Source organism: Ursus maritimus, unplaced genomic scaffold (genome assembly GCF_017311325.1).
Source record: "Ursus maritimus isolate PB19 unplaced genomic scaffold, ASM1731132v1 scaffold_25, whole genome shotgun sequence".
NCBI classification, from domain to species: domain Eukaryota; kingdom Metazoa; phylum Chordata; class Mammalia; order Carnivora; family Ursidae; genus Ursus; species Ursus maritimus.
In genome coordinates this window covers 13,769,152-13,841,240 of record NW_024425008.1, presented here as the reverse complement: position 1 = coordinate 13,841,240, position 72,089 = coordinate 13,769,152, and the positions used below count along the sequence as shown (strand labels likewise).

At 39.0% G+C, this 72,089-nt stretch overlaps 1 protein-coding gene across 2 annotated transcripts; it reads left to right on the top strand.

Moving 5' to 3' along the window:
* The first annotated feature begins 13,690 nt into the window (after positions 1-13,690).
* TTC8 (tetratricopeptide repeat domain 8) lies at positions 13,691-63,942 on the top strand. Of its 2 annotated transcripts, XM_008698922.1 has the most exons (16): positions 13,691-13,813; positions 29,979-30,099; positions 31,189-31,252; positions 31,359-31,518; positions 31,734-31,823; positions 34,822-34,866; positions 37,165-37,236; positions 38,573-38,578; positions 42,176-42,261; positions 46,474-46,561; positions 48,751-48,861; positions 56,071-56,210; positions 57,560-57,734; positions 58,023-58,145; positions 61,090-61,173; positions 63,231-63,942. In XM_008698922.1, the coding sequence occupies exons 1-16, from the start codon at positions 13,700-13,702 to the stop codon at positions 63,345-63,347; spliced, it is 1,596 nt and encodes a 531-aa protein (XP_008697144.1). In that variant the 5' UTR covers positions 13,691-13,699; the 3' UTR covers positions 63,348-63,942. The 2 variants fall into 2 exon arrangements, with proteins under 2 accessions (XP_008697144.1, XP_008697136.1); XM_008698914.1 differs by lacking the exons at positions 37,165-37,236; positions 38,573-38,578.
* Positions 63,943-72,089: the final 8,147 nt, after the last annotated feature.

The window sequence follows — 72,089 nt, the reverse complement described above, 5'->3', positions numbered from 1 at the left end:
GAGAAGAAGCAGGCTCTCTGATGAGCAGGGAGCCCGATGTAAGATCCCAGGACCCTGGGATCACGACCTGAGCCAAAGGCAGACACCTAACCGACTGAGCTACCCAGGAGCCCCTCATGACCCCAAGATTATGACCTGTGCCAAAATCAAGATTCAGACACTTAACCAACTGAGCCACTCAGGTGCCCCTGAACTTTGGCACATCTTAATACATATTCTTTCCATCAAATTGACTTTTGTTGTTGAAATTTTCTATCCTTTTCTATTAATTTTTAAATATCAGCTAATACACAGTCCCATAAATAAAAATCTAATTGTGGAAAGCAAACACTATGAATATTTTATAATTTATGTTGATCCACATTCTAGCAGGGTTGACACAATGACAGGACTCTTGGAAGACTTCAAGAGAAATAGGTCCATTTAAATCATTATTCAAAGAGTTATTTGAGGTATTTCCTCTTTCCTCCTGAGCAAGACTGGGGAAAAAATTTTAAATTAAAACTTCAACAAATGTGAACAATAATTTACAGTATTAACCTAAAGTAGAGAAACAAGCAGAGACTAGACAGAAGGAGGAAAACTCTAGATTCTAAAATTTATCTATAAGAAAAGCAGTGTTAACATTATAACATTGCTGCAGAAAGTAAGCAGGCAATTAAGAAGGCACGTATGCAATATGCTCATTTCACAAAAGAGTTGTGCAACGGGGTGCTTGGGTGGCTTGGTGGTTGAGCGTCTGCCTTCAGCTCAGGTCATGATCCCAGGGTCCTGGGACTGAGTACCACATCGGGCTCCCTGCTCAGCAGGGGGGTCTGCTTCTCCCTCTCCCTCTGCCTCTGTGTACTCTCTCTCTCAAGTGAATAAAAAAAAAAAAAAAAAAGAGTTGTGCAATAGTCCCCCCAAAAGCAATCATTTGGCTAATTAATAATCCTTCTCAAAACAGGAATTAAACGAAAAAAGGATTTAATTAAAATAATTAAATAATTCAATGGCATTGATTGATTTCTTTGTTAGACAATAAGTAAACTTGAATTAGGTTCCAAGGAACTGGCAGATCAAAAAGAAGACCAGCATCTTCAAAGGGATTATATAATACTTATCATCACATCGTTGTGGTGGTTGTCATCAGACGTGAGGAATAAAGATTGTTTTAAACAATGTCACACACAATGGTAATACATCTACGTGAAAATCTGTGCCACAGAATGAAAGTCCTGACTGGTTACACAGAACCATGGGATTGGCCTTCTGGAATAACAATAACAAACAAATAAAAAATGGGATGGGTTAAGCATGGATTTCAGAAAGTGTCAGAAACAAAATATTCTATGGTAGGAAGAAAACATGGGCTGGCTCTCAACTCTGTAATCATAAATTGAGGGGTTTTAGCCTTGGAACACAAGGCACCTTTAAGAAAGCTTAGGAAGTATACTGTTAAATCATTGACACCAGCTTATACAATTTTTGAACATCATTATTTTTCTAATAGTTATTGCTTCATAGCTTGTGAAACATTGTGTAGACAAATTATAAAGGAGATTGAAACAACATGATCATAGAGAGTCTTACTGTATGTAACAGAAACATAAAACTAGTTTTAAATTATGTTTATGTTTTATATAAACAAAAATTAGTGGTCTTCCTTTTGTGTCAGTGGCTTAATGTACAGTTGATAAAGTGATAGAAAAATATGCATTACCTTTGAACCTTTCCAAATGTTGAATGTTGTAATGCTCTGTTGTCTTGAAATTCCAATAACAAAGAACCCTGCATTTTCATTTTGCACTGGGGAAATTATGTAATTAGTTTCAGTGGTCAGGAATGATCACTCTAATAACATTTGATGTGGAACATGAAGGAAGCGAGGAAGCAATTCACATGGACATCTGGGAAAAGAGCCTTCCTGATAGACAAAAGAGTAAGTGCAAATAACCTGATACGGGACCGTGTTTGGTCCATTCAAAGGATAGCACAGAAGCCCATGTGACTTGGGTACAATGAGCCAATGTAAGGTGGCATTAGATAAAATCAAATCTTATCTAATGAGGTGGGTGAGGGGGCCTTAGGAGTCAGCGTTAAGAACTCTGGCTTTTAAATCTGAGTGAGATGGCCAACACTGGAGGGGTTTTGAGGAAAGAAGTGACATGATCTGACTTAGGATATCTTGAAAGAATCACCTTGGCTGCTGTGTTGAGTAGTGTCAATAAAGGGACAAAGACTAACGCAAAGCTCCCAGGAGCCTAAAGCTGTGATTGATACAAGAGATAAGGATAGTTGGGGCAAAATAGTTTGGTAGAGGTGGATTTTGGATCTATTTTTGAGGTAGAACCAACACAGGATTTGCTAATGAATTTGGATGGCTATACTTGAGAAAGAGGAGATAAGCATATACATAAGTCTTTTGGTCTAAGCAACCGGAAGGATGGATGTACCATTTTCTGAGATTGGAATGACTTCAGAAAGAACAGGTTGGGCCGTATAGGGAGGTAGCACCATGTTTATTATGTGTTAGATCATCACATATGTGTAGCCATTTCTGGCTTTTCTATTCTATTCCATCAAACTACTTTGTGCACCTATTGTAGTACCACCTTGTTTTAATTATATAGCTTCGGTGTACATTTTTGATATCTTGTAGGGCAAGACTGTCCTTATTACTATTCTTTCTCAAATATTTTGGGGGGCTGTTCTTCCTGATGAATGTCAAATTCAACTATTCTAGTTATTGAAAATACACTGAATTTATAGATTAATTTGAAGAGAACTGAAACTTTCCACCATGTAATCTTCCTATCTAGGAACATGGTATTTCTTTATGTTTCTTTTTATATGCCCTTCCATAAAATTAGTAGTGTTCTTCGTGTGGGACTTCTTCACATCTTGTTAATTTTGTAGAAATGGATATTCGAATTCTAATTATGGGAGAAAAAAGACGAGTATGACGATATTAGCTTTGCTGCAATAACAAATGAGCCAAGCATTTCGGTAGCTTACAACAACCAACATTTCTTTCCCATTCACATTGTTTGTAGGCAGTTGTAGGTCAGCTACGGTGATGTGGCTTAGCTGTACTTTGCTTTACACCTCTTCTCCTTCTAGGTCTCAGGCTGAAGGAGCAGAGGGAAAAGAGCAAAGCCAACCACAGGAAGGCTCTTAAAGTTTTAGAACATGTAGCATACTTTTTCTGCTCATAACCTATTGGTCACAGCAAGCCACATGGCCAGCTGGGTTCAGTGTCAATGGGGCCCAACTCAACGTCAAGTCACATGGCAACAATGGGTGATTATGTTTAATCTTCTTGCCGGGAAGGAGTGAATGAATAACCAGGGATAATAATACAGTCTGCCACAACATCCTGAAGGAAAAGGAGTCATGTAATGGAATTCAACACCCTACAAATGCGTAGAACTTAAGAACTTCCAGAGTGGGGGCACCTGGGTGGCTCAGCAGGGTAAGCATCTGCCTTCGGCTCAGGTTATGATCCCAGAGTCCTGCTCAGCGGAGAGTCTGCTTCTCCCTCTCCCTCTGCCCCTCCCCTCCCGCTTGTGCTCTCTCTCTCTGATGAATAAATAAAATCTTAAAAAAAAAAAAAAAGAACTTCCAGTGTGAAGTAGACAATTTTTCAGGATATTGAGGAAGGGAAGAGGAATGCTAGTAAGTGTAAATATGACACTTTCACAAGTAGACAAAATATGTCTCACCATGCAACTCTAGACATTCTCCTCTTCTCAAGGGCCAGTAGGGGTTTAGGGATGGGTGGTCAGGATGTAAGGGAGAGTAGGCAATCTGCTGGGCAGATGACTCTTCTGGACTCCTTCTTCATCATTTCTCTGCTAAATGTGTCTAGTAATGAATGCCATGAGGGTTGCCCTCTGTTATTGACCCTAACGGCAAAGAGAGGGCTGAGGCCAGAGATTATGAACAGAATGGGTTCTTGCACTGATAATTTTCTGTTTGGTTTTATGAGAAGCATAGATCTTATGTGCAATTAAATAATCCATACTACCAAGTGTTAATATTTATCAAAATGCTAATCAATAGTTGGATCTTTAAACTCAAATAGTGGCCTACAACTTGTATTATTTAGTATGGTATTATTGGAAAGAAAGAGATTCATTCAGGAAATATTTTTTTGAGGACATTTTATGCGCCCAGCACTATTCTAGGCACTGAGGATACGGCAAAGTATCAACTCGTGCTTGCATTCTGGGGAAGAGTGGGTAGACACAGATGATAATGTACAGGTGCTTACTTATGAAATATGTTAAGGGGTAGTAGGTACTACGAGAAAAAAGTGGCAGGGAAATGAGATGGGCTGGTTTGTAGGGAGGACCTCTTTAATGAACTGACATTTCAGTGGGGATCTTCACGAAATGACAGAAGGAAGGACCTCTTCATTAAGTGACACAGTGGATATGTAGGGGAAGAATGTGGCTGTCGGCAAAGACAAAGGGCAAAATTGCCCTGCTAAGCCCAGTCAAAGACCAGCAAGGGGGCCAGTGTCACGTGAATGGAGTAAGCAAGTAGATAAGGGGATAAGATTCGGCCAGAGAAGTCGCCAAGAGCTGCAGGACTTTTAAGTCTTGCTGCGGAGTTTGGATGGTGGTGTTAGAGCATTTCCGGAACTCAATTTTTTAAAAAATGAGCAGAATGCTAGCCAAATCAAAGACGCTTTCTTACTCAGTTGCCCTCCTCTCATACATGTATATAAGTGTCCTTGTGGCAGATCAGACTAGAAGGCAGGGATGTAATAATACAGTGTGTACTGCACTTTAAAAATCTGTACTTTTATTTTGTATTTTTAAAATTTGAAGTATATTGAAGTGTAGTTGACACACAATGTTGCATTAGTTTCAAGTGTACAATATACTGATTTGACAACTTTATATGTTATGCTCTGCTTACAAGTTTAACTACCATCCATCACCCTACAACACTATTACAATACCATTGACACGATTCCCTATGCTGTACGTCTCATCCCTGTGACTTATTCTTACCATAACCGGAAGTCTGTGTCTCCCACTCCCCTTCACCCATTTTGCACATCCCCCTGCCCCTGCCCCTCTGGCAACCATCAGTTTGTTCTCTGTGAGTCTGTTCCTGTTTTTTGCTTATTTATTTGTTTGTTTTGTTTCTTTTAGCTTCCACATATAAGTGAAATCATATGGCATTTGTCTTTCTCTGACTGACTTATTTTATTTAGCATAATACCTTCTAGGTCCATCCATGTTGCTGCAAAGGGCAAGATCTCATTCTTTTTAATGGCTGAGTAATATTCCTATATATATCTATGTATGGATGTGTGTGTATGTGTGTATATATGTACATATATGTATATATATACATATATATGTATATGTGTGTATATATATATCCCATCTTCTTTATCCATTCATCTATAGATGGACACGTAGGTTACCTCCATACCTTGGCTATTGTAAATAATGCTGCAATAAAGGTAGGGGTGCATGTATCTATTCAAATTAGTGTTTTCATTTTCTTTGGGTAAATACCCAGTGGTGGAATGACTGGATTATATGGTTTTTCTATTTTCAATTTTTTGAGGAAACTTCATACTGTTTTCTACAGTGGCTGCAGCAATTTACTATACTTTTATTTTATATTTTAAATATTTATACTAGGATTCTCTATGTGTAAGTGTCATATGACAGTAGATTTTGCTTTGATCTTTGTCATTTTTTTTTCAGGGAAAAGAATCTAGGTCTATTTTTCTTTTTTTAAGAAAGATTTTGAAGAATCTGTATGACCCCTTACCAATGAATAGAAATAAGGTACTCTTTCATATCATGTCCAACTGCATGAGGACAAGATGGTGTCAGAGTGGTTGCCTGTCACGTAAATAAAATTTACGCCAACAGAGTTCTAAGCCTATTTCAATTGTTGAGAATTAATTCATTTTTCAGACTTCAGAATCTGATTTTCAGAGTACAAGAAGCTTGATGGGAAAAGCAATTGAACGTAATCAGCCTCTCTTTATGTGTTTGGCTTAAAATTGTTTAGGTTGTCGTATGTGATATGAATCAAAGGGTCTTGATAAATATTTCTTAGAACACCTAGATGGCTCACCTGAGTGGATGCATAATTGCTTGTGAAATTCAGACCGAAACAAGCAAATTTAGAATAAAAGGGAATGTTTAATCATTGTATTTTCACTTTCTTAAGACCTTTGCCAAAATAACAGGTAATAGCTTCATTCAACAGCCACAAGAAGAAAATAGATCCTGGCAGATGGTCAGTAATTTGAGGTTAACATAGTGCATCTCAGGTGCAGAAATTGAGAAGCATTTTCTTTATTTTCAAGAAAGTCGGGGCGCCTGGGTGGCACAGCGGTTAAGCGTCTGCCTTCGGCTCAGGGTGTGATCCCAGCGTTATGGGATCGAGCCCCACATCAGGCTCCTCCGCTATGAGCCTGCTTCTTCCTCTCCCACTCCCCCTGCTTGTGTTCCCTCTCTCGCTGGCTGTCTCTATCTGTGTTAAATAAATAAAATAAAATCTTTAAAAAAAAAAGAAAGAAAGTCACTGGCTTTATAGGGCTTTTTTTGATTTGGAGTTTACTATAGTAGTAGCAGAGTATTAAGGGAATATTTCCCAGTAGGTTAGGAAAAATTATTGTTCAAGTATTTGAAATGCCAGTAATATTGCATTGTGACTACCTTTATAGCATCAAATAGCTTTTCTATGAATAAAGGCTCACATAAGTTTGAAGACTTGAAAAAATGTGAAGATTTATAATTAGAGCTACAGAAATTAAAACTGTGTTATACTTTCAAAAATATTGACCTTTATGTCAATGACCCTGAACAGACAACCCAGAAACAGTATTCCTTCTATTCTAGAATTTAGCATATAATGAAGGTAGCATTCCAAGACACTGATTCAGAGTGTGCAATAAGGTACAGAATATGAAATATTAAAAAAAAATAAGAAACTTCCAAATAACAAAATTTCCTAGAAAGACAATTATCTGCCACCAGGAAACAACAATATTTTGGTTCTGTCTTTCCAATAGCCAAACTTCTTAACTTTGTTCATTGCATTGACTGTAATTTTCTGAACAACATTAAATAATAGTAGTGCTAGCATGTCTTATTCCAGAATGCTTCTAAGGGTGTATCATTGAGTGGAGTATCATGATGTTGGCCGTGGTTTAGGATAGGTATATTAGTAGTTTACCAATAGTTGTAATCTCTTCTCCCATCCATGACAGGAGAGAACTCTAATAATCACCGTACCCATACCTTAGAAAGTGCCTGGCACAGGTAGGCATTCAATAAATGCTTGATGAATAATGAATTATCAAGAGGATTGTATCAGAAGTTCTGTGAAGTGTCAAAGAAATTATCTGCCAAAAAAAGCTTATTTGAGATCTTAAGAAAAATTTATCTAGCAATATTGGAATTAACATATAGAAAAATATTAGAAAAAATATCCACTAGCTTAAAACGAATGAACTTTTTGACAATTTGTACCATATATATATATATATATATATATTAAAATATGTAAAGATTTTTAAATTGATTATTTTAGAAAACAAAGACCAAAAGCCAGTTTGGTAGACTTTTAATCCTTTAAGGATCATCTCTTTTTAATTCTTTTTAAAAATAATCTTCAAATTGCTTTAGGTGGACTATATTTATATAGACTGATCTTCCAAGGTTTTGGCATTATAATGAAAACAAGTTGTACAGCACTAAGTTTTGACATGGTTAAAATTAGCTCCCTAAGCATTTAAATAGATGTCAAAATGCATATTCAAACATTAAACTATTTATTTCAAAATATAACTCTCAATTTTGAATTTGGTAGAAAATATAGTATTCACTGAACTTCATTCAATGAAAATCTATGATATGTCTATTGCCATGCTTCCACCATGCTAGGCTTTTGGGAAGGATTGATTAATGTTAAAATCTACTAGGGAGACAGATATTAAAATGTAGCACAACAGGTTTTATATAAGAGGGGTATTGAGAATATCATGTAGACAGGTCTTTGGAGAATCAGTAGAGTTCTACATAGAGTTGAACTTTGGCTTGGATCTATGCCAAGCAGACAAAAGGCAGGGGGAAGGAGATAAGACATTGCAGCTATGGGACAGCATGTGCAAAGGCATGGAATGCCAAAAGTACACGAAGTGTAGAAGGAATAGGGAGAAATTCACTATTGCTAGAGCATCTTGTACATTTGAAAACATACAAGTTGCACATTTGGTGTAGGGTGTGGGATCTTGACTCACCATGAGTTCAAACCCTGGTTCTGCCACAAACTAGCTGGATGACTGAGCAAGCAACTAAGTCTCGTTTCTTTCTTTGTAGAATGGGGACAATAATAGTACCAAGCTTGCAGGGTTAGTGGGGAGAGTTAAGAGCATGTATAGAACCTAATATTGCGTCCAACCCACCCAGAGTAAGAGCTCAATAAGTGGTAGCTATTGTTATATTGGTAAATAGATAAATCTGTTAGTGATTCGTACTGTATTTTATTTTTTTTAAAGATTTTATTTATTTGAGAGAGAGCAAGAGCACATGATTGGGGGGGCTGTGCAGAAGGGCAGAGGGAGAGTGAGAAGCAGGCTGGGAGCCAGATGCGGGGCTCAATCCCAGGACCCTGGTATGACCTGAGCTGAAGGCAGACACTTAACCGACTGAGCCACATAAGAGCCCCAGTAACTCCTACTTTAATTTTGAGTAGCATTTGCTTATATATTGCTGAGAATTGTTCACACTATGGCTTTAAAAAAAAAAAAACTTAAAAAGTAGAATAAGTTCCATGTTCGTGCTAATAATGAGCTCATTTTTTCAGTAGAGTCTAGGAGTATAAAAGTATCACTTCTCCCTGAGCAAAAAGACTGTAAACATGTTACTTCAGATTATATCCAGTTTAGAGAAAAATTTCTACCGCAGAATCAGTGGTTTATGCAACTACCAGTAGGAGAACCTTATAACCTTAAAAAATCTTACACAGTATCAATTATATGGTGAACCACGATAAAGTATAAAACTTCCATTGAGTCAAGCATATGCATGTGGCTTTGTAAGTATTTTAAAATCATTTGCATGAGTGACTGTTCCTTGAAAAGAATAACTTAATATTCCCATGTCTATTTCTTAGGTCTGATTCTCACCTTAGCCAACTGCACTCAGATTTCTTTGCCTGTTCTCTCTTGACTCTGCTGAAATGACACTGACAAATATTGTAAATAGGTGACTAATGGCCAAATCTGGTAACTGAAAATTTGTTTTTCAGTTTCCATTATTTCTTGTCAGAATTTTTTATTTATTTTATTTTTAAAAAATAGTTTATTTATTTGAGAGAGAGAGAGAGAGAGGGAGCACAAGCAGGGGGAGTGGCAGAGGGAGAGGTAGAAGCAGGCTCCCGCTGAGCAGGGAGCCCGATGCGGGACTAGATGCCAGGACCCTGGGATCATTACCTGAGCAGAAGACACATGCTTAACAGACTGAGCCACCCAGGTGCCCCCATAAATTTCAACAGATATTTATTACACACTTTATTAAGGAACCGGGGGAAAAAAGAACAACCTCCAATTTCTTTGGTATTGTCTCAAAGTACTCTTTCTCTAGCATATAGTAAATTGTCTGACTGAAAATTGAGGCAATCCGTGGTTGCATATATTGTTAGTTTCCATCCCAATGTGTTTCTGCGTTCTTTGAAAAGACGATGTAATTATGCCTTACCTAAATTAAATTGGCTTGATATCGATAACCATCCCAGAAGATAGTCACTTCATCATCATCATCATTGCTGTAGTCATCATCATCATCCCCATTTTATATGTAGTGGAGAAATGCTATGGTGGCCTCTAAGTACACAAGCTGGTAGGCTATCCCGGAAGTCCTAGAATTGAAAGTTTCATAGACCAAACTAAAATGCTCAAATCAGCTAGTTTGTCAAATCAGCTTAAAATCTACAGTGAGAAGCAAAGGGAAAGGGATTGGGTAGGTTAAGAATTTAGCACAAATAGGTGGAAGGACCACATTGCCTATGGGTCAGTCAAAGTTCCTACGTTCTGACTCTCTTTGCACCACTTTTCTTTACTGCAGGTGGTATGGTTACAAGGAGCAGAGTTAAGGGCAGGCAAGAAAGTCTGAAGATGGAAGAAGGTTTGTGGTGCCAATACATGCTTGCTCTATTGGAGAGATGAAGAGGCTATTAAAATATGCATGGCTACAGCTATAGCTCTGTGATAACCTGGTGAGCAACAGTATGTATTTTAAGCAGAGGGCAAGTGTGCTAGAATGGGTGATGCCAATGGGTGGCCAGTTTGAGTTGGTAAAGCTGATCTGTGCTTTATGAATATTTAAGGTTTATTTTGCTTTCCATCTCTTTCTATCCGCAAGTAACACTCTCATTTTTTTCATCCTTTCAATGTGTTTAACATATAAATGTCTATTCTATGTTTAACATGTCCTATAGGTCTATAATATACTTACTATCTATAGTTAACATTTCTTATGAGTTTCATCCATCCCGTTTTTCTTGTCCTTTAACGCAGAATCAAAAATTCTTAAAGAATGCAGCAAGCACACATCATATTATAGATGAAGCACATATCTGAGGCACAGGACATCACACCACTTGTCCAAGATCCCCACATTTCGTGCATGGGAGAGTCAGGAGTTTAAATATAGGAAATCTAGCTCCAGAGCCCTCTTCTTAACCACCATCCTATATTGATTCCTAATTTGCCTGAGAAAACACAGTCTGACCTCAAATCCAATGCTCTTTCCACTAACTACTTTTTATTCTAAGTACCCCTGGGGCTGGAGACCTCTTTTGTTCATCTCTGTGTTCTTTTCACCAAGCATAGGGCCTACACAAATACTTGTTGACCAAGAGAAGATCCCATTTTAACTTGGCTTCTCTTTTGGGGTCAAGTTTAAATGGCCTGAATAATAACAATTTAAGATTTAAGAAAAATTAACCTTTGGCATTTAAAGTTACATTATCTTTGGCATTGACTTTAAACTGAATTAACCTAGAGGTATCTAGTTGCTGGAGAGCAAAAGATAAGGATCCATGAACTGAGATCTAGCTCTGATTGTGAAACTGACCCTTTCAAAGGGATTACGTTGTTTCTCTGTGCTTCATTTTCTTCAGTTGGAGAATGGCTCTAGTAATTCCTATCTACCCTTTTCACTAGGAACTGTTACATTTAGTATTCTTCCTGTTGCTAGCATGCCATTTAAAAAAATGGTTTCTGCATTATAGATTAGAAATTATAAAAAATGTAATACGGTCTATTTACACATTCATATAATTGACTAACATGTTTACATGATTAAAAAATAACAAATGTTTATAACCTTTTAAAGGCACAGTTTATGCTACACTTGGACATACTTCACTGCATTTTGGTAAGTAATCTACAATTTTCCTCATCCATTTGACTTTTTTAAAAGAAAAATATATAGCAGCCTTCTGAAAGAAGTTAAGATGAATTATTATGGCCCTAAACTTTTTTAATGCCTCTTTTTAACTTCCATACTTATTTATATATTTATGTATTTATTTTTCCCACTTACAAAAACCTTGTTCCTGTGCAGGAAGTTGGCAATAATCTCAATATATGCAAGACCATGTAGAACTCAACATGGTGTTCAACCCTGGCTGCCTATTCGGATTGACTGGGAAACTTAAAAAAAAAACACACAAAAAACAAAAAACTGATGCTTTAGCTCTATATAAAACTATTTATTTATTTATTTATTTATTTATTTATTTATTTTCAAACCATTTAAATCAGAACCTCTAAGGATGGAATTTGGGCCTCTGTTTTTAAAAGATTTCCAGACATTCTACAAAATACTTGCCCAGTACTCTTCAAAACTGTCAAGGTCATTATAAACAAGGTCTGAGAAACTGTCACAGGAACCAGAGGAGGGAAGGGAGACACAATAACTAAATGTAATAAGGTATCCAAAGTGGGGTCCTGGAATGCAAAAAGGATATCAGCGAAAACCTACTGAAATCTGAATAAACTGCGGGGTTAATAGCAATGTGCCAGTATTGGTTCCTTTGCTGTGATTTATGTACCATAGTAATAGAAAATGTTAACGTTAACAATAGGGAAATCTAAAATAAAAAATTTAGTTAAAAAATCTAATACTGAGCTGGAGTCGATAATTACGTATACAGCATCTGCTTACATTGTATCAGAAAATAAAAAGTCCCTTTGAAATACTGAGCCCAATTGCAATTGGCAGCATTTGTGGTCCTAAAACCTGACTCCCAGAAACAATATGCTGCTTAGGACAGAAGACATTTCTAGAGGCACTTTGAGGGAAACAAAAATGGACTAATTACAATAAACATAACTATTTGCTTCTAAGATGCAAAAATTCAAGAAAAACTGCTTAGTTAAGGAGAAAAAAAACCTAATCTCAACCCATTTCTCAGGTTAGAAAGGTAGTTTTATTTTGATACCTATGAAAGATATAAATATCCAGATTAAATATAATGTCTGCATTATGGTACCCTAGTAGTTTGAGAAAATCGTGAGTGATTTATCCTTGCTAAGAGTTGTTGTTTCTTATCTATAAAGGAGATTTAGATCTGACCAGAAAGTTCTTCAGTATTAAGTTAATTTTCCTCTCTTGCCTCTCCCCCTGTGGTAGAAACGAGGCAAGGAAAAAAGATCTCCTAGTTCTCCATAATGAAGTCTACCTGGATTTAGCCCAGTTACACTTCTTTTTCATAACCATTAAAGGTATTTGTCATCTCTGTAAATCTCTAGAGGGAAGTCACAATTGTGCCTCAAGAAATCATTCTGCACAAGTAAGCATTTGACAAACAGCAACTGCTTGGAGGTGGCGTTTCAAAAAGCTCCGTTTTTTAACTTTTTTTGTTACATTATTTTGTTTGTAAAAACGTCCCCAATTTGTAATCCAGAATCTGTATGCATCGTAGAATAAACGGTATTAACAGCCTGTAGTCACCCAGATTACAGTCCAGCTCCCTAATTTCATGCGACTTTAGGTACATAATTTCTCTTCTTTGGGCCGATATCAGTTTCTCATCTGTAAAATGCATCGGTTGGACTAAGCAGTATCCAATGCCCCTTTCTATTTGAACACTGAGATGTTTTTGAGGACTTGAAGAAACAAACTGGAGAATTTTAGGTGGTAGGTCTTTGGGTTCTGGTGGGCAGTATGGTATTGAAGAAACTGTTCTCATGTTTGTGTTTCTAGAGTCTGAAGGGCAAATGATAGGGGCAAGAAGGCGCACACGGGAAGAGTAGGACAGTGACCTGTGTGAGGGTCAACTCCTGGGACTTTTCTCAGATTCGCAAAGTAAGCGGAGCGTTCGGCTGCTAGGCAACCGCTCCTCCTTTTCTAGAGTGGAGGACCCCAGTCAGAGGTGTCTAAGTCACTACCTCTTAATTTAGCCATAGAGCCTTCTTCTCGAAATTAATGAAATACGTTTCCTTTAAAAGTACATACTTTTTGCAACCAAGATTTGACAAGCCTTGTAGCTGCGTTCTGCTCGTGCTGGGCTTTCTTTTTCCCCTCCTCAGGCGCGATGCGGGCACCTCTCAAGAAAGGCCCCTGCCGCCGTGCGTTGCCGGGCAGAGCAGGACGCCTAGCGCTCCTTCTCGACCCCGCCCTCCCTGGCCCAGACCCTGGTCCTTCGTGCGCCGCCCTCTACCGCCATGGGCTCGGAGATGGAGCCGCTGCTCCTGGCCTGGAGCTATTTTAGGCGCAGGAAGTTCCAGCTCTGCGCAGATCTGTGCACGCAGATGCTGGAGAAGTCCCCTTATGACCAGGTACCAGCCAGACCCCGTCAGCCCTGTGGATTCCAGCGAGAGGCAGAGGGCACTGGGGGGTCCCCCGGCTGCTGGGTGGGGGCTCCGGGGAGGAAGGCCAGGGCGAAGTTGACCGTGTGGTCAGCACAGGCATCTGGAACGAAACCCCCTAGAGCCGTGGCCGGCGTCCCCACGGGACCCTCGAGTGCTGTCCCATGGCCGCCCCCTCCTCAAACTCCAGCAGCCCCTTTCCTTTACGGGTCCCTTGAAGGAATACTTCAAAAGTCCCGAATTTTACTTTGGCGCAGAACGTTGATAATTCACTTATACTTGCATAGGGATGGACTCTGAAGCTCGCTGCGTGTGCGTTATTAATTTCTAAAACGATGTATAAACAAAGATCTGTAACTTCTCACCTCTTGTTGAAATAGCTGCCTTAATTTTTTGGATCAAACGTTGTGATCTCTCCACTTCCTCTTAAGATTGTTGTCGGGGAGTGAAGGAGGCTTTGATTCTGCGACGTGAGTGCATTTTGAGGCAAATAATACAAGTTGGAGAAATGAGAATCTAGGAAGGGAAGAGATATATTTACTATTAGGAGTCAGGAATGGGGGGTCGGGGAAGCCTAAAAGAAGGAATGATGACAATGGTTTTAAGAGAACTTAAACTATTACTGTACTACAGTAATAAGATGAAGTAAGATATTAAATAGAGAGAGTGGTCATATACTCCGGTGGCCCACCTGTAGTTCCTGGAAGAGGTAAAACGGAGAGAAAAGAATAAGAGCAGAGCTGTGGCAGTTTGTCAGTGCTTCTAGTAAAAGCTGGTTTCCCAGCTTTCCTCTAGTGGTGTTACCTTGGAGATGCTAGGAAAAAAGGGAAAATTGAGGGGAGTTACATAAGTGGAGGCATATGTGTGAACACTGTTACTAGGCTCTGCCTTAGTTTCCAGCAGGTGGATGGAGGATAACCTGTTGAGGTGAACAATTTGACTTTCAGATAGATAGAACAATCCATGTTAGTGAGGATACTAAGCTAGATTCTTTTGTGTTAGTTCATGTTAGTTAATAGAACTGGTTTCCATGGAGAAGCATTTTTTTAAAAAGGTTTATTTATTTCAGAGAGAGAAAGAGAGAACGTGCAAGTGGGGGGCAGGGGTAGAGAGATACTCAAGCCACTTCCTGATGAGTGTGGAGCCCGATTCTGGGCTGGGTGCCAGGATCCTGACCCCTGCCAAAATCAAGAGTTGGTCACTTAACTGACTGAGCCACCCAGCTGCCCTGGGAAGCATTTTTCTAAGTGTGTTTCTTGCCACAGTAGTCCCACAGATGCTGCTCAAAAAAACCAGAAAAAGATTCCTCAAATATATCTGGGAATGTTATAAAATATTGACCCCTTTACATTTGTACAACAAAAGTTTGTTAATACTCTATGTGATGTACCAGACATCGTTCTAGGCACAATGGTTTGCAAGTACTTTACTTGCTGTTTCCGTTTTTCCATTGGTTTAGGGTAGTTTCCATTCTGCGTTCCACAGAGCAATAGTCCCAAGAACTGCTTAGGGAAAGGAAGTTTCCTCATTCAATGCATTTGGGAACTATATATTCCCTACTTAGAGACTGAAGATTCATACTAAAGGCTCTGGATTCTGAAGAAAAGAAACTCAATTTTACCTAATTTTGATTAATACAATAGTTCTGAAATTTATTTGACCACTGATTACTTTTTTGGTAGTGGGCAAGGGTCAGATACCTTCACCGTTATCATACTAGGGAGACGTAGTGTCATGGGGGAAATGTTGTTATAGGCAAAGCAGCTGTTCTTATTAATGGTTAAGATCCTATAATCTTGGGGCACCTGAGTGGCTCAGTAAGTTAAGCAACTGTCTTCGGCTCAGGTCATGATCCCAGGGTCCTGGGATGGAGCCCCACGTCAGGCTCCCTGTTTAGCGGGGAGCCTGCTTCTCCCTCTCCCTCTGCTGCTCCCCCTGCTTGTGCTCTCTCACCCTTTCTCTCTCTCAAATAAATTTTTAAAAAAATCTTTAAATAAAAAGATCCTATAATCTTAATATCATTGTGCATTCAGTACAGTACTGTGCCTGTGAACTCGGATTTAGTTGGTGCTAGGCACTGTGATCAGAATTTTATATGTGTTCAATTAAATGACCTTTTGTTGAGTGCTTATGCTTGCCAGGCATAAGTTGTGTCAATTATAAGTATTTCTGTGCTTAGAATAACCTTGCAAAGTAGGTAACAAAAGTAATAGCTAACATTTATTATTTACTCTGTGTTAGGCTTAGTTCATAGGATTTTATAAATCATCTTATTTAATCCTCAGCCATTTTAGGAAGTCGGTACTATTTCCTCCATTTTACAGATTGAGTACATTGGGGCACAAGGTAAAGTAATTTGTGCAAAATTACAAAGCTGGTAAATTCTCTTTATCTATACTGTGCTGCCTCTTTAGCCCTTATATAGCCAAAATTTTCAAAATGGTGTGTTTCTCAACTTTTCCCAGGACATTTTCCCATCTACTGTGCCTTTTTCCAGATTTTAGCTAAATGGTCAAGAATTCTGACGTATTTGCATACTTGGATTAAAGGCTCTGGAAAGTCCTGAAGGAAGAAAACCTAACCAATTTTGATTAAGACAGTATTCTGAAACTTATGTGATCTCTGGTGCCTTTTGTGGGGGGGCAGAAGGACAGATTATCTCCCTTATTATCTTGGAGAGATCATTTTGGAAAGTGGAGGGCAAAGCAGCAGTGTGTTTTCATTAATGGTTTAGATGGGGCTGTAGAGATCTTATTGCTCCTTTTTATCTAGGAAGAGTAAGGTAAACAGATGAAGGACTTTGTCTACGACTCCTGAATTAGCAGCTAAATAAGGTAACGGCTTGGGTCTTTTTATTTGGTTTCTTGTACAGCTCTCATTAGGCCTTATGGGCCCTGTTGGCAGATTAAAGATTTGTTATATGTTTAGTGGAACTGTGATTTGGATAATGATAATGAAGAAAAAGACAGGTTTATATAGGGAACTATTGCTGTTGTCATTGGTTAACCATCTGACCTGGTTAAGATCATTAGGGTAGTAGGTCTTGTTAGGTCCTGGCCTATTCTATTGGCCTATTTGTTGTGGATTTGAAAGAACAGTCTATAATGTGATACGTAGTTCATGTCTAATACCAAGGACATTAAAAACATGTTATTCTTTGTTAGTATTTTCTTGTTATGAGCAGGGGTTGATACGTTCAGCTCCTATAAATATCAGAGTAGGCCTGGGAGAACCAATACCAGATCTAGAAGAAATTTATGATATTCTTTTCCTTTCTAATCCTTTTTATTTGTTTTGCTGAGGTAGTTAAGTAGGAACTATATATATTGCCAGAACAACGCAGTATGTCATCAGGAGTAGAAGTTTAAATTGATGTCACCTTACCAAACTGGGCTCTTGATAGCTGGGTAGGGCTGCTGAAAAGTTTATAGGGTTCACTCATGTTAGTTATTTTTTGACTCAACGTTTACACACTGTGCTTTTCTTAGGTAATTATTTTTAATTTTTTAATTTGAGTATAGTTGACAATGTTATATTAGTTTCAGGTGTACAACATAGTGATTCAGCTTCTCCATATTATGCTGTGCTCACCCCACGTGTAGCTACCATCTGTCGCCATACAGCGCTATTACAATATCATTGACCATATTCCCTATGCTGTACCTTTTATTCCCATGACTTACTCATTTCATAACTAGAAGCCTGTATCTCACACTTCCTGTCACCCATTTTGCCCACTCTCCACACCCCTTTGTTCTGGCAACCATCAGTTTGTTTTCTGTGTTTGAGTCTATTTCTGCTTTTTGTTTTAAATGAAATCATATGGTATTTGTCTTTTTCTGTCTGACTTATATCACTTAGTATAATACCCTCTAGGGGGGCGCCTGGGTGGCACAGCGGTTAAGCGTCTGCCTTCGGCTCAGGGCGTGATCCCGGCGTTATGGGATCGAGCCCCACATCAGGCTCCTCCGCTGTGAGCCTGCTTCTTCCTCTCCCACTCCCCCTGCTTGTGTTCCCTCTCTCACTGGCTGTCTCTATCTCTGTCGAAGAAATAAATAAAATCTTTAAAAAAAAAAAAAAAACCCTCTAGGGTCCATCCATGTTGTTGCAAATAGCAAGATCTCATTCTTTTTTATGGCTGTGTAGTATTCCATTGTACATATACACCACATCTTCTTTATCCATGGCTATGCATATGGTTGCTTCTATATCATGGGTATAGTAAATAATGCTGCAAGAAACACAGGCGTGCATATATCTTAAGATATATGCTTAAGAAGAAGCTTTCTAGAAGTTTCCTTTAGGGCGCCTGGGTAGCTCAGTTGGTTAAGTGACAGCTTTTGACTCAGGTCATGATCCTGGAGTCCCGGGATCGAGTCTTGCATCGGGCTCCCTGCTCAGTGGGGAGTCTGCTTCTCTCTCTGACCCTACCCCCTCTCGTGCTCTCTCTCTCTCTTTCTCTCTCAAATAAATAAAATCTTAAAAAAAAAAAAGAGGACGTTTCCTTTGATTAAAAGCTTGAAAATTCTCTTTCCTTCCCTTCCAACATGAATCCAGGATGGCATATCTGTATGGGTTAGGCACGGAGTCTGGCACACAGGGGCTCTCATTATGTATCTCCTGGGTGAGTGTATTGATTGTATCCGTGTGTGTGTGTGTGTTTAAGATATTATTGTTAAGTAATCTCACCCAATGCACGGTTTGAACCCATAAACCCGAGATCAAGAGTTGCATGCTCTTTTGACTGAGCCAGCCGGCACCCCTATGTGTTTTGATGGCATTAGGCGTGTGTACCACCTTCCCTTCTGTTTACAAAGACCATCTTAGTTGCCTGAGGACCTTTGTGTCCTTCTACCCCCATAGGTTTCTGAATATATATTTACCTTTTCAAATAAATGTGATTTCATTATGGACATTCTTAACTCATTTCTTGATTTGAGGCTCAGGTTTTTGTTTGTTTTTTTGTTTCATTTTTCTTATTCCCACCACAAAATAGAAATAATTATGTGATGTGATAGAGGTGCTAACTATTGCCATAACGGCGATCATCTTACCATATATAAATGTGGCAAGTGAACATGTTGTACACCTTATTATTTTTTAATCAGTTAAGAAAATTTTTCCTGGATTCCTCCAGGAGAGTGTCTCTGATAGTAGTTATCATCACTGGCATTTCCTATGATGCTTTGATGCTTTCATTGTTTCAGTGGAGGAAGTTAAATGATGGAGAGACCACCAGTCTATGAAAAGCTAACAGAAATGTGGTCAGAGCAGAGGCAGATGGTCCTCAGCCCTGCAGTGAGCTGATTTATCTTCACATGCTCCTTTACTCTCGTGGGCTTTTTTTTTTGAGGTTTCTACATTTTAGAGTATTTTTTCCCCACAACTCTTTGAATTACCATTCCTGTGCCACCAAACGGATTTTAGTACAAAGGAATGACTTTGAAGCAGTGTCTGGACACATGGACAAGCAAGGAAGTTAAAATATTTTTTCTGTGTGCCAAATGGATTCAGTTTTGCTCTCCCCCCACCCCCTCCCAAGACAAAAATAGCTTTTGTTTTGGATGTTATTTTTCACTTTTGGTTTTGCTTATTTTTGTCCCAGGTGAGGAGAACCTCTCTAAAGTGATTTATTATTTGTGAATCTTTCTTTAGGCTCGTCCAGGGAGCTTCTCAAAAAACCCATTTTGGTCCTGATACATCATCAGCCTTTTAGGATAAGCCCACCTGAGACTATTCCTTTTACATTTATTTCTCGTTTCAGAGATACAATTTTGGTATCCTATCATCCTATCATCAAAAATATTTAAGTCGTGCCTTGTACTTTCCATTAGGACATCTGGATTTTATTTCATTTTGATTCTTGCCAAAATCAGGGTAGTTAGGCTGGTCAGGGGGGTGTACTATGGAATCGCATGTTTCCTTAAAGTAATACATTTTTATTTGGACACAAAAGGACTGAAGGATAGGTTGACTGTAATAACATGGTATTTGGTAATGGGAAGGTTCTTGAAGAAGATGGATTGTGAACTGTTTTTCCCAGGTGCAGAATAGTGAGAAAATGAGAGGGCAGGGTCTGTTAGTATGACTTTAAGGTTCTGATCTCTTGAGAATAAAGAAAGAAAGATAACTGGTTAATTTATTGTAGCTTCCCGGGTTGATAAAATACAGTAAAAACAAGAAATTCATAGAGAGGCGTTGTCCTTTTTCAAAGTGTTCTTTAAATTGTGATTGAAAAAGTGGTTATAGGGGCGCCTGGGTGGCACAGCGGTTAAGCGTCTGCTTTCGGCTCAGGGCGTGATCCCGGCGTAATGGGATCGAGCCCCACATCAGGCTCCTCTGATGTGAGCCTGCTTCTTCCTCTCCCACTCCCCCTGCTTGTGTTCCTTCTCTCGCTGGCTGTCTCTATCTCATAAATAAATTTTTAAAAAATCTTAAAAAAAAAAAGTGGTTGTAAGCTATAAAAGGGAGAAAAGCAAAACGGTCTTCCTTCCACACAGCAATGTGACCTAGAGGGAACGCTTGCTGTTTCGGCTCATGTCCATCAACCTGATTAGTTGCTTAATCTGATTACTGTTCTTTGTGTTCCATATGTCAGATGCATGGCTTTAAAACCAGCCCCAATTTTTTTTTAGCTCCATTATAATTAAACAGTTCATAAAACATGCAGGTTTTTCAGGCAGTGAGGTTTCTAAAAGACAGTATGCTTTTATTATAGGGTAGATTTCTGATAGATTTTCAAATTATTAAAATCAGTGATTCTGGGAGTGGGAGTGTTGGCTGTATATCAGAATGGGAATTCACATTCTCCTCCCCAATCTCTACTTATAATGAGAGATGTTACAGAGAGGAGGGGATTATTATTGTAAATGATTTAAAGATAGAGAAAAGGCTGAAAGCCACTGGCTTAGAGGAAAGACATGGAACCAGGGGCCCCCAGTGAGCTACATCTTAGAAGTGGATTGAGACAACGATCTGGTGCTCCAAGCAAAACAAAGCAAAACAAAACCATCTTTCTGTATGATTAGCTAATTTATTTCCTCTTTGGGGCCATGGAGACTCAGCCAAACTTAATCTTTTGATTCTTATACTCTGTGGGGCAGTTCATTTTATGAATTTGTATTCCTGCTGAATTAGAGATTACATTTCTACTTGGATACTTGGTCCCTAGATCTCCCTAAACCTTCTGACACCCATCTATTTCTCTGTTCTCTTACATTTTTTTTTTCCTTCTTGTCACTGCTAACTTCTGAATAATGTCTCAGTAGTTTCAGAGCAGAGCCGGGTCAGACTCATTAGCCAGCGTAAGTATTGGTGGCAATTACGAAGTCACATTCAGAATTATCTAGAGATTTGATTCCCTGAAGTAATAGCAACAACCTAAGAGAGAAAGCCTTACCCTGGGAAGGAAGGAAAGAAACAAACTGATGTGAATTGAAGTTGATGCTAATGAGTATTTGCTGGTTTGAGGCAGTGTCACTCCTCTCCCTGTCCTCTCACTCACTCACTTTGAAGGAGAGTCAAAGGGAAGTCTTAATTTGATGTGCCACAACTGGGAGTTAGTTCTGTGTCTGAAAAGGGCAGTAATAGTGAGTTTGGTGCTTTTCTGTTCATTATAGAATTGTTTTTATAAAGAAATTCCATATGACTGATACTTCTTATTGAAAGTGGTAGCACCTTATTCATTAACTATGATAGCATATGTGAAAAGACTGTGAAAATTATGAAATATTCTTAAAAATGCAAGGTTTTCTTTTTAAAACTGTCCTATAGACACTATTGCTCCAATTCGAGAGGAGGGCTAGGTTACAGAGGTTGTATGATTTGTTCAAGGTCATGCAGCTAAGTGACTCCCTGAGGATCAAGCCCAGCTCTTCTGACTCTAGGGCTAGGCCTGGTGCTTCATTTTTTTCTTTTCTTTCTTTTTTTTTTTTTTTTTAAGGAGAGGGAGGGAGAGAGAGAGAGAGAGAGAGAGAGAGAAAGTTGGTTGGGGAGGGAAAGAGGGAGAATCTTAAGCAGGCTCCACTAGCATGGAGCCTGACACAGGGAGCCTTACACGGGGCTCGATCTCACAACCCTGAGATCATGACCTGAGCTGAAATCAAGAGTTGGACACTTAAAAAAAAAAAAAGAGAGAGAGAGAGAGAGTTGGACATTTAACCGACTGAGCCACCCAGGCTCCCCTAGGCCTGGTGCTTTCTACTCAACTGTGTTGATACCCATGGAAATAATCTGCTAGACCAAATGAACCTAACTTGTGGTTCCCTATTTGGGTGGATTAATTTAAATAACAGACTATAATTGGGAGACCCAAACATGAAGGTCCCAGTGATTTAAAAAAAAAAAAAAAAAAAAAGTTTTGCCCTATCTCTAAATTAAAACATCCTGACTCTTCCTTCTTAGTCCTGCTACTCCTGATGGATCTCCAGTCCAGACCAGCCATACCCAACCTTGGTCTTCCTCACCGTATAGGAGCCAGCTTTCATGCCTTGCTATGATCCCACATACTCAGCAAAGTGCAGGCTCTTGACTCAGAGTGTCTAGGTTCCAATACTGTCTGTACACCTCAACCTCAGGGTTTTCTCATCTGTAAAATGGGGATGATAATATGCCTACCTCAAAGGGTTGTTGTGAGCATTAAGTTCATTAAAGTATGGTAAGTGATCACAAATGTTAGCTGCTATTGTCTCTGCATAGCTAGAGGTGTTTGCGCGTAGGATTCTGTCATTGATATTTTTCTGAAAGGATTGTTGGTAATCTGGAAAGCATCCGTGAGGAGAGTGTTCAGTGAAATTGATGATAAAGTGATGCTGAATATAGTTCATAGATCCCTGGCACTCAGGAATTTCCAGAATAATCTCCTTCCCTTTTCTCTGACTCCCTTCTGATCTCCCACATATTCTGTTTTCCCCTCTCCCTCTAAGTCAGCTATAACTGGCCCCTAACTTGAATTCAGCATTTGATACGTTTCATTGCAATTTATATAATTCTGTGCCTTCCTGATAGAATGTTTTCAGCGTCCAGCAGGGTGACTGGGATGTCAGGGGCATGTTTCGAACTATCGTGTTCTCTGCCTCCCTCCTGGTTCTGTCTTTCTCCTTCTTCCATTTAGGCAACCTCACCTGTCTCTCCACCTTCCCATCCTCTCAGCCTCTCGATGTCTTCTCTGACCTTCTCTTTGCACTTCATTTCCCCACATGCTCTTGACCTGCGTGGTAAATCACAGATGTGTTCCTGGGGGGCAGAAGAACCACGTGGAGCACAAAGACCTTTATCAGTGAACAGAACACCGAGGCTGTGCTGGCGGTTTGCGTTTGGGCCACTGGAAGCATCTTCTTGCCCTTGGCAGAATAACAGGCGTCCAGCTTTTACTTACTATCAGAGGCTTCTAGCTCTTACACCTGTTTTGTTTTCCTTTTCAAGTGTTATCTGCAGTCACCTCTGGTAAACGTTTTTCCCCTTTCTGTATGGAACTTACCTTGTACCTCTCCTACGCTTGATGCTGCCACCCTGCCTTATTATATCCAGCTCATTTTTTAAATCTCCAAGGTGCCCTGGCAAGGACGAGCTCTGGCTTCTTTGTGTGACCTTGAGCAAATTATATGACCTCTCTGAATTGGCTTCCTGATCTCTCAAATGGATAAGAGCACTGACCTGCCTCCCTCCTGTGGTTGTTAGGAGACTCAAATGAGATGGTGGGTCATACAGACATGTCTACAAATAAATAGAAGAAAGAATAGGCTTATTTCTTCTGTCATCTCATTGCCTGTATCGGTACATTTAAGTATGGACTGTGGGGTCCAGGCAATCTGTACTTTTCCAGATCTTCCTCATACACATTGGAATTGAAAACCTCCAGTTGCCATGTATTCTTAGTTGCTGTTTTGTGTTCAGTTCAGCTGCTTGCCAAATATTCTCTAAATCCCACTCTCTTGAGGGCTTCACTTTTCTAGCCTAGCTTAGCCTTTGCCTCTCACGTTCCTACTGTGTGTTGTGCCACAGAAATTCCTTATCTTTGTATGGTGACCAGATGGCTTACACGTTGCTTGTATACATAATCTTAAAAAAATATTTAGGGTATTCTCCTTGGGTTTTAGAACTATAGAAAGCAAGGCAAGGCAAGATCTTTTTTTTTTTTTCTCTGTTTTGTTTCTTAGTAGCTTCCCTAATAAAACATGCTGCCAATTAAGTGTTCAGTGCAGGTTGCTAACGGTAAATATATAGATGTAGATGTTTTGTAAATAAATTTGTTACAAGTCTGACTTTTTCCCAGTGGATTTCTATTTAATTTGGACAGAAAAAACCCTGAGTTTATTAGCACCTGACACTAATTTATATGACATAGTCTATTTATAAACATTTCTCAGACTACATTACAGTCAGAATTAATTTTTCATCTTTAGCCACTAATCCCCTTACGTATATGTGGAGCAGAAGGGTTTGTAGTATGTGGATTTTCTTCCTCCTCCCCAAGTGATTAAAGTCTAAATGTTTTAACCACCATGAGCTTATTTTTGAGTATAAAGAAATGTTTCCTTGGTATAGTTGTAAAATTATTTTTAATTTCTTCATTAAACAAGTAGTTAAGATAACTTCTCTGTGCTTTAAGTGAGGTTAGAGTAATTAGAATTTCCTACCTGTAGAAAATTCAGCACTCTTCAGTGTATATTAGTTTTACACCAATACCAACATCAGTATTAGTACATCCAAAATTCTTGAAAGCAGTTGTGGAGAAATATTAAAGTTAATATTTGGATTTTTATTGAATGAGTTTGAGTCTACTTACACATAACTAATTCGTCACTAAGACTTTTTATTTTAGAAACTGTATTTCTTAAAAATGTTTACTACCTTCTTAATGCTTTCCAGGAACCAGATCCTGAATTACCACGGTCTCAGGTAAAGGTTTAGCTGCAACCTTTAGTTTAGAGAATGCTGTAATTCCAATTGCTTACTTGTTCCTATAGATTAGAAATCTTGCTGCATATCTATTAATGCTGTTATAAAATTAGCCATCTCTACCAGACATTTGGTACCTTTTTATGTGAAGTATTATATTTCCAATATTTTTATATCTATGGATGAGTAGTCTACGGTCTTAAGACTTGGAGCTTAAATAGAAATGACCAATATTGACCAAAGGATGAGAAAAATAGAGGAGGAAAGGGGAACCAGGAGCTTAGAAAGGGAGTCAAGAAGTCAGCAGAGCCCCAAGTGTCCCAAAAGACCGTGCTGGGTAGGCCAATATGTCTTGAGTAAAGAGCAGGCTGACTCTCCTTGGGAAGGGGTTGGTTTTAGAGAGCGGTGCCTGCCACCAGGAGGAAGAAAGGAAGGGAGACTGGCCGGATAGCCATGTCTATGAAATCATCGTGGTTAGAGATGGGAGGTGGCCAGAGAGACCTGCTAAATGGATAAGACACAGTGAATGGAGGGAACCCAAGGAGAAGAAGTGAAGTTTAAAAAAAAAAAAAAAAAAGGTGAAGCTTTTAACTCAAGAGCCAGTAAGTCTGGGAATAAGGTGAAGGGATGAAAGTGCTACAAATCAGAAAGCTTAAATATTGCCAGGTGTTTGCCCTGCCACGTGAGAGAGAATTGTAACAGTGGTTTTTAGCTAAATAAATGATTTGGAACCTCATATGTACTTCATATGAGTAATCATCTAACCTTTTAGAAGAAAGCAAGATACAAAGTACTCTGATGGAGGTCTGTGTGGCATTAAACAAGCACCGTAAATAGGTTAAAATGTAGCACTCTGTTCTTGAAAAGGATTTTAAAGAAACTTGTCTGCACTGCTCAAATTCGTGATTTCCAAATTGATAGATGGCACAAAACTGATTTTTTCCTTATATATGTACAATTCATTTGAGAAGGACCTAAATTATAAATAGAGTAAGTAAGGGGCTTGTTTTCAGTAATTTTGGAAGATTTTGTTAAAATTAAATTAAATTAAAACACCAATAATTGTTGGTATGGTTTTAAAACTGTAAATGGCAGGATGGCTGGGTGGCTCAGGTCATGATCACGGGGTCCTGGGATCGAGTCCCATGTCAGGCTCCTTGCTCAGCAGGGAGCCTGCTTCTCCCTCTCCCTCTGTCTGCTGCTCCCCCTGCTTGTGCTCTCCCTCTCTCTCTCTCTGTCATATAAATAAAATCTTAAAAAAAAAAAACAACCAACACTGCAAATGGCATTTGAAAGTGTCCAAGCAGCACAGGGACTTGAAGTTTACTTTCCTGTTCTGTTACTTTAGACTGAATTATCCACCGGATAGTGATCTAAGAGAATAAGAAGGGAACACGTCTGACAGGATTCTTTTGAGTTCATTCTTCACACATTTTGCCTTCCTCCTTTGCACATTTTTACAACTTCAAAATAAATGAGGCTTTACGATAACAATATTTTGTGCCTAAGTTTTCGTTTTCATAGAGTAGGCAGAGTGTCAAATGTTACTGATTCTTATGATGGCTCAATCAGGTTAGACAGACTGTTCTTAGGCGGCCTTATTCTAATAATAACCTAACAAAATTGTTTCTCTTATGTCTTAAACTAGTGGCCTCAGATTCTGTATTAAAAGGAACAGGACAATTTAAGCATGTTTTGCTCGGTCACTAGTTTTTTTTAACCTTTTCATATGCTTATTTTCATAACTAAAATTGGATCAAACTCACAGAAGATAGTACAAGCAAGGCATTCTTTCCCTGATGTTATTGCCTCAAGAGTAATGTCCTGCACACTGCCTCAGTAGGTGAATGAGATGGGATTATGTTTCACAGACAAGGAAGGATGTAATTGACAGGATGATTACTCACTTAGACTGGCAGAACCTATGCTTTTCCCTTTAGAGAAGTTCCTACACTTCTGTGATTTTTGTTGATTTCACAGTACTTCCAATGGGTAGGTAGGTATTCAGATGTGTTCACTACATGACCCTGTCATTTAGTAACAAAACATATCTGATAACACCAATTTATATTTTTATTCAGATTCAAGGGGTTTAGGATCAGCCATTGTGCTTTGTTATGCGTTTTACTTTAATCACTGATTAGTTTTGAACTTTTTTTTTAAAACTTAAACAGAGGATTTTAGGGCTGTAAAACATTTGGCTTGTTTCCAAAATAAAATTTTTAATTTTTTTTTTAAAGCCAAAGCCCCATCTGCTGTTTTCATCAAAATCCTAAGAATTGTTCACATTGCCAAGAGCAGTTCTTTGAATACAATCTGATGTTTAATCAGGCAGTGAAATGTGATTTTCAAGGTCATTTTTGTTAGGACAGAAGGAAAATCGGGAAGATTAATATTCTCAAATACTGATGAAATTTAAAATTAAGTACTGTTTTAAGTAGATTTTATTTTAGATCTTTAAATATACAAGATTCCCACCATTATTTCTACTTCCGAAGACTTAGGTTCTAGAAACTGAAATAAATATAGATCTCTTTACCTTTTTGAAAAAGTGAATTCTTAATGGAATCACATTTTTTAAAAGATGTGAAGCATTTATTCATTTGGTGGGGAGGGAACAGTGGATTTATTCTCTTTTGTTTTGCTTAGCCTAATATTTAAAAAAGTTGCACCTTCTTAATATTTGAGAGGTTAGTAGGCATGATGGAGTGGACTATAATAGTAGGTACATGCAAATTGTTAAAAGATATGTGCAGGGATAATTACTGCCCAACTATATAAATGATACTATAATAATAAAAACTTGGCTTTTAGAAAGTCGATTGAACTAGGACTCCAAGTCATAGTTTTGAAGCTTCATGAGCTCCTCGTCCTCAGGATGAAAGTCCATACACCTCACTGTGGCATATTCGGGGTCCCTCATCTGCCCTTTGCCTTTTTCTCCAGCTTCTTCTCTGACTGTTGCCTCAGCTGAACCCGATTCAGCCGTACTAAGCTGTTCTGGATTTGCCAAATTTGCCGTGAGCCTTCCAGCTAGCCTGCCCTGGTCCCACTGCTTTGCCTAGCACACTCTTTCCAGTCTTGGCCACTAGCAAACTCTTTTCTCCTACCCTTCCTCCACCCCCCAGACAACTGGGTGCCTCTCTCTGTCTTCCCATAGTATGCTCCAGACTTTTATTATTGCACTTTTCCTACAACACTGAAATTCGTGTGAGCTAGGAGAGCCGTGGCTTACTCATCTCTGTTCTCAGGCCCTGGCATGCATGTAGCAGGTGCTCCCTAGTAATATGGGAGTGAATCAGTGGAGCCCACATCCTGCTTTATTGTTTCAGAAAAAATGCTGGAGTCCACCAGACTGCTGAACAAGGAATGCCCTTTTGAGAAATGAAAGCCATCAGATCCTTGCAGGGCAGTATGAGGTGTGGGGGCTCAAGATAAATCAGGATTACTTATTTCCGTCTTTGAAGTTAAATTAAACCATTAGTTCAAGCCAGGGAGGATTTCCCTGACCCCTGAGCATACTTGTATAGATCTGCCAACCTTCCTGATCTTTGAGGATTGAAAACCTCCAATTGTTTCCACACTTTGGTGGCTCCCACAGTTAGATGCAGTTCCAATTGGAATTGATTTTTTTTTAAAACAAATTCTTTGATCCCGTATTCTGCTCATTCAATTGTGTTAAATCCACACAGTTGAAACATTTTATTATAAGTTATCTGATGAGAATCCAGTAAACCTTACCCAGGAAAGTATAAGCTTAAAAAACCCAATCATCTAACCAAATATAATTTCATTTTAGGAACCTAAGTATGGTATGAAGGCAGCCTTCTTTATTCCCATGAAAATGAAAGCACGAAGACTTTTCCTTAAAAATTTTTGTCTAATATATGCATTCCAATTATTTTAGCCCACAGAAGGATCCCTACTTTTTAATTCCTATAAAACTATTTTCTGTACCACACACTGTTACCTATCATGCACTGCTTTGCCTTGTCACTTAATTCAAATAGGTGATATGTTCAGGGAAATTAGAATCCCAAGTTTTAATCTTCTCGTGTTTCCTTTTCAGAACCTAGCCCAATGCCATGTAACTAGGAGGTGCTCAATAGATATGGACTGGCTGAGTGAATGCATCTCGGGTTCTTTATGTGAGGACTCTTTGGACCTCTGTAGCTCTCATCTGTTCCCCTCTCACTCCCTTTGCCTTCCTTCAGCCTGCCTCACAGCCAGATCCCTAGTGCGGTGAACCCTTCCCTCTTCCCCCCTGCCCCCCAAGTTTCCCTTGCTGCCACTTCCTTCGTATTATTAGTGTCAGGTCTGTGCTGCTGCCCAAGACTTGTCTTCTCCCCAGGTCCCCCACAGGCAAGCTTTATTGTTCTCTGCTTCTATTCTTTAGTGAAGCAGAGAGGTAAACATTTCTGATAAGGCCGTTTTAAATGTTTAACAAGATATTTAACTGTGCAGACCTCGACATCTAATTTCTCAAGGTAGAGCAAAGCTGATATTTTCCAGATTCCTAAATGACCTTTTCCATTCCCCCCCTCCCCCCACTTTCTAGCAGGTTTTCTACTGGCTAGATCACAAAGCAACCAAGATTGTGTTGATTAGTTATTGGGAATTGGGAGAAATTGATCTTAGTTCAAGTCAACATTTTTGGAATACCTAATGTGTGCAAAACCATAGGTGTTATGGAAAATTCAGAACTGGACAAGGTAAAAAGGTTTGTGCTCTGGGGAAGGGAGGGCTAACCTATGCCCAATAATTACAGAGTTTCTTGAATATGGTAAGTACATATAATAGAAGTATAAAGAGAATGCCCTATGAGAAAGGTAAGAGAGAAGTAAGTTTTGAGCTAAACAATCAGGAAGTGATGATGGGCTTCTGGTCCTGAAGGAGGAAGGCAGAAAGAGCACTGTGTTTGTAGCTTTATTAATTTGTTTTCAAATTACTATTACAGTAAAATTTCCTCTAAATCTTCTTTTACTTACAAAAAGCCATGTTAGAAGACTACCAGGTAATTACCACACTTTTATTTACTAGGTAATTGATCTAATGGGTGTTTCTTGATTAGTAATGACCTTGCCTTCTTGTATTAGTTTCTTGACATAGCCCTTTAAATCAGTATAATGCACTAAGTAGTAAACATGCCCAATAAAAAGTTAGACAATAATAAGGCTTCTATAGGTAGTACTTCTAATACTACTTAATATATGCTTTATTTTATCCATGCTTATAGGCAGCTTGGATTTTAAAGGCACGAGCACTAACCGAAATGGTATACGTAGATGAAATTGATGTAAATCAGGAAGGAATTGCAGAAATGATGCTGGATGAAAATGCTATTGCTCAAGTTCCACGTAAGTATTGGTTTTTCCCTTAAGTAAATGAAATGCCATTAGGAGGAATAATACTATTTGTATATAAAAGGATCACAAGACATTATATACATGAAAAAAAATTTATCAAGTAAATGGTCTCTATCCTTGCCATATAGGACAAAGACTTTCCTTCCCCAATTCAATGATATTATCTTAAACTTAAGATGTGAGATTGCTCTATAAAGCCATTTTTCAATAAAAGCTATAGGGTGCATTTAAAAATATTTTATATTTAAAATGTATTCTGGCTGAACTGCTTATCTAAATATATCAGAAGATTGTCTGAGAGTTGAAACACAGGAAACACCCAAACAACAGAATTGTTCTAAAAGGATTAAAAAAAAAAAAAAGATCACTGGAAAACATCACTTCACTGTAATAATTGAAGGTGGTTTGCTCTAATGCGTGATGGGAGGTGATGGGGTGAAATGCTGGCCTGTGAATGCCTTTCGGGATTGTCACAGAAGCCCAGTCCCCAGCTTGCAGATGTGTTGGCACAAATGGTGTTCAGTGATTACCATGACATATGGTGGTCTTGCTGGTATTTGATAGTTGTAACAGTTATCAGGCATTTATAGTTTTTGAAAGAGAACTTTTAAAGCTTCAAATGAAAATTGAGGAAAAAAAATACATATGGTTCATGTTAAAATGTCTTTTTTCTGCCCATCATTTTGCTCTTTTGGAGCTCAAATGTCTAAATTCTAGGTTCTGTATCAGAAATAAACTATGAGTATAGAACTATCTTTTGGTGCTTTGGAGCTTGCTAGCCTTGAGTTTGAACCCCAGCTTTACTAACAGGTTGACCTCTTTGCTTAACCCTCTAAGCCTTGGCTAAATGGGTGAATATTACCAACCTTACACCCTTAGTGTGAAGATTACATGTGATAACATAAAATAACGTGATAGATATTCAATAAATATCAGTCTCAAACACATTTCCCTAAAATACATTTCCTGTTATTAATGTCCTTTGCACCAGGCCGGCACATTTCTGAAAATTACATTAGCTGACAGTTTTTACAGATTAATAACTAATATAGTAATTGAATTTGCCATCTCATTTCATAGGCCCTGGCACATCTTTGAAACTGCCTGGAACGAATCAGACGGGAGGGCCTAGTCCAGCTATCAGGTATGTACTTCTGTTTCATATCCTCTGTCCTTAAATAGTGACCAGACTGTAGGAGAATCTTCCTTTATTGACCTCTTTGTATTTTCACAATGTACACTTTTCAAAGGCCAATCACTCAAGCTGGAAGACCCATTACAGGTTTCCTTAGACCCGGCACACAGAGCGGAAGGCCTGGCACTATGGAGCAGGCCATCAGAACTCCCAGAACCGCCTACACAGCTCGCCCTATCACCAGCTCATCTGGAAGATTTGTCAGGCTGGGAACGGTAAATTCTGTCAGCTTTACCACAGTTTTCTATTACCAAAGTAACTTTATTTTATATCGTTTTTTGCTATTGTTATAGTGGAAAGTTATATGGAAGACTTTTTACAGGTGATTCTTTTTTACTTATGTTGCCTTTATAATTTTTATGCTCATTGAACTCAATTTATGTTTCAGGAAAAAGTCTCAGGACTCTTGTTCTCTCATTTTTCCCCATAGGCTTCCATGCTTACAAGTCCTGATGGACCTTTTATAAACTTATCTAGACTGAATTTAACAAAATATGCCCAGAAACCTAAATTGGCAAAGGTATGTACTTAAAATGATCGTATGTTAGTAATGTTAGAATGTAATGAAGTAATGTTAGATATATTATCATAACAACATTGTAGGAAATAGAAAAAATTGTGAAGGAAAGGCGATGTCTTGATTGAAATGGAAATGTTTAATTACTGAACTATGTAAAATTTCTCTTAGTCTTTTGAGTTAAGGAAAGTCAATCAGAAGTAAAGTATATATACCATTATTATAGGAAATTCTTTTTCCTCTGATAAACAACAGCAATTTTTTAAAAAATTTCAATTCTAGTTAGTTAGCATACAGTGCAATATTGGTTTCTGGAATAGAATTCAGTGATTCATCACCTACATACAAACATGCAGTGCATATGCCAATAAGTGCCCTCCTTAATCCCTGTCACCCATCTAGCCCATCCCCCACCCACCTCCCTCCATCAGCCCTCAGCTTGTTCTCTACCTTTAAGGGTCTGTTATTTTTTGTTTTCCTTTCCTTTTCTTTTTCTTTCCCCCTTCCCCTATGTTCGTCTGTTTTCTTTCTTAAATTCCACATACGAGTAAGATCATATGGTATTTATCTTCCTCTGACTTGTTTCACTTAGCATAACACTCTCTGGCTCCATCCATGTCATTGCAAATGGCAAGAGTTCATCCTTTTTGATGGCTGAGTAATATTCCTGTGTGTGTGTGTGTGTGTGTGTGTGTGTGTATGTACGTGTACCACATCTTCATTATCCATTCATCAGTCATTGGACATTTGGGTGCTCTCCATAGCTTGGCTATTGTTGATAAAGGAACAGCAGTTTATAATGAAGAAGGTAGATATGCAGCAGCATCTTTGTGGAAGGAAGCCTAGAGGGCATCAGTGTGTGTGTGTTTTTCTTTTTCATCTTGGATTACTCTCAGAAAAATAATTTTCTATCCTTATAGAATTTTAGGACTGTCAAAAGGAAGATAAAAAAATATATACTTCTAATTAGTAATTAGGCAGGCATCTCAATATCACTGTCTAGCTTAGTGATCCTTATTGAGAATTACGTTAATAATTCTACCTACTCAAAGACTAGTTGCTCGGGGCACCTGGGTGACTCAGTCAGTTGAGCATCCAACTCTCCCTTTAGGTTCAGGTCATGATCTCAGGGTGGTGAGATGGAGCCCTGTATTTGGCTCTGTGCTTAGGGAGTCTGCTTGAAGATTTTCTCCCTCTGCCCCTCCCCCCACTTGCATGTGCATGCAGTCTCTCTCAAATAAATAAATAAATCTTAAAAAGATTAGATGCTCCTTTAAAGAGAAATAGAGGAAGTAAGTGTGTGTATGCATGGTGAGAGAGAGTGAGAAAGAGAGAAAGAGCCTGAGTGGTCCATGACCTTTTCAGTGTAAAGATAAACTTGGAGCTGAGCTTGGAATAATTCAGAGACATGAGCACTTAGGTGGTGCTGAAACTGGTCTAAGCCTAGCCCAGGTTTATAGCTGTAATATCTGTGAATTCTATGCACGAGTGCTGAGTTCATTCTGAATCCTAGTTCTAATGGTGTTTAACATATTTACTAAATGTCATACACTAGGGAATATAAGAATGGATGCTAGCCATACAGAGTTGAAATTAAAATCAGAAAAAGAAGTGTCATTTGATAGGGAATTAGCCTATAATAACACTGATGACATTTTTCTTAATTTCTTATTTGACAGCAATCTGGTCAACTTCATTTAGCAGAATTGTAAAGCTATACTTATTTCCCTTACCTTTGTGAGAATGGAGTATTAACAGCAACTCATATGGAATATCTGGTTCCCCTGCCCTTTTAGGCCATTTACTTGAGGTGGCTGGATGGCTAGTTGGTACCATTGCTGTTCTCTTTTTTAACGATTTATTTATTTGAGGGGCTGGGTGCGGAGGAAGACAGAAATTTAAGCAGACTCTGAGCTCAGTGTGGAGCCTGACGTGGAGCTCGATCCCGCAATCCTGAGATCACGACCTGAGCTGAAACCGAGAGTTGGTCGCTTAACTGACTGTGCCCCCCAGGTGCCTCTCACTGCTGTTTTCTCTCCAGGGAGTGCGGTCCATGAAGGCATCTCCCTCAAACTAACATGCTTCCAGAACAGACCTGGTTTGTGTTCATAGATTTAAACTGAACTAGATTTTGTGCTTTTTTAGTGTGTTGTAGAAATAATGCCCAGTTTTCTGTCTTTGGTTTCCAATTCGCCTTTACTCATCAGGACTCATTTCTAATAACGATTGCTTGAGTGGTCTGCGGTAACTTCTTTTCACAGCAGTGGTAGCACCAACTGCACTTTTAGCTTTTCTTCTTTGTAACAGAACCAACGGAGGGTTAGGTGTAGCTTTTAAAAGAAGGGCCTTGTCCTGATTTCTTTTTTCTTTCTTTGGTTGCCTCTTCTCTGGTAATAACCTTGATACGCTAGCCTCTTTGCAAGTGGGCTATGGGCAAATGGGATACCACCAAGGGGTAATTCAGTAAGTGCTTATTTATGCAGATGAGTTCAGTGAAGTTCTATAATGAAGGTTCTCAGACCGGGCTGCACACCAGAGTCATCTACACACCCCACTTTACACTTAAGCTCTACTCTGTTTCAAAAGGAACTTCCAGATTTTCCCCATGTCTAAAGTGTCCTTATCAATATCATAATCACTGTATCATCTGTGTAGTTTGTGTAAAAGAATGGGCTGAATCTGTTTTAGGATAATTCCAAAGTTGGTCTTTTCATTTGTCTCTTTCTAGTAAAATAGTATGTGTAATAGGAAAAACACTGTTTAGTTATTTGAGTTTCCCAGTTTGTTTTCTATAAAAGCAGGAATCAGGTATAAATCACCGTATTTTAAAATGGTGATTGTAACAAATAATGGATAGACCCTTCACTTATAAAGGCACTTGTAGAGTACCTTGTTATTTTGGTTCAACCCAGCTGATGTCAAAATGGTCTTTCAGTTTTGATGTAACAATAGAGTGCTTTTGTTAAAATCTAATGTATTTTTGGCATTTTTTTCTTTATAGGCTTTGTTTGAATATATCTTTCATCATGAAAATGATGTTAAGACTGTAAGTTTTGAATTCATGCTATTTTCTCTTGTAATTTTTCTAACTTTGGGACTTTTGATTCTGAAATGTTCTATTTCTTACCTTATAAATGGATGGAACTATTAAAAATTGGAGGATTACTGATACTTTCAAATTCACTGTCAGTTTCAATAGGAAAATTTGTTATAAATATAGAAGTGGTAAGAACTGTGCCTGATCCATAGAGTATATAGATATCCATTGAAGAGCAAGATACAGATAATTGAAAATATTGCATAATGTGCTTGTGCTACAGTTTATTTTTCATGCTCATGTAGGTTTACTCATATGAGTATTCCTGGTTTCTTTGCAATGCACCCCCTCCCCCTCCTTCAACATTTTATGATAGAAAAATTCAAACACACACAAGTAGAGAGAATAATATGAGCCAATATCACCCGTCACCCAGCTTCAGTAATATTCAATCATCTTGGACTTCTTAAAGAGTTTTAAGGTTTTTTTTTTTTTTAAAGATTTTTTATTTATTTATTCGACAGAGATAGAGACAGCCAGCGAGAGAGGGAACACAAGCAGGGGGAGTGGGAGAGGAAGAAGCAGGCTCATAGCAGAGGAGCCCGATGTGGGGCTCGATCCCGTAACGCCGGGATCACGCCCTGAGCTGAAGGCAGACGCTTAACCACTGTGCCACCCAGGCACCCCAAGAGTTTTAAGGTTATATAGATATGACTTCATTTGTTTCACTTTTTACATGCTAATATGCAAATAACCGGTTACCTCACAAATTTTGTCAAATTGAATGTAGTTGATTTTGCAGTGTCTAATAATAGCATTTTCCCTCATTTTCTTACTAGTTTAGGGGAAAAGCTTTATAACCATATGGTAAATATTCAGGAAAATAAAAACGTTTTCCTCAGTTGTGTTTTTTATGTGTCAACCACTGTGCTATATACTAGGAAAACTAATAAAAATATTTTTTCCTTGACTCCATAAGCCATGCAATCTAGCTGAGAAAATAAAATTGGCATAATGAAACAATTAACGAGATGATTGCCAAGCTGTGAAATTGTTACTAGGTAGCAAAGGGGAAAAAATATCAAAGGGGTGATATTAATAAAGAGCCACAAAGTAAGTCGGATTTTTGGGTGGAAGGAGGGAAAATAAATGTAAAGAAAGGGTAAAAACATGAGCAAGGTATGGAGTGAGAAATACATAGGCCGTCTACTAAGAAATGGGAGCATCAAAGAGACATTTTAAAGAAAGAAGTGGCAGAACATGATGATAGATTTAATGTGGAGGACAGAGGAAAGACACATCAAATCTGCCTTCTAAAGCTGTTACAAGAAGGAGGATTGTTTTACTGACAGAAATGGGATAATTAGGGAAGGAAGTCGGTTTCTATGGAAGCTGGATAATTCACTTGAAGGCATTTTGAGTTAGAAATTGTCACTGGCTATCCAAGTGGAGATACCGTTGCGCGTATTGGAAGATGTGGCCCTAACTGTAGGGGAGAGCCTGGGCCCCATACACAGAATGTGGACGTTGTCTGTCGTGAAGTGCTGGCGCATGTGGCCGTGTAGGGAAGAGAGGGAACTGCGGTTGGAGCAGAACTCATGCACATTTCTGTAAGTAAGTCGGTTCGTGCCATTTTCACTTAATATGAAGCTGGTCAGAGGCTTTCAGTGTGACATGTAAAATCATGTAGTTAAACTGTCCTTACTAGAAACATCCAAATAAAGGAGTCAGTCTCTACCCAGCATAAAGCTGTATCTTGACTTTTTGGGGATTAATTCAGTTATTGAAGAGACATGTATTCTTTCATCTAAAAATGTCTGAGCCATGGCAGTGTGCCAGCCACCGTTCAAAGGCCCTGAGATCACAGAGTGAAGCAGGCAGACAAAATCTCTCCTCTTTTGGAGATTATATCCTGGTTGTGCAAGGAATAGAGACAACTAGCAAATTTAGAAACACAGCCCGTGTCATGGGATAATAAGTACTATGAGAGGACCGGAGCAGGGAGGCAGGTAGGGGAATAGACAGTGCCACGGGGCAAGATGCTATTTTGGATGGGGTGGAAAGTGGTCGAGACCTAATGAAGGGGGGCCGACTGTACAGTCCTGTGTAGGAAGAATATGTAAGTCAGAGAGAACTTTAACTGCAAAGGCCCTGGGTGGAAGCACGCTTGGATTGTTCAAGAAACAGTAAGGAGGCCGGGGTGGCTGGAGTGAGGTCTGTGAGGGGAGGAGTTGCAGACGATGGGTTCAGAAAGTAGACAGATTGTATGCTGTTTGTGGATCATGGTGATGGTGTCTTTATCAATAGATTCATCTTGAGGATGTTGCTCTACGTCTTGGCATTGATACAGTGGTGTTGAGGAATAGGAACCACATTGAAATAAAACAGGATTTATTCTCTGCCCTAACTGAACTTACATTCTAAAGATTCTAAGGATTCTAAGGACTCTGAAGAGTCTAACAGACTTTAACATTTACATATTACGTTTGAGTATTTTAGAATGCTTTCATGGTTCTTGATATTCATTGATTTAAAAAAATTTGAATATCTTAAAATCTTAAAATTTGAAAAACTTAAAGAGAGCAGTGACTTTCAAATGTTTTCTTTAAGCAGCACAACCTTTCTCTTCAAATGAAATCTCCTCCAGACCCTGCCGTATAAAACAGACAAAAGCAGGGCTGCTTGAATTCAAGCAGAAGTAGCAGACCAAGAACACACCCACCTGGCCTCCTCCTTACTCTTCCACCATGGGAGCTCCAGCCCCTCAAAGCCTGGGGCTCTTAAGTAGTTCCTAAATCCCACTGTTTCAGCATCACCTGGTGAATTTTAATGTAATGGATTTCTGGATCCTTGCTAGACTTCTTGAATCAGAATCCCAACGGGTATGTCTGGTAAATCTGTTGTTAATAAAAGCTCCATAGGCGATGCTGATTTTCAGCCAGCATTGGGAACTACTGCTGAAGAATATACTTTGAAAGGCAATGATTAATAGAAGGCTGGAATGCTAGGCCTTCTAATGTAGGAAAATAGAGCTGGGAGCACGAACAGGACTTATGGACAGGACATGAACAGCGTAACAAACAGATAGGAGGGAGTGTGTCTCCTGCCTCAATGGAGGAAGGCCACAAATTAAGAGAAAAGGCACAGCAAAAATGACTGCCAAATAGATCTCAGTAGCAAGCAAGTGACACATGAGAGCTAAAGTCCCCTCCTACTAATTTTATATTTTTATTCTTAGGAACATTGAAAGACTCTTTAATACTCCAAAAACAGGCAACATTGAACATAATTTTTGACTCTTTTTGAAATAGATCCTTATATTTCATTAAACAATACTGCTGAGAAAATTTATTTAAAGACTTTCTTGTAGACATTTGACTAGTGAAGAATTAAAAAAAATTAAACTAACAAGCAATAGAATAGTTCACAGTTTGGTTGGATTTACAAAGCAATCACAAAGGATGAAGACTTACTGATTCATTTCTCTCTCGGCACAGTGAACAGAAACAAAACAAAATGAAACATAGAAGGACAACAGAAGGGTGAAATATGTCCATGAGCATGATTTTAAAATGTTAGTGTTTGTTAAATAGGAAAAAGCTTATCGGACTTTGTTAGGAAATGTTTTATGGAAATGGAAATGATCCAGTAACAGAAAATGTACATTAGAGAAAATGTCAGTAAACAAGCATATTAGAGATGCACTTTCTAACACAAAAATGTTTAAAAATTTTTGCACTTGCAATTTTACATTTATGAAATTTGGGGAAAATGCTGGGAGAGAGAAGAGTAATTGTTACACCCGATATATTATAGATGATATTTTAAATGGTATTATATTTTGGAAAAGAGTATGATAATATAAAATAGATTACTATAAACATACTTTTTTTTAAAAAAAAAAGATTAATTTATTTGAGAGAGAGAGAATGAGCAGGTGTGAGGGGCAGAGGGAGAAGGAGACTCCCCGCTCAGCAGGGAGCCCGATGCGGGACTCGATCCGGGACCCTGGGATCATAACCTGGGCCAAAGGCAGACATTTAACTGACTGAGCCACCCACGCACCCCAGCCATAAACATACTTATTCCATTTATTTCTGTAATTTCCCTTCTCAAGAAGTATCACAAAGAAATGCTGTATTACGCAACTAATGAATCATGGAACTTTACATCAAAAATCAGGGATGTACTGTATGGTGACTAACCTAATATAATAAAAAAATATTATTATTAAAAAAAAAAAGAAATGCTGTATTTGCAAAGATGTTCATTGTAGCATTGGTCACAGTAGCAAAGCAACCTGGACGATAACCTGTATGTTCAGTGGTAGAAGACGAGCTTAGTAAATTACGATACACTGCACGCCGGCGCTTTATCCAGCCATTAAAAATCATAATTACAAAAATAAGGCAGAAACAGAAAAGTGTTTATAATGTTAAGCCAACGAAGCATACTCTTTAGCACATATGTTAAATAGAATTATCACTCTAAAGTTATAACATATACTAGAAGGTATTACCAAAAAATGGAAATAAAAGTATTACAGGGTTGACGTGGTATTGATTCTACAAGTATTTGCTAATGCCTACATAGTGCCAATAGCTGACATTACAACAGTAAATAAAAAAGCTATACCTCGTGGCACTAATGGAAATTATCTAAATTTACCAAAATTTTATCCAGTTTTTTCCAAAATTTTCAATAATGTTATAGCAACTTTTCATTTATAAATTTAGCTACAAATTAGGGGCAGTAATAAATTAGAATGCTTGTAATTGCATGCTGCTTATTATTTTCATCTGCTTACCCTCAATACACATTTTTCATAGAACATGAAATTAAGCAATTTTTGTTCTTATTTAGTGAAAAGCACAAGTTGTTAGTTCCTCTGTTTTCCTTTTATTCATTAATTTATTAATGGCTTATTGCTTGATTGGGTTATTCTTTAAACAAGGAATTACCGAGTGCCTGTGTATTGGTGCTGGGATGGATGTGAGCAGTATCGAGGAGGACAGATGCCCTGTGTGTTTTCTTACTCTGTTAAGGGCTCATCACATCATAGTTCTGTTATGGATCAGTTTGTTCCATTAAGATGTCATTTTAGGGGCGCCTGGGTGGCACAGCGGTTAAGCGTCTGCCTTCGGCTCAGGGCGTGATCCTGGCGTTATGGGATCGAGCCCCACATCAGGCTCTTCCGCTATGAGCCTGCTTCTTCCTCTCCCACTCCCCCTGCTTGTGTTCCCTCTCTCGCTGGCTGTCTCTCTCTCTGTCAAATAAATAAATAAAATCTTAAAAAAAAAAAAAAAAGATGTCATTTTAGATTTTTACCACAAATGTTATTTTCTCAATGGGAGAAGGATTTAGGTAATGAGCAAAAAGCGTGCACTTGTGTATTTTTATACCCTTTTTCCCAATGTTTTACAACTTTAGCTGGAAGAAGAAAAGAGAAATTGTTTTTTTAACACGCTCTGTCCGTTAAGCATCTGCCTTCTGCTCAGGTCATGATCCCAGGATCCTGGGATCGAGCCCTGCATCGGGCTCCCTGCTCGGCGGGAAGCCTGCTTCTCCCTCTCACACTCCCCTTGCTTGTGTTCCCTCTCTCGCTGTCTCTCTCTGTCAAATAAATAAATAAAATCTTTTAAAAAAATGTATATTCTTTTTTACAATTTTTATTCTATATCAACAATTCATGTTAATTTCCTTAATCAGTTCAGCACAAACATCAAGGTCTTACATAGGAAGACTTGTTTTAGGACCATAAGCAAAATCAGCAGTCTGTAATAAGTGCTAAATCTAGCCTTGGGAAATTAGAATATGTGACAAATTTAGAGTGACTATTTTTCTGAAAAACTAGAAGGTTTGTTATATTAAACATGAGAGTGAATATGATCTATCTGCTGGAAGAGTTCTTTATAAAGATTAAGTTAAAATTAATATGTTCAGATATTTACCTTGCAGTCCTGAATTGAGCTGATTGAAAATATGGTTTTCCAGTATTTTCAGAGATAATGCTAATGAAAGTTATACTTTTTCCCTGAATTTTTTTGCTTCCAATTTTATGTCTGGCTTGGGGAAAAAGGAAAATAAGCATATGAAAGTAGTGTGTGGCTTGTTTTTAATTTCCATAGCTTTCAAATAGAAGTGTTGATTTTTTTTAGGTCCATTAGAACCTCAGTGTGGTGACATCATCCTTTTCTAAAGAGTTTGCATATTTAGAAATCTCCCCTGGAGCAAGAAAAGATGAGGAAACACAAGGAAAAGTTATTAATTCTGTGGTAGGAGATTGAAGGAAGTCATCTGGCTTGCGTTTCAGGAAAGAGTTCATATTAAGACACGGACAGTAATATGGGATATACTCTGAGCTAATAGAACTGAAATCTGAGAGTTACTTTAACTGTTGAATATCACAGTTATACTAACACTGGCTAGAGAATAAGAGCTTTCCAACCTTGAGATAAAGAATAATGAATATAATAAAACACGAGAATTCTCTTTTAACGAATAACCCGAGTTTTCATTCACTAGATCTTCACCTGAGCTTCAAATTTGTGTAAAGATCGATTTGCTTTCCTTTTTGTCCAAATGGTTTCCACTTGTTATGTATAAAATCCTAATTCCTAGTCATCTCATGTCTGATCTTGAATAAACACTAGAAGGAACAAACTACAAGGCATTAGAAAGAAAGGGATAAACACATGTAAAATAAGAAAGCAGCTCAGAGGATCTTTCTCAGTCTGCAGCAAAGACAAGTGTGACCGTCAGCATCACGAGATGTGAACTGGGGTCAGAATGATAGGACAGTGGTGATGGAAGACTTCGGATATCCAAGTGCCCTTGCTCATTTGAGGCTTCATACCTCCCCCTCTCTGCTTACTTGCTCTTTCTCTGTTTCTCTACGTCTGTCTTCAAGTGGGGCCTGCAGTTGGACCTGGCTGACACACCAAAGCCTTGGCGGCCACTGAGTTTGGAGGCACTTTGAATCATTGGACGGTAGAGAAAGGGTGGGGAGAGCATACAACTTAGGGGATTTTTTAATATCCATTTTGTGCCTTGTATATCAAAATTGTATTCTAATATATTGTACATCTGCTTTTCTTTGATCAGTTTTTACTATTCATCTGCTGCCAGCCCTCCTGTCTGGAACTGATTATTTAGGGAAAATTGGTGGAGCCATCTGGAAACATGAGCAACTTGAGTTTCTGTCTGATTTCTAATGCATGTTTTGATTGGTGCTAATTATACGGTTTATTTCATTATTTATTGTTTCTGTTCATTGTTCAAAACGAAAATCCTAATCCAAAATGAATTGTTTTCAAAGGCTTTGGACTTGGCTGCCCTTTCCACAGAGTACTCTCAGTACAAGGACTGGTGGTGGAAAGTGCAGATTGGAAAATGTTACTACAGGTAAAAATTTTGATTAGTTGTGAAGGGCTTAGACATGCTGTGGCATATTTTAGTCTCAACTCTGATCATTATTTTTCTGGGTGGGTTTCCTTGGGTAGAAATGAGAAATATGTCTTTGACTTAGGTGAGGAAGCATTTGAACATGGTAGCACTAAGGACTGATAGCTTTGGAATACTAAAATGGTAGTGCTGGGCAGGGGAAACTCTGAGACCATCAGATCCAACACCCTTTTTCAGATGAGGAAGCTGAGGCCAGAGAGAGCCTGTGATTTGTATCAGGAACTACTTAGTAAAAGACCAGTAACGGACCTGTTAGAACTGAGTCTGTTGATTCCCATTCCTCTTCTTTTGCTCTCAAGTCTTTTTATGTCCCCTGATGCCTCGCATGTGTAAAGTGCTTCACAGTTGAGAGCTAGCTTGTCCATATGTTACATTATCTCACTTAAATCTCACAGCACCTGGAGGTAGTTGCTATTACAATTAGCACTTTGTCCAGATGAGAAAAATTGAGCCTCAGAAAGATAAAGTGACTTGTCCAAATTCACACAGCCTGTAAGTGGCGGAACAAGAATTTGAGCTCAGCTTTCTGATGCCAGTTCTCTTACTACTTGCACAATTTCAGTGTTTCTCTAGGATCTGAATATTCTTGCATTAATTCACTTAATGTTTAAACACATTTTGGGGGGGAGGGAGAGTGCACACGTAAGTGGAGGTTGGGCAGAGGGTGAGACTCTTCAAGCAGACTTCCCGCTGAGCATGGAGGCCCACACAGGGCTCGATCCCATGATCCTGAGATCATGACCTGAGCCGAAATCAAGAGTCAGACATCTGACTGAGCCACCCAGACGTCCGTAAACACATTTTTAAGCAAATTGAGAGGTCAGAAAAGTTGTAATTAATTTTATGAATATTATATAGCAGCTGGTAACTGAGATCTAACACTTGTTGCCTGGTATTAAAATGCATTTGGAGCATTTGGAAAATAGAGACAAGCAGGCAGTTTTATTTTATAAATACAAATACATCTTTTAGTATTCAAAACAGGGTAGACCAGCTACTGTAAGCATCCTTTAGTACTTATAAACTTTACTTATCAAACACTGAGGAAAAGGAAATATATAAATGGAATAAAAAGGATGCTTGTTCCCTTTTGGTTGAAATTAAGACTACTTTCCACTTACATATTTTACATAGAACTTAAATGTTTTTTCTGCTATTAGGCTGAGGAAGTATTTTCTAGTAAAAGGTAATCTCATAGCATTATACCATTAAACTTTTATGAATATAATTTCTGAAGGCCAGCTTGAAATCTTGAGCTTCTAAACAAAACCTGAAGAAATCTTTAATAATTAAAGAAAAGCACAGTTTGGATTCCTTCTGCCATCTGTATAAGATGGCATGTAAATGAGTGTACCTTGCCATATTAATCAGTTCTCCTCTGTCCCTTAATAGCTTCTCATCTTTAGTACGTGCCCAGCACTCCTGCATTCACTGACTCGCTAAGATAGTTAATGAGCCAGGTACAAGAGTTACAAGTATTTATTAGATAGTCCTTCCTTCAGATGGTTTACAGTCCACTGGGGGAGGGAGGACAGTAAACAATCCTAAGCATGGCTCCCACTGTGATAGAAGCAAGCATGGAAAGCTCGGAGACGAGCTCCTAAGTTGGACTGGAGAGGTCAAGGATGGATTACCAGCAGATGGAGCTCCAACTGACTTGTGTCTCTTTGCCCCTGACCAGTAAATTCTGCCCGTTCTTTGTCTACAGTAGTTCCCCTACTACCCCACTCCCACTCCAATGCCTGACTTCTGACTTCAGTTTGTTTGAATTGTTCCATTAGCTTCTTACCTGGGTTCTCTGCCCCCCAATCCTTTTTATGTACTGCCGTCAGAATAACTTGGATTCTTTGGTTAATCTCCACTACGTCTAGGAAGAAGTCTGGATCTTAAGTGTGGCATATCTGATCTTGTCCCAGTCCATGCTTGCCCCTCTCACTCCCTTCTCCCATTACTTACTGTCTGCTTCCTTTCAGTTAAACCAAATAGCTTGGCATCCCCTTCCATGCGGTGCACTCTGCTGTGTGCCTGTGCTGATAGTCTGCTTCCATCTGAGATGTTTCCCCACCCCCTCCCCACCCTGTCGCACTCTCAAAGTCTTGCCTGTCACTTCCTCCCTGAAACCATCTTGGTTCACTCCGCCTCTGTGCTCTCAAAGCATGTTTTTTTTTTCTTATTGGCCATAATACGATTCCATTTTTATTTGTGAACATGTTTTGTTCAATTCTTATTGGTGCCTTCAGTTCATGGTTGTGATCTTCATTTTTGTATCACAAAATGTGCATGCAGTTGGTGCTTGACAATATTTATTGAATTAAATTGGAGAGAAGAAGTTGGCGGTTGGTGGGGTTATCTTGGGACTTGGGACTCTCTGATATTGGCCTGTATTCATGAACTTGACTGGTTTTTTCCTTATTCCTAGGCTTGCTTTATATATGGCCCACTTAACTTCCTTTGCAGAAGAACCCATGTGGTTATTCCTTTTTGATAGTACTAGAAGAAGTTATCTCTGGAGGATGTAGTAGTAAAAAAAAAAAAATGTATGACCCATCCTTCCTTTCTTTGGTTTCCAGGGTAGCTAAGTGACTTTGACTCCTCTTTTGTTTTTGTTTTTTTAATTTGTTTATCTTTCCATCACCATTATTTAAAAAAAATCTATTTGTTTTCATACTCTTGTTTTATATGTATCTTATAGGATTATATTGTAATCCCTTTTAAATCATTTTTGGGAAGAGACACATTAGATAAAAATATACAGACTCTCATGGATAATTAAGTGTGGCTGAACTTTAGCCACATGCTTAAGATTTGAATGTTCAGCTGAAGCTCTGTAGAGAACTATGCTGTTTTTCAGAGAACTTGAGAGTTCTCTGGTAACATTTTGTGAACACTCCTGGTAAAAGTTGTGGGAGCTTTGACGTGGGGGGGAGGGGCTTCTGCCATTTCACACATTCCAACTTTAGGGCAGTTTTGGGGGGTCCCTTTTTTTTAATGATTTTTTATTATGTTAGTCACCACACAGTACATCCCCGGTTTCCGATGTAAAGCTTGATGATTCATTAGTTGCGTGTAACACCCAGGGCACCATGCAATACGTGCCCTCCTTACTACCCATCACCGGTCTATCCCATTCCCCCACCCCCCTCCCCTCTGAGGCCCTCAGTTTGTTTCTCATAGTCCATAGTCTCTCATGGTTCATTCTGGGGGGGTCCCTTTTAACCCCATTCATCCACATCTTCCCACAGCTGTTCGTGTGTAGGCACCCAAGTGCTCGAGGCTTAGACAACCCAGGTAGAAGGTCAGAGCTCCGAAGGAAAGCAGCACAGCAGAACATCCTGTGAAATATTCATTTCGCAAAGTGGAAGCATCCTCAAGTGCCTAAGCAGCTCGTAACTGGCTAGGGATGAGTAGTTAGGAGAACGCCCGACAGATCTAGAAGAGGCTGAAGTGTGCCTTAATGACTGATTGAGCTTTAATGCTCTAATGATTGATTCCGTAGGAATAAAATGTTCCCTGGGCAGAAGAAACGGGGCTGATACCAGGACGGTTCTAGTTAGGCAAGGAACAAATCTCAAATTTGTAGACCAGGACAATCTGTATCGGATATGAAGATAAAAAAGGAAAATGTTTTAGAATCACAAAATGGTATAACTATATCACTCAAGTGGCAATTACTACTTACATCAAAACTGTTTAAAAACGGCTTCAAAAATGGGCCTTTGTCTCAGAGTAGACAATGTTTTCAAAGAAATGCCATCCGTAAGTTCTTCCAATAAAATGGAGACCCGAAAGCATTTACCCCGGTCACTGGCCGCACGTCCAGCTGATTCTAAGCTCTTTGGGTGGTAAACTGATGTGCCGTGGCTCGCTGGCAGCTGTCAGTCCTGCTGTGTCTAGGCTTCAGACAGACGTTCGACACACCGCAGGACGGCTGCCTAGACAGTGAATATGGGAAATAGGCAACTTGGTGCTCAACTCTACAAACACAAAGCTGATAATGATTTGTCTGTGTGTATGATATTACCTTCTTTAGTACACGCTCACTCTTACAGATAGAAATGTGATTTGTCTCTATTCATATCCTCAGTGTGTGAATAAATGCCATAGTGTTTATTTTTAAGTTGAACGTCTAATTTTTAAAATGGCTGTTCTTAGGTTAGGAATGTATCGTGAAGCAGAAAAACAGTTTAAATCGGCCCTGAAGCAGCAGGAAATGGTAGATACATTTCTCTACTTGGCAAAAGTGAGTAAGTATTCTTAACTGGAGTGAAATCTGTCTTCTCAAAATAAATGTTCAAATTCTGGCCAATAGATACGGAGAGTTGCCGGTTTCTTCAGGAATAGTTGGCAAGTTAATGTGCTCAGACTTATTTTTCTTTATAGCAAGTGGAAAAGTGAGAACATATGGAGGGTAGCTGTCTCAAGGAAATTATTGCCATGAAAAATAAGAAAACCCCTTTGAAAGATTGCCCATTAGAGCAGAAGAAACTGCCACGGGCTTATTACCACCTCCACGGGTAACGGGCTCCGGAGAGGTCTTCTTATCTACAGCATGCCGGTCTCCCACCTAAGGAGACTGTAGAGAACCAGAATTGTTTTATGTAGATCCTCGGCTTCTTGGCTTTGCCATAATAACAAAGACAACAGTTCTCCTTGATTGAACACTTTTTCAGGAGAAGGTATTATATCTGGTCTGTTCCACCCACAGGTGAATTTAAGCCTCATAGCAACCCCACAAGGTAGGTTTTAACATTTCCTTTGTACTCTTATGCCAGTGGAGACTTGAAGAGGCTAAGTAGGTTTTTCAGGGTCACTTGGCTGTTCAGAGCCAGCATTCCATCGCAGGTCTTCCTCCTCGCTGCCCCATCCTGCTCCCCACAGCCACAGCGGAAGTGAAGGGCCACCAGAATTTTCAGTCTTGGGAAAAGTTACTTCTTGGCCCTCGCCAGGGCTACTTGAAACATTTGGTGAAGTGCTGGTTAGGACATCATCTTGTTGGATCTTGACGAATTTTTTAAAATTGAAAAGTGTGCAAAAGGAGGTTGAAAGAAGAGCTATAAAAGGAAGTGCCACTACTTCCTAAATATGGTTTTAAGAATTTGCACACTAAAAGGAAACAAAATGAAAGTTACACTATATAAACTTACAGTGCTAAATAATCTTGATCTATTTACCGTAATTTTCAGAGAGGTTTGAAATTAGGTCCACCTTCTGTACTTTATATATTAAACCTAGAATTCTTAAGTTTCTAAGCATCACAGCTGACTTTTAAACTTTTCTGATACCTTGAAATTAAAATTCAGGTCACACTATTTGTCATCTTCTTAACTGATAATCACTTGCCAGGTGGTTAAAAAAAAATGTGCTTTTTAACTATTGTTGAATACATGGTTTGACATATTTTTCCATAAATTAATTTGCTTAAGTCTATTATTGCCTACATGACTATATAAAAGTAAAATTTACTTATTTTCTTTAATATATGAAAGAATAATTGCTATGTAATAGAGATCAATCTGATTTAGGAACAATATTACTTTTGAAAATATTAGATTGTTAATTTTTAAAAAATTAAATATTTTATATTCCTTGGTATATTAAATTATTTATTGTATTTTAAAAAGCAGCTCAACAGTGTTTTATAAAGTAAAAGTTGAAGTATTTTCATCCATAGCTCTCCCTTTAATCTCATACTTTAGCATTAAACACTATAAACAGTTTTTCTGTGTATCCATTTGGGCCTTCTTCCAAGCACAGTCTATTTGGAAAGCAACAGAGTGTCCAATATCATGAAGAAAAAATGTCATCATCTTATGTTTCCATGCCTAAAACTGTAATTCCCTATTTTAGAAATTCCTACAAAGGGTATGAGTTATTTATGCTAATGTTCTCATTGCTCATTAGGTGGAAGCCATCAAGTGCTAACTTTCTCAACTCCCTGACCCCATTCCTTACAAACCTGTTCCTCTATTTCTGAGGGCCCTTTCCCAAAACCAGCTTCTCTTCAGGGCTCTCCACTGCTGCTCTTTCTCAGACCTTCTTGTTCCTTGGTCCTCTCCTCCTTCTCCTGCGTCTCCAACCTCCATCTCATAATTGGTTCCTTTGTGCGTGCTTATAGACATAACTCCCGTCTGTTCTATCCTAAAAAGACTTTCCCTCATTCCTTTCTTACTAAGTCACTGCTCAGTCTCTGAGGCAATAGCAAGCCCACAAGGAGGTTTTGTTGAAGGAATAAATGAATGAATGCTTCATATACGACATGTGAAGATAAGACTATAACATCACCATTGAAAATTAATCCATGTTTCTGACAACTTTTTACTTGTAATATCTAGGAGATAATCTGTTACTAAGCTATAGTTATAAACTTGTCATAACAAATACTGTTATTTTAAGAACCAGTACTTTTATTGAAATGTATCTTGGTTTTAGGTTTATATCTCATTGGATCAACCAGTGACAGCTTTAAATCTTTTCAAACAAGGCTTAGATAAGTTTCCAGGAGAAGTAACCCTACTTTGTGGAATTGCCAGGATCTATGAGGTAAGGCTTATATTACTCAAAAAGTTGATGTGAAATTGAGGTTGTGTCACTAAAGTAAGGTCATAGGCCCTTGGGATCCTAGCAAGGAGAACAATTTGTAAAATTATGATTACTGGCCTATGGTTTACTAACAGAGTAAGAGATTTTAGTGTATGCATTTAGTCAAACAAAGTTTTTATTATGATGTATTTCAAACATATAGAAGAGTAAGGAGTGTAGTATGAAATAGGGTTTAAATGAGTTTCCCACTCTAGATAGCTATTTGTCCAGCACGTCGATCGATCCTTCTCCCAAGGTCTGTAGTGTCAAATATCAACTTTTTTTCTATATATGGTAGATGTGTTTTGGGGGCTTTCTGTTCTGTTGGTCTGTTTGTCTATCCTTGTACCAGTATTATACCATCTTAATTATTGCAGCCTCAAATTCTACTTGGTATGGCTCTTTATCTTTATTAGGAAAGTTCTATTTTGGACTTTTACTTATTCTTACAAATTTGAGAATCATGTTGTCAAATTCCATGGAAAGCCCCACTGAGATATCCCCCCGCTGCCTAATTACTATAGCTTTTCAGTAATTCCTTATCTCAAGTTGGACAAATTCTACCACCTACTCTTCTTCACAGCTGGCTATTTTTGGTCCTTTCCTTTTCCATATTGATTTTAGGATTGACTTATCAAGAACCAATAAAAATCAAAACAACTCCTACAGGCATATTGATTGGGATTGCTTTGAATATATGAATGATGGGGGTGGAGGACTGCCTTTCTTCCCACTCTCCATCATGGTAAAATTCTCCATTTATTTAGTTCTTCTTCAATTAATATTTTGTAATTATCTCCATTTTGAAGGTGTTATATTGGGGGTCCCCCAAACCACCCTGAGTTTCAGTGATTTATTAGAAGGACTCAGGACCCGGCATTCAGTGGTACTCAACGGCTAAGATTTATACCCCAAGGCTATAAAGCAAACTCAGTAAAGGGAAAAGGCACATGGGTCAAAGTTCAGAGGAAATCAGACACACAAGCTTCTAGGAGTTGTCCCCTGGTGGAATCACACAGGACACACTTGATTCTTCCAACAAGGTGTGACAACATATGTGAAGCATTGCCTGTCAGGGAAGCTCATGAGAGACTTGGTACTCGAGATGACTACTGGGGGTTGGTCGTATGGGCACCTTCTGCCTTCCGTTTCCCAGCGTTCCAGACTCGAAGCCATGAGGCAGGTATTCACGCACCACATCAGGTCTATGCGCCACACTGGTTGCACAAAAAGTTTAGGTGTGTGAGCCCCTCTTATCCTTTGAGGGAAGTTTTATATCAATATAGAGAACCCACTAAGTTCTCAGATGCCAGTCAGCCAGGGACCAACCTTACAAGCAGGCCTTTCTAGGAATAGCAGTTTCAGGCCTGTTACACTCTTTCCTGCATAGGTCCATCCCTAGGTATAACTGTGGATGGAATCCTTTTTTTCTGTTGTATTTTCTATTTGAGTATTTCTGGTAAGTAGGAATACATTAATTTTTTGAAGTTCATTTGATACTAGAAAACAGGCCTAATACTGGGCCGCCTGGGTGGCTCAGTCAGTTAAGCATCTGCCTTCAGCTCAGGTCATGATGCCGGAGTCCTGGGATTGAGCCCCACGTTGGGCTCCCTGCTCAGCAGAGTCTGCTTCTCCCTCTCCCTTTGCCCCTCTCCCCTGCTCATGCTCTTTCTCTCAAATAAATACATTTTAAAAATCTTTAAAAAGAAAAGAAAAGAAAAAAGAAAAGAAAAGAAAATAGGCCTAATACTTTTTTGAAGTTTTAATACCTATCCGTAAATTCTCTTAGATTTTTCTAAGTAAATAAAATAGTTATCATCTGCAAACATAGTTTCATCTCTTTGTCTCAATTATTTTGCCACTTAATAAAAAAATCTTATTGTTTAGGACTTCCAGTACAATACTGACAAGAAGCATCTCTGTCCTCTCTTAAATTCCTTGAAATTCTAGGTACAATATTTTAAAATTATTTTGTTAGGAAAAGAGTGGAAGATATTAATAGTTGCTATATCTGGGTAATAGTATATGAATGACTTTTATTTTCTTTTTCATACTTTCTGTATTTTCCAGATTTTCTGTCATGAACATGCATTACTTTTAAAATGAAAAACAAATTTTATTTTTAAATTGTCTAGAAATAGTTTCCCCTTTTGAAATATAATTCTGATAAACACATAAGTAGAAGGCTTTGATTATTCAATAAAAATAAAATACTGTATTCTTATCTCTATATCTGTCCTTGTGTGACCTTAAATTGAACATGAACAAAATTTTGACCAAGAAGTTTAAGAAATAGAATTGATTTTTGAGAGCAGTGGTATTCATGCAGACCAGTGACTACCTCAATACAATCAGAGCTCTCTGACCTTTAAGCTCCACCTTCTGCCCATTTCAGTCCTTCTACCCTTCTTCTCAGGCAGGAAGTACTGGCAGAAAGAGCTAGACATCTATGGAATCTTTGATGGTTGCTGGTTGGAAGAATTCCTGCCAAGCCTCTGTTATAGTCACTGTTGCTCTGGCTGGGACAGGGAGTAGACCCTTAACCAGCTCCCTTCATCCTTCCATGCTCAGGGTCTGACCATATCCTTTTTTTTTTTTAAACAATTTTAACATTTATTAACCTTAAAATGCCATCTTTAAGATGACTGTCAGTAGTTATATGAAAAAATTTTACTTGTAAGACCCTATTGAACAAAATATATTCATCAGAAAAATACCAATGGCATAATATAAGAATATTATGAAACTGATTAAAGTACATTAATATTTACCAAGAATAATTATTCTGATGATGCCATTTTTGAAGTTCAGATAATAGATATAAATAATTAAATTTTTTCTTTCTGTACACTGATATTCTTATTTGGTTAGAAATAATTTCATTTTTTTATTTATTATGAACATATAATGTATTATTTGTTTCGGGGTACAGGTCTGTGATTCATCAGTCTTACACAATACACAGCGCTCACCACAACACATACCCTCCCCAGTAGGACCATACCCTTTTATAAGTCTTCAGGGGAAGGTTTGGGGAGAAAAGTAGAATAGGAGTTGGCTCTCAAAGTGGAGAAGAAAGCATCCAAGTTGTGGGGACAATTTATCATGCACAGAAAGCATGACCCAGGACTAAGCGCAAATTTAAAATAGTGAGATGCAGTATTTCCCCTTGAACCTAACAGTTAATTTCCCTTGTGCCAAAGTTTACCATACGAAGACAGATTTCCAGTGTATTCTTTTTTCTCGTTATGTGACAGTGCGTTTGGAGTTAATTAGTAAAGCTTGTCCCTTAGCATTGCAGCCTACACTACATATGCCTTAGGGATTTTTGTGTGTACATCAGACTTTTCCCTGGAGGGGTCCTCTTCCTTTATGTTCTTTTTTATTTATCACTTTCATTTTGATCTTGTATCTTTCCAGTGTTTTCCTATTTTAACACGAACATGTTGTGCTGCCTGTTGTTCATTGCTTCTTGTTTAAAATGATTTGTTCTTGCTAAATTTGTTTGGTTGTGGTTTTAATTGTTCTTGAGGAATTCTGTTTTTCCATTCAAAAGGCAGGTCTCTGTTTGAACTCTTTGTTGAAGATATTTGAAATTAGAAATGTTATGCTAGGAAATATCATTCTGGTGTTCTTTGAGGTTTACGGTGTGTAAAAATGACTTCGGGAGTGGTTGAGAAGGGCGGCCTGTCCTCTGCCTACTGAATCAGATGTGCTGGAGGCAGGATTTAGGCAATTGTTTGTATGTTTGAGCTCACTAGGTGTTTCCGGTGTATACCAGAGTTTGAGAACCACTGCAACATTCACCTCAAGTTATTTGCAATTTTATTTTAAATAACTTAAATCAAATTATAGTTAGTATTTTGTGAATTCGTTCCAAAATAACCACTATCAACATCACTTAAATCGAATTATACTTAGTATTTTGTGAATTCGTTCCAAAATAACCACTATCAACATCACTGGTTATTTATATACTTGAGATGACATTTATATATTTGAAAATACTTTTTAAATCTACATTAACAAAATTCATGCTAGAGTTACTATAAAGAATTCTGATGCAGGAATAGATTAAAGGAGCAAAATAGAGTATGTATGTTCATACATATGACAGTTTACAACGTTATAAAGACTGCCTATTAAACCAATTGGATTATTGAATTATTTAAAAAATAGAGCTGGAGGAATAATGATTTCTTATACTAAAAGAATCTATTACTGCCAGATGACTCAAAGATTTAAAACCATGAAAGTTCCAGGAAAAAAGACACAGATGAATTATTTGTATAAACTTGGAATGGGAATACCTAAGTGTGATAGAAAGCTGAAAGCCATAATAGAAAAGATTGAATTTGAGAAGATAAAAGTTAAATTTTCTATAGTTAAATAAGTTTTCTATATAGTTAAATTTTCTGTAAAAGAAAATAGAAATAAAACCAAAACAGTGTAAAATATCCAACAGGGAAAATATTTGCCATACCTGAAACAGACAAAAGACTACTTTTAATTTCCTCAGTCTATACATTGCTTAAAAGTTGCTGAATTTCAGGTGGTTTCCCAATTGGTGGGAGAATTACACACACACACACACACACACACACACACACACACAAACTTACAGGTTCTCATTTAGTCAAGATTGTAAACCCATATGGAAACAAGGTGTTTCCTTAGAGCAGTTGTGGGTCAAAATCATGGTGTGGCTTTTGCCTAGGCCCTTGTTTTCCTACTGGCCTGCCTCGTGGCTGCTGAGCCTCTTCATGAAAGTAAAATCACCCCAGAGGTGAGACAATAGCCAGTTCCAGCTACAGTGTGTCTACACCACTGACCCATCTGGAAGAACTTAAACCATCTATACTTCTTCTCTGAAGGAAATGTTTATAAACACCAGGACTTCCTGGATTTTGAACTTAAGTCTCATCGGCAGACTCGTTTAATCTGGAAGGAGAAACAGAGTCAGTGCCCAGGGATCTCTGAGCCACATGTCTGCCTCCAGCTTTCCTGTATCCAGGAGGCCAGTTTCCCACCCAAACCCCCATAACACAAGCCACAAGTAAAAGGACAAAAGGTAGAATAGGAAAATGGGCAAAGGACATGAATCGGCAGTTCACAGGAAATATAAATATGTGGTGTATGAAATGCCTAACCTCAGTCATAATTAAAGAAATAAAAACTAAAATGAGATGCCTTTTTCGACTTAATCGGGTTGACAGAGATGGAGAAGTTCCATGACATGGAGGGTTGTCAAGGTTGTGGAGGAACATACCCCACATATGAACACTGGTGCTGCGAGTATATGTTGGCACAACCCATCTGGAGGCTGTTTGCGATTACTGATGAGATTTCCAAGCCTGCATACTCTTTGGCCCAGCAATTTCACTTGTAGGAATTTTCCTTAAGGATGTTTTCATACAAGTTCAGAAAGATCTGTGCAAGGATGATTTTATAGTATTTTTTTTATAACAACAACAACAACTAAAAAAACGGAAACGAACACTTCATCAAAAAGGGACTGGTTAAATAAACTGGGGTCTATGTATTGAAGGAAAACTATGCAGCAATAAAAAAGTAACGGGGTAGGACCCTTTGTACTGATATGGAAAGAGTCAAGATACTGAGAGTAAAAAACAATGAACCGTGAATCAGAATGTATACACATGTATGTGTACATATATGCACAAAATTTCTTGAAAAATACTCAAACTATTCACAGTACCTCTGGCTGGATTTGGGGAGGGAACTTTTACTTTTCATTTTATAACCTTTTGCGGTGTTTAAATTTATTTAACATAAGCACATATTTTACAATAACACGTTTAAAAAAACTACATGTGAGGTTGCCAAAAACATAAATTAGTTTCAGTCTAAAATTCCTCAAGATTACATAAATTAATTATGTGCCCATCAATCAAGTGTACAGACATTCCAAGGTAATTTTATAGAACTGAAAGCCTTGAAACAATTACCCATTCAGGCTGGAGTCTTTTTGCAATCGTGTCCCTCCCAAATTAGTATGTTGAAACCCTAACCCCCAGTGTGATGGTATTTAGAGATGAGGCCTTTCGAGATAATTAGGTTGAGATGTGGTCATGGGGCCCTCATGGTGGGATTAATGCCCTTAATAGAAGAGACACCAGAGTGTGCTGGTGCTCGCTCTGCCATATGAGGATGCAGTGAGAAGGTGGCCTTTTGTAAGCCAGTGAGAGTCCTCACTAGATCCCAACCATGCTGGCACCTTGAACTTGGACTTACAGCCTCCAGAACTGTGGACAATGAAGTTCTGTTGTTTAAGCCCCTAGTTTATGGCATTTTGGTACAGCAGCCCGAGCAGACTCATACACCAAGTTTGGCAACGGTGACATGAAGCCTTGCACTGTGGGGTGTTGTTGCCCTGGAAACCAGAAAAGTCATATTCACGGGGACCCAGCTGCCCAGGGCCATTAGGTTCAGAGGTCAGGTTGCTGCATCGGTGTGGAGATTATTCTTTGGAAGGACAACATCTTAGTCTGCTCAGGCTGCTGTAACAAAATACTGTAAATTGGGAGGCTTAAAGGACATAAATTTATTTCTCATAATTCTGGAGGCTGGGAAGTCTCAGATCAAGGTGCTTTCCAACTCATTTCCTAGTGAGGGCCCTTGTCCTGGTCTGCAGATAGACACCTATCTATACCCTCACATGGTAGCGAGAGAGATCATCTCTCTGGTGTGTTTTTTTTTTTTTTAAGATTTTATTTATTTGAGAGAGAGAGCAAGAGAGCCAGCCCAAGTGGGGGGGGGGGCAGAGGAGGAGGGAGAAGCAGGCTCCCCACTGAGCAGGGAGCCAGACGCAGGCTCAATCCCAGGACCCTGAGATCTGACCTGAGCTAAAGGCAGGTGCTTAACTGACTGAGCCACCCCAGGCGCCCCTCTCCTTGCCTTTCTTCACATCAGTTATACATGCCTGACATAATATTACCTATTTGTTCATTTGCTTGTCTTCCTTACCAGTGTACCCTCCTTCAGGACAGCAGTTTTGTCTTTTTGTTCATATTGTGTCCTCAGGGCCTAGAACACGGTCTGGCACATGGTAGGCTCTCAATATTTGTTGAGTGAATTAACATAAATCAGCCAGAAGAAAAATAATTTCTTGGCACTGAAGTATTGCTCTTCTGTCTTGATGGAGAATAGGAAATGAACAATATTTCATCAGCAGCAGAATACTACAAAGAAGTTTTGAAACAGGACAATACTCATGTGGAAGCCATTGCGTGCATTGGCAGCAACCACTTTTACTCTGATCAACCAGAAATAGCGCTCCGGTTTTACAGGTGGGCTTTACACTCTCTTCATAGAACTTTCCTGTGAAATATCGGTGCAACAGCAGTAAAGATGGCGTGAAAATGTAGACAGACAGTATATGGGCCATGTGTGTAGGAGACTAAACATTCAAGCACCCAGAGGTTTTATGAGCAAGTGACATCTGATCATTTGAAAATGTGCAGATATTTGGCATCTTGCAGAAACATACCTGGATGATTGAGTTTTTAACGCCACGCCATTGTATGAGTTAGCCATTTTGTTGCCAACGAGTAACTGTTGAATAGTTCCTGGAAACACTTCTCCCCATCACTGCTTCCCTTAATACCACCACGTAGCACATAAAGACCCTGAAGCTGAAATACTGACGAGATTTGCAAAGAGCAGTGGGTACCACGTTCCCGAGCCCTGACGAGGACCTGAAACAGGTTCCCCTGTTCTGTGAAGTATTGTCAACTCTTGTCCAAATAATTTGTCAAAGCCTAAATAAGTTCTGGTCTCTGGTTCTCTTTCGAACACAATCTTATTTTATCCTACAGATGGCTTCTGAGATTAATTTTTAAATTTTGATTCTTCTTCTGCCCTTAGATAATTTACAAGGAGGTAACTGGCCACTGACAAGAGTTCTTTCCAAATAGACGTCAGCCACATAAAATATGATAAAATCAATGCTGTTTTAGGCACAGGCAGCAGCCTCTACTCTCCCACCCCCAAAATGGGTCATGGGTTCCTCAGGGTTGCCGAGGTGGATTTTCATTTGCTTATTTGAACTGTCTTGTCCTTTGGGGTTAGTGATGCCTGGAAACAAATGGATTTTTGAGCTCTAGCATGAGAGCTAAGTAGATAAAGTCGGGATTGCACTGATGGCCTTGCCTTACTTCATAGAAACTCACCGGAAGGTCAGTAGACACAGCTAAACCACAAAATACTACAGATAACCAAAACCAAGAGTCAGTTTAGCTGAAAACTTGAGGGTAAATCCTACAGGCAGCCCTCAAATGAGAAGATCTCAGGGGTTTACGGACTGGCACCAAACCTTTATGAAGCAAAATGTTGTGGGTTTTACCTAAGTGCCTCTCTTGTATCTTGGTTCTCTAACAGAGTTTTTTGGGGGAAAAGAAATTATGTAAGTTGATTCTGACCTTGCCTCTGGACACATTGCCCATGACTAGTACACTTAAAAAAGACATGCTTTTGTATTTGCTTGGACATTTTTTTTTATTTCCTATAATACTATCTATTTTTTGGGGATGTTAAAAATTACAAAACATTCATTTCTAACTTTGTAAAAAAAAAAAATAGGTCTTACTATTTATCAGGTTGGCCTAACACCAAAATGTGTGTGCTCTTTTTCAAAAAGGCGACTCCTGCAGATGGGTGTTTATAACTGCCAGCTGTTTAACAATCTGGGGCTCTGCTGCTTCTATGCCCAGCAGTATGATATGACTCTGACCTCGTTTGAACGTGCCCTCGCTCTGGCTGAAAACGAAGAAGAGGCAGCTGATGTCTGGTACAACCTGGGCCACGTAGCTGTGGTAGGTTGTTTCTCTGATGTGATTTCTGGTGTAGAAAAGGTAGCCACCGTTGGAAGAAGTGTTCGGGGATCCAGGTTTGGTCACGGTCTTCCCTAGCAATGTAGCAATTTCCGAGAGTCACCCTAGAACTCATTTTCTCAGGTTAACTCCTCGTACACACAATTCACACTTGATTGTGATCGGTACTTGTTGCTTGGTAGCAGAAGAGACTTACACGAGGAAAGAAGGGAGGAGATGGGGGGCGGAAGCAAATGGATCTGTGTGCGAATACACTGTTTTCTTTTCAAGGGTATAGGAGATATGAACTTGGCCCATCAGTGCTTCAGGCTCGCTCTGGTCAACAACAACCACCACGCCGAGGCCTACAACAACCTGGCCGTGCTGGAGATGCGGAAGGGCCACGTCGAGCAGGTCAGTGAACTACTGTGGCACAGTGCACAGTCTGCTTTCCTCAAAGAAGAGCTGTCAGGCGTAGCTATCTTTACATGCTGCAGTTTATTTGTTTTTTAAAAATTTATTTATTTGAGAGAGAGAGAGCAGGTGTGGGAAGGGACGGAGGGAGAGAGACTCCCAAGCAGACTCCCCGCTGAGCACGGAGCCTAGGCTCTATCCCAGGACCCTGAGATCGCGACCTGAGCCAAAATCAAGAATTGGATGCTTAACCCCCTGTGCCACCCAGGCACTCCTACATGCTGCAGTTGAAAAATGAGCTTGAGAGTCTCACTGGCCTGGATTTGAATCCCAGCTCTGTCACATATTAGTGATGTGACCTTGGACAAGTTACTTAACCTTTCTGTTTTCTCTTACCCTTGGTTTTATCAGGACAAATCTATACCTCCCTAGTCTTCCCTGCCTTAGTGAACTGTTGCACCGTTCCCAGTCCCCCACCCACCAGCTAGGTGCTCCAGCCAAAATCCTAGGAGCCACCCTTGAAACCTCTCTGTCCCGGCTGCCTCGCGCTGCCACCCCATGCCCCATCGCGTTTGGCAGGCCCTGCCAGTTTTATCTCCAAGCCCCATTCTGGACCTGACCACTCTTGCCCCTCTATGCCACCCTTCTCTGGACTGCCCTCCTCGCTTTCCTGGACTCTGCGACAACAGTCTTCTCACTGGTCTTTTTGTCTCCACTTACGTCAGCAAGTAATTGTATCCTATAACACGTCATCCTCACAACAGCGGAAGGATTTTTTTTAAAAACAAGAATGATTTCATCACTGCTTCATTCAGCATCCTCCAAAGTCTTGCTTGGAATGAAGTGTGGATTCAGGTCTTGACCTACAGGGTCCCACGTAACCCGGCCTCTGGCTCCCCCTCAGACCACATCTTTCCCCATCTCTCCCTCCACACCGACTTCGGGCTTCCGGACACACCAGCCGCCTCGCTGCTCTGCACATACTCTGTGCCTGTGTCTACTAACAGCCTTTGGAATGTTCGTTCAGATCCTGCACTGACTCTTCTTTTCGTCAGTCGGGTCTTAGCTTAATCACACCTCCTAAGAAAGGTCAGCTCAGACATCAGTCTACAGGAGCCCTCAGGCACTGTCACATCGCCTACTATTTTTTTCTTCACAATACTTATGTTATCAGATACGTTCATATTTATATGTAGAATGTAGCACGGCAGCCACATGAAAATAGGGACCTTCTTTGTCTTCTAACTGCTATATTTTCAGCTCAGAAACGGTGGCTGGCATGTGGTAGGTACTGGGTATTTGTGAAGTGAACGGACAGCATATAAAGTGGGGTAAGAGCAGTACCGGAAGGTGTTCTGTGAGGATGAGCGGATTATGCGTGGAGAGCACTGGGCGTGGCGGCCTCGTACTGAGCACACGGGAGATGCTTAGTAAATTATATTTAAAAAGTTTAAAGTGCTAAACACACTCATACAATACTAGTGACACTCAAGGCTAGATATGTACTACATTCCAGACTTGAAGGTGAAGAAACAGGGACTCGAAGGTAAGTAACTTTACCTGCCGATACAGTGTTCACCTCCCACCTGGTCTGCTAAGCACCGTGATGAACTTGTAACACAAGAGAAGAGACGTCCTTGGCTGTTGCCTTTATTTCATAAATTCCCCCAAATAAGATGGGTTTGTATTTTGTAAACAATAACTACAGAGGACTCTTGAGCAGCACAGAATTGGGGCGCTGACCCCCCATGTAGTTGAAAATTCAAGTATTACTTTTGAACCCCCCAAAACTACTAAGAACCCACTGTTGACCAGAAGCCTTAGCAAGAATGTGCACAATTAACACATATTTTATGTCATATGTACTATATACTGTATTCTACAATAAAGTAAGCTCGAGAAAATAAGATGTGATTAAGAAAATCATAAGGAAGAGAAAATACATTAGTAGTACTGTATTTATTGAAAAAAACCCCACGCCTAAGTGGACCCGTGCAGTTCAAACCTCTGTTGTTCAAGGGTCAGCCGTACTCTAAAATGGGAACCTTACCTATGTCCGTATGCAACAAGTGCTTTTGTGATTTTCTCTGTTCCCATGTTGGTGATTTTGTTTCCGACTTACTACAGTTTCTCTACTATACAACTGATTTGAAAGGTTTTGGTGAAAGTTTTCATACTAACCTCTATTTTATTATTAAAAATTATACCTCTTTTAAAAGAAAAATAGCTAATTGTAAAACAAAACAAAACAAAAAATATCTATCAAACTGCTATTTTCCATTAAAAAAAAAAAAAAGATACACAGATTTGTCCACAGGTCATGGATGGAGGTTTTGGGTTTAGTTACAAATTGGAGGGATGGTCAGCAGTTTGGAATGGTGAGTTTGTGGTCCTAACAATCCTTTGAGCCTATAGGGGATGCAAATTTTGGTTTTTGAGAGAACAGAAAGCTCGTCATTTTCAGTCGCATTCATTTCGAGGTCAGCAGTGTAGTAAGTACTCCTCACTGTCTTCCAGAACCTGGGGCTTGGAAATTTACTGCGGGTTTATTTTTTATTTTTTTTGTTGTAGCGTTAGAGAGCAGGTAATTAGAAGCTTAAGAAATCAATCAACAGCAATAAAAACTAGGTTAATAAGACTTTTTTTTAGCATCATATTGAAATATAAACTTTACAAGAGCTGTGGTTCTTGACTTTAAATCTACTCTTTTCATATTTTCAGTTTTATCATTAATTTGGCAAAATGTAAATATTAACTGTATTTCAGTAAGTCATATTTCACAAGGAATGTCATCTGTATTTATCACAGGATCACATTTATGAAGTTCCTATCTTGGGTAAAGGATTCTTTTACTAACAAAACAAAACACATCACAAATATAGTACTGACAGATGCTCATATACCTTTGGTTTTCTTCCCCCTCCCCCCTTTTTTTTAAATACAGGCAAGAGCACTGTTACAAACTGCATCATCTTTAGCACCCCATATGTACGAGCCACATTTTAACTTTGCAACGGTCTCTGATAAGGTATTCTCTTTATCAATTCATCATTCGATCTGTTTCTTTTTCTTTCCTGGTTTTAAAAAAAGTACAGATAAATAAGGAAATTCTAATAATGTTTTGAAAGAAATGATTTTTTAAGTATTGTATACATCTGTCTTTCCCAAGGGACAGTTTTAAAGAAATTTATCACTGACTATGGACTAAACTTAATATTACAGATTGCATTATAGATTGTTATCAATTACAGAATTCTTTTATTTTTAAAATATGACATTTAGTCATGAAAAAATACTCATTACGTAACTCCTGGTTGAGGAAGGATTTGGTAATTGGCTTTTATAGCAAAGAAATCTTGTATTTTGTTATAGACCTTGTTGCCATCAAAGCTCTGGCATACTTACATCGAAAACCGGGGATGTACTGTATGGTGACTAACATAATAAAAAATCATTATTAAAAAAAAAAAAAAAAGCTCTGGCATAATTGTTACAAGATTAGGGATAGGAGTGAAAGCTATCTTAGCCGTGAACAATGTGGGAAAAATACAACTGTTAATACTGTGTTACAAGTCAGTAAATATTCGAGAACTAAAAGGAATCATGCCATTTTCAATAATATGAACAACAAATAAAAGTATCTAATAATAACTAACTTCTACTGAGAAATCTTCCTTTAACATAGAAAGTGAGTTTGAAGGGTAAGGAAATGGCTAAAAGTGTTTGCTGATGTAAAGACTCTATAGACCAGAAGACATTACGAAAATGTCATTTTTCAAAGCACAAACATGAAGCTATCCTCACTTTCATTTCTGCTTTGGAACTAAGCTGTCATTCCTACATTGTCATTTTTGAGGGCTTGTCAAGTGCCAGCCACTGTTCCAGGGGCTCTGCACACCCTCTCTGATTCTCCCAACACCTGTCATGTTGGTGTCCCTCACCTTCCTGACTCATTTTTTCATACAACTGATGTTTCATTATTAAGCCCCTGCTATTACCTGGCACTGTAGTAGGCACAGAGGGTGTTAGCAGGGAATAAAACAAAACCTCTGCCTCGTGCAGCTTACATTCTAATGGAACCCAAGGCTGGTCGAGCCTGAAAGACTCCCCTAGAGTCCCATGGCCATGGCAGGGTCAGAATTTATACCCAGCACCCAATGATGCCCATGTGTTTTCCACTGCCCGCTGCTGCCATCTACTTAAACCACAGGCTTGATAACTTTCTTTCACTTTATCACATTTTAATAATATGTAACTCAAATGAGATATTTCTCTAAGCAAAAGGCTCTATTTTCCATAAAAGAAAATGGTATGTTAAAAAGAAATGCTGTGAGTTTTAAAAAAGGAAATTTATGTTTTTAACATGTATTACATGTTTCAAAAAAAATCCTGCCGGAATTGAATTACCTAGGTTTTTTGTATGTGCACACACTAAAAGGCTCTTGCTTTTTATAAATGGATGCATGAATCCAGATCTATTCAGAAGGATCCAGATACTGTGGGCTTTTCTTTGGGACTGGACTTTGACATCAGCCTTATTGAAAATCAGAGATACCCTTAATAAACTTCCAAAGCCAGATATCTTCCCCCACATTACTCTGCTAGCTCCGTTTAAAACCTCCCTGAGCATGTTATTGTATCTTATATAAAATCGTTTTTGCTTGAATTTTCTGTCTGAAAGATAATGCCCTAGCCAAAATAGGTCTTTATGGTACATTACAAATAGTTGTCCTAAGGGTAAACAGAGCTGGCTGTTGTAGTATGCAAATGTTATTTTATTTTCATAATACTACCTATGACAGGAAAAGAAGACAAGGTTTATGAATTCATAACTAGACAGCTGTAATGGAGCAGAAATTATTTGTATAATTGGTTATTTTATTTTTCTCATATTTTTCAAGATTGAATTGTAATCTAGGTGAAAGATTTCTAAAATCAAAGTGGCATAATCAAGCAATTTACCCTTAAAAACCCTTTGATTTTCTACAGTGTACAGATAGTACATCTTTTTTTTTTTTTTTTTTTTACTTTCTTACTCATTTTTCCTGGTCTCATTCTGTGGTCTTACTCTGGCATTTCTTACAGATTGGGGATCTACAGAGAAGCTATATTGCTGCTCAGAAGTCGGAAGCAGCATTTCCAGACCATGTGGACACCCAGCATTTAATTAAACAGCTAAAGCAGCATTTTGCGATGCTCTGATGTCCCACAGACCAAGTATATTCTCACGAGGGGGCATTACACAAGGGAAAAAGCAGTGTGCTTGTATATTTGGATATACAAACCTGTGCTTGATATTAGTGAAGAGGATGTAAGGGAGTTTACACAAGAATTTATAATGCAAACTTTATAATAATAACTTGTATAATATTAAAACATTTTCATGAATTTCCTCAAATTTTTATAAATGCATATTTTTAATGTTGTTAAGCTGGCCATTAGCTAACGTAACTTCAGAGGTCTGAAATCTGCCATTAAAACTGCACTTTTAGGGCTAAAATTGTGTGTATTCATCCCAATTAGAGATTTTAGAGCTTAAAATCTGTATTTAAAACTATTTATCAAATGCTTTGTAAGAGACTATACATTTTCTTACATATTATGCTTTAAAACAAATCAGTGTGTAATGCACCATCATTCTGTCATTTTTCATGAGTTTTTATTTTAGGCATCTCGGGTAAAACAAGTTTTTTTAGAAGTCCAGTAACCTTAGAAATGAAGTCATCAGGGGCGCCTGGGTGGCACAGCGGTTAAGCCTCTGCCTTCGGCTCAGGGCGTGATCCCAGCATTCTGGGATCGAGCCCCACATCAGGCTCCTCCGCTATGAGCCTGCTTCTTCCTCTCCCACTCCCTCTGCTTGTGTTCCCTCTCTCGCTGGCTGTCTCTATCTCTGTCAAATAAATAAATAAAATCTTTAAAAAAAAAAAAAAAAAAAAAAGAAATGAAGTCATCGTTTTCATTTTACTTGATGTACCACCAAATTTATATTTTCCTGAGAAGCTGTTTATGAAATATCACGTTGTCGGCACAAGAATATCAGGATTAGAAATGGAGCCACAGGCCCAGAGCCCCACCTGCAGTCAGCCCCAAGAAGGTTAGGCCAGATCCCAGGACCATGCACTGCAAAATCCCGGAAAGGCTCTTGAACTCGTCTCTCCCAGATTTAGTGGAATTCTCATCAATGTGTTCATACAAGGAAATGTGTCACAGGGACAAAGCCACTTAAAGTCAGATTTTGGACTCTGGGACCCCTCTGTGTTATTTTTCAGTTTCTAATGTCATGAAAACTATTTTACGGATACTTGTTCCTGGTCAGATTTGTATCAGTAGTATTCCTCAGCTGACAGAGCAAAACGATGGGAATTCGAGGAATTATGACCCATCAGAGGCCGGCAGGGGCTTCAGAGGGTGCGTAGATGAAGGTCTTTGCGGCACAGAAGAACAGAGCAAGCCAGCGTCACACTGCTGGGTGGTGGGGACAGTCACGACTGGAACCCAAGACCCTGTTCTTGTGCTTTGCCTTTTCCCGCTTCTCTAAGACATGCTAGTGCTAGCTTTTTAGCTCAGGAGAATTTCCTCAAGCGCGATCAAATGTCCTCATAACTGTACTGAGTATTTAGGTTGAAATTTTGTAATGTGAATCATTTTCTTAGTTGATCTAAAATAAGAGCTAACAACAGCTTACATTTCTGGCCATGTTGCATGTGCCCAGCACTGTTCTGAGCGCTTGATGTGGATTCATCCTTTCATTCCCGCTGCAGTCCCATGAGGTGCTGTTATTCCCATCTTACTTATGAGAAAAATGAGGCACAGGGAAGTCAAGTAACTTGCTCGGGGTTATCAAGCTAGTCAGTGGCAGAGCTGGGATTCAAATGCAGGCAGCATGGGTCCCCCGGGACGTGCTCTTACCCCTCATGGGAAATCATCTCAGTGTTTCTCCTGTAAATAAAGCTACTACCATTTAAAATGAATGTTCTACGCATTAGTAAAATGGGATAATAAGGGAATATTAACACAGCAAAAAAAATGAGTCAGTGTTCCTAAGGTAATACGGAGATATTTTTGTCTTGAGTTTATGTTAATTCGATGTGAACACCAATGCAAAGAATGAGTCAGGACAGCTCCAGGCAGAGTGATGGCATGAAAGAACACCGGGCAGCAGAAGCTACATACATCTCTAACAAAATTATTTCTGGACTGCATAACTGGCTTCGGTGCCAACACTTCTACAGAAGGAAGGTTAACCACTGACCTCTACCCTGGCTAAAAAGGTGTTCAATCCATATACAAATTGTTCGACCAAAATTAACATCATTGAGCTTCTCACTGCTGAAAATAAGATCTGGCAAGACTACTGCCAGCACAGTAATTGCTGGGGTTGGAAGTTCTTCCTTCCCAAATATGTCACATCTGAACCAGTCCACCATGGTACTCATCGCTCTGTTAGATTTCTGAATGGCATGTCCCAGCATCAGAGCACCCAACATAATTTATGGCCTAGAGATAAGAAAATTCATAAAGACAGCACATCATTACACTTTTAATGTGGTTTCCACCACTAACTCTTTCTTAACATGAGGGATTTCTATCAAGAGCTTTCAACTGGGTTTGAGTTTAAGCATTCAGGAAAACCGCAAAGATTTTCTAAATACTGTGGTAGGACCCAACATTGGGAAATAACCCAGAAATGGAGTTTAGTTGAAAAGCCATTACTATAGTTTTTAAGTTCTAGGGAATAGATAAATGGGAATGGTCCACGGACATGTTCTAGACTCCCCCAAATGGTTATCTAGGCTCAGATATTAGGGGAAAAATTTGATTTAGCAATTTGAAAACAACTGCAGTTTTACACCCTTCCACATAGATGGCATTAGTCCTATTTTTGGCTGACTAAAAACATTTTTGAGAGATGGTGTGATTTTATGTCCTTGATATTAAAGCCAAATTCTTGAGATGAAAGAATAAGGATTAGGGGCGCCTGGGTGGCTCAGTGGGGCACCTGAGCGTCTGCCTTCAGCTCAAGTCATGATCCCAGCATTCTGGGATCAAGCCCCGCATCAGGCTCCCTGCTCAGCGGGAAGCCTGCTTCTCCCTCTCCCACTCCCCCACTTTTGTTCCCTCTCTCGCTGCCTCTCTGTCAAATAAATAAATAAAATCTTAAAAAAAAAAAGAATAAGGATTAATAAAAGTCACACTATAATCCTTGGGGACCATTCTACTTCCTACACTGTGATCATTCCCCTTCCATGGATCCTGACTCAGCAGGAGTAGTTTGTTAGTGAAGTGTAAAGGACAGAAACTCTTGGAGAAAGCAACTAAGTTATCTTAGGAAAGAAAAGGCCAAACCTAGACAGAATTTAGGAAGAAAGATTTTTTTTTTCGTATTTCAATAAGTGGACCCTTTTCCGGTATTTGCAACTCAAGTTTCTGTGGGCTCCCACACTACAACTGCCGATGCCTCACACCTCACACCTGCTCTGAATTTCTTTACAGGATTGTTTCTCTCTCTCTTTTTAAAACCACGGCCCCTTTAAACCTCCCCTTCAAGCACTACCCTATCTCCTTTGTCACATCTTGAAGAGGCAGGCGATGTCTATCGCTTACTTCATTTCACTTATTCCTTGACCCTCTTCAGTCTGGCTTCAACTCCAAGCACTACTGGAACTCCTCCCATGGAGGTCGTTAATAACTCCCAATTAGCAAGTCCAGAGGATTTATTGTTTTGTTTTAACATAACAGCTTTTTTTTATATTATTTGTATACCATACAACTCTCTCTTTTAAAGTGTACCATTCGATGGTTTTTAATATACTTAGAGTTGGGCAACCATCATTACAATCAATTTTAAAAGACCTGTATACTGAAACTGTAAGAAAACTACAAGACATTCATGAAAGACATTGAAGATGTAAATAATTGGAAAGATATTTTGTGATCATGAATTGGAATATTGTTAAAATGCCTATACTATCCAAAACGATCTACAAATTCAATGCAATCCCTATCAAATTTCCAATGACATTTTTTTCACAGAAATAGAAAAAAATCCTAAGATTTGGAACCACAAGAGAGCCAGAAAAGTTAAATCAATCTTGAGAAAGAACAACAAAACTAGGTATAATGCATCCTGACTTCAAATTATATCACAAAGCTGTAATCAAAACGGTATGGTGTTGGCCTAAAAACGGTACACAGATCAATGGAAAGGAATAAGGAGCCCAAAAATAACCCACACATATATGATCAATTTAGGACAAAGGAGTCAACCATACGCAATGGGAAAAGGACAGTGTCTTTAACAAATGGTGCTGGGAAAACTGGACAGCCGCGTACATGAATGAAACTGGAACACAAAAATCAAGTCAAAACAGAATACTTGAATATAATACCAGAAACCATAAAACTTCTAGAAGAAAAACATAGGCGGTAAGCTCCTTGACGTTGGTTTTGGCAATTTTTTGGATCTGACACCAAAAGCATAGGCAACAAAAGCAAAAAATAAACCAGTGGGACTACATCAAACTAAAGAGCTTCTGCACAGCAGAGAAAACCATCAACAAAACACAAAAGCAACCTACTGAAGGAGAAAATATTTGCAAATGATATATCTAATAAGCGGTTAATATTCAAAATATATAAAGAACTCATACAACACAACAGCAAAAAAATCTGATTAAAAAAATGGACAGAGAATCTGAAGAGACATTTTTGCATGGAAGACATACAGATGGCCAACAGGTACATGGAAAGGTACTCAACATCACTAATCATCAGGACAATGCAAATCAAACCCATAGTGAGATACCATCCCATACATGTTAGAATGAATATTATGACGAGAAATAACAAGTGTTGGCGAGGATGCGGAGAAACGGAAGCCATCATGCGCTGTTGGTGGGAATGTAAATTGGACACTATGGAAAAGAGTATGGATGTTCCTCAAAAAATTAAAAATAGAACTGTCATATGATCCAGTCGTTCCACTTCTGGGTATTTATCTGAGGGAAGCAACAATACTAACTTGAAAAGTTATCTGTACCCCCATGTTCATTGCAGCATTATTTACAATAGCCAAGACACGGAAGGAACCTAAGTGTCCACGATGGATGAATGGATAAAGACAATGTGGTGTATATATACAATGGACCATTATTCAGCTATAAAAAAGAAGGAAATCCTGCCATTTGCAACAACATGGATGAACATCGAGTGAATTATGCTAGTTGAAATAATTCAGAGAAAGACAAATACTATGTATCATTTACATGTGGTATCTAACCCCCACCCTCCCCTGCAAAAAAAAACCCTGAACTCATAGATAGGAAGAACAGGTTGGGGGTTACCAGAGATGGGGATGGAAGGTGGGCAAAATGGATGAAGGTGATCAAAATGTACAAACTTCCAATTATAAAATAAGTCCTAGGAAGGCAATGTACAGCATGGTAACTATAGTTAATAATGCTGTGTTGTATATTTGAAAGTTACTAAAAGAATAGGTCTTAAAACTCTTCATCACTGAAAAAAAATGTTACTATGTGAGGTGATAAATATTAACTCCTCATTGTGGTGACCATTTTGAAATATATACATATATCAAATCACCATGTTGTATGTCTGAAACTAGTATGTTCTATGTCAGTTATATCTCAATTAAAATTTTAAAAAGTTTAATGGAAGTTTTAATGTTTTATATTATGAAATGATGACTTTTTGCATTTTAAAATGCTATCCTACCAGATCAGACACGTGGAAATTTTTCCTATAGGAAGTGCTTAGTTATTCTCACTAGTTTTATATCTTAGAGCTACCTACTGTATTGTATTTTGACATTTTTCTTTTCCGTGGAAAACATGTAGGTAAAACCCAGGTGTGAGAATTTTGGATGGCATTGGCAGAGTAAATACATGAAAGGTTAGAGAAGCACATTTTCTTCCCAAGAAAATACTTTCAAAATTATGTGTTGGCTGAGTTATTAATTTCCAAAAATTTCAAGAGCTATATATAGCACTTAAAGGCAAATGGATTTTGTTATAAATTGAACACTCTCAGCTCTTTGCATCCTCCCGGTTCAAACCTACTTGGAATTCCGCACTTTTCACGCCTTCCCTTTATGCCACCTGTGCTCCAACCAATTATTAGTTCTCAGCATATTCGGTGCATTTGAGGTTTCCGGGTATGGTTTTCTCTCAGCCTTGAATGTTCCTAACCTCAACCTTCGCACGTCCAAAGCTTAAGATGCCTTCAGATCCAGCTCCCTCAGGAAGTGCACCCTGATTAGGTGCAAAAAACGTCCCCTACCTCTGAAGTCCCACAGTAGTGTGCCTGTACCATGCAGGTAACAAAGGAAGACGAAAAAGAGGGAAAGGGGAACAGAGAAGAGACGGCGCAAACTGAAAACAAACAGTATGGTAGATTTAAACTTAACCGTATCCATAATGGTATTAACTGTAAATGGCCCGTCTTAGCGTGGGCTGCCATAATAAGCCCACCACAGACGGGGTGGCTTAAGCAACAGAAATTTATTTTCTTACAGTTCTGGAGCCTTGGAAGTCCACGATCAAGGTGTCAGCCAATTCCGTTCCCGGTGAGAGCTGTCTTCCTGGCTTGTAGATGGCGGCCTCCTTGCCTGTCCTCGCGAGACAGAGAGAATGAGAGTTCGGCTGTGTCTCTTTGTCTAAGGGCACCAGCTGTATTGAATTCAGGTCTCAACCTTCTGAGCTCGTTTAATGTTAATTACCTCTTAAAGCCCAATCTCCCTCCGAATGTAGTCCTATCAGGGGTTAGGGCTTCACAGATGAATTTGGGAGGGCACAATTCAGTCCATAGTTTGGTCTAAATTAAATGCAATTATCCCCAGGTAAAAGGGAGAGATTTTCAGATCGGACAAGAAGAAGGACCCACACTACCTACAAAAACCCACATTAAATGTAAAGACATGAATAGGTTACAAGTATAAGAAAGGAGACACCATGTTACATTAATGGCAGGAGAAGAAGGTTTCTGAGCAGCCAGAGAAGAGATAGGCTAAGGAGGGGCTTCCAGGCAATGTGAACGGGCGAACATAGTTGGGGGCCACTAGAACATGAATTTGTCTGGATGGGAGTTGGGCAGTAGCATCAGGAGCAGGCTGGGCATGAGAGCAAAATTTGGAGGCACGGGAAGAACTGGAACGCAGAAGGTTTTGAATCCCTAGTTCAGGAGTTCAAGCTTTACCCGAGTTCAGGTTGAAGAGGAGGCAGGTGTTTTGTAAGAACTGATCTGGCGGCAGTGTTTAGGATCAGCTGGATAATATGAAGTTGGATATAGATTTTAAATTAAGTTTTCTAGGAAGAGTGAAAATGAATACATTTATACTAAATAATAAAAATTTCTCAACTGCCTAGTACATGCAACCAATCAGATAGTTTATGCCACATTTCTGCTTGTTTCACCCTTTTGTCTCTCCCATTCACACTCAAAAGCATAAAAATTGCCTAAATAGTCCCAACTTATGAAAAGAACACTGGATATCACAGATGGCGCTTCATTAATCATGGTTTGCAACGAATAGTTTTCTGAACAAGATTGCTGTCTTTTTACAAATGCAGGGCTACTAGTTATATTTTTGTATTTCATGAAACAGGAATTTGGGGGAAATAAAAACACTAATACTTATCCCAGGCTACAGTTTTTTCCATTATAGTATTTGTTACAATGTTAGAATTAGTGTCCAGGGGGAGGCTGTGGCTACCCTGATGTATTCTAAAGTTTGAGAACCAATTTGCTAGGTGGGTTTTTTCTTTTTTTTAAGATTTATTTATTTATTTGAGAGAGAGAGAGGGAGAGACAGAGTATGGGGAGGGGGGGCACAGGGAGAGGGATCATCACAAGCAGACTCCACACTGAGTGCAGAGCCCGACATGGGGTTGGACGCCAGGCTCGATCTCACGACCCTGAGATCACGACCTCAACCGGAATCAAGAGTCAGATGCTTAACTGACTGAGCCACCCAGGCACCCCTCTAGGTGGTTTCTAAGAGAACCTTTACCTTTTTTTTTTTTTTAAGATTTTATTTATTTGTCAGAGAGAGAGAGGGGAGAGAGAGTATAAGCAGGGGGAGCGGCAGGCAGAGGGAGAAGCAGGCTCCCTGCTGAGCAAGGAGTCTGATGTGGGACTCCATCCCAGGACTCTGGGATCCCGACCTGAGCCAAAGGCAGACGCTTAACTGACTGAGCCACCCAGGTGTCCTGCACTTTGAGGAATTATTGAGTTCTCTCAAGAAGAAATAGATAAGCTAAATAGCCCAATATCTATTAAAGAATCTTACCTATTACTACAACTTGAGAGAGAGGTGTCCAGTAAAGCTCCAGTGGAAGGTGTCCCAGCTTCCTTTAGACAGACTTCAAGCTGAAGGATCCAGACTACCTTTTGAGACCCTCATGAAACACTGGTGAACAGAGGTGGGGAGAGAGAACATCATAATAAGAGGTAATTTGTATGGATTAGGTACCCACTGCTTGTAATCTTTACAATTCTACAAATTAACTGTCATGATTCTCATTTTCCCAGTGATGACCTCAGAGGGGTTCCGTATCATGCCCAAGGTCACCTAGATAGTAAAACGCAATGCTGGGTGGGGGATGGCACCGGGAGGGCTCAGTCAGTTGAGTGGCTGACTTTTGATTTCAGCTGAGGTCACGATCTCGGGGTCCTGGGATTGGGCCCCAAGTCAGGCTCCATGCTCAGCAGGGAGTCTGCTTGAGGTTCACTCTTTCCCTCTCTCTCTGCCCCTCCCCCTGCTCGCTCTCTCTCTCAAATAAACCTTTAAAAAAAGATTTATCTATTAAAAAAACCAAACAAAACTAGGAATCTGAGCCTCTTGGTGTGCTATCTCCTTTCAGCCAGTTAAGAACAGATAAACTGGTAAAAGTAGAAGACAAGGAGGCAGCTTTCCACAAATACAAT

Coding starts and splice junctions, on each gene's coding strand:
- TTC8 (XM_008698922.1), top strand. CDS start 13,700: ATGGGCTCGGAGATGGAGCCGCTGCTCCTGGCCTGGAGCTATTTTAGG. Junction 31,519..31,733: donor GATTTGTCAGGCTGGGAACG/GTAAATTCTGTC, acceptor TTTTCCCCATAG/GCTTCCATGCTTACAAGTCC. Junction 58,146..61,089: donor GGAAGGGCCACGTCGAGCAG/GTCAGTGAACTA, acceptor TTTTAAATACAG/GCAAGAGCACTGTTACAAAC.